Here is a 60,948-nt window from a genome sequence, read left to right on the forward strand (position 1 = left end):
GTTTAACCTCATATGTTGCATATTTGACCTCAAGTGTTGTATGTTTTACATGACCTTTTTACATTTAAATTTCATGTTGCATGTTTGACCTCACATGTTGCATGTTTTACGTGGATTGTTGCATGTCTTGAATAAATTCAAAAAATGAAAATTTTCCTGCCCATTAAATGTTTCACGTTTGTGTTGCATGTTTGACCTTCGTTGTTCCATCTTTAACATGAATTGTCGCATATTGATGTGGTTCTCATGTGTTAACCTTATCTGTTGCATGTTTGACCTAAGATGTTCTGTGTTTACATGAATTTTTACATGTAAATTTCAAGTTACTTGTTTGACATCAGTTGTTGCATGTTTTACTAAATTGTTCCACATCTTGAATAAAGAAAAAAATTGAAAAAGGGTGAGGAAGACGAAGTAATAGTGCATATAATTGCGAAGTTGGCTAACCAGTTTATTTAACAATGAATCTAGCAGTAACTACTTCGATCCACTCCAAACACACCCTACAATGCAACTACTAGCTGGTTGATTTAAGGAATAATGAAGCGGTTAACCACTTCCACTCCAGAGACACCCAACAATGAGATTGTTAGTTGGCTGATTTAACAAAGAATTAAGCGGTTTACCACTTCCACTCTAGAATCACTCAACAATGAAATGGTAAGCCGGCTAATTTAACAAGGAATCAAGTGGTTAACTGCATGCACTCTAGAAACAACTAACAATGAAATGGTTAGTCGAATTGTTAAGCAAAGAATTAAGCAGTTAACCGCTTCCACTCCAAAAACAACTAAGAGGTTGTTTGTTAAATGTATTAATTTCAGACTTTTTCTAAACTTTGCTTGTTTGTTTTTTAGAACTTATGTCTGATTTTCAGACATTTACATCTGAATAGAAAAAGTAAACTTTTGTGACTTTTATCTAAATGGGAAAATGTCTAAATGACAAACAAATATTATATTCTAAAAATATCTATGTAAAATAACTTATTTCCTAAACTATAAAATCTAATCCTCTTTTTTTTATTTCAATTTACAAGGACATAAATGTCAAATAACCAAGTTTAGGATTTTTTATATTATAAAAATAAACAAGATGCCACTTTTATTTAGATATTAAAAAAAACAAACATGTCATTCAGATTTTCGTATTCAGACCCATTCAGACTTTAGAAAAATTCAGACTGATTTAGATTTCAGACAAAAAAAACAAATACTACCTAAGGATGAAATGGCTAGGTGGCTTATTTAACAACGAATGAAGAGGTTAACGGGTACAATCAATGTTTGATGTTGATATTTCATGTATCACATCGGCTAACACATGTATAAAATATCATGTTGCATTTCAAAATTTCTTGACAATTCAAGTGATAATTTATAATCAAAATTATTTTTTTGTTTCATATCCTTTTTTATTATTAATTAAGTTTAGTTAAGCCCCATCTATTAGGAAAAACAAATGAAAACATTGCCTTAGTGTTAAAATTATTTGATAATTTAAGTGATCGTTATTACTCCAAGTAATAATTTATCATTTTAATTATTATTTGTTTCATTATTTTGTAATTTGTTTAATTTTTCGAACGAAAATAACTATGATTTGTAAATTTTTTATTTTAAAAAATAAATAATACGTATAGCACTTTAATTATTTTGAATTAGTTTCACCATAGCTTGTAAATGAAACCCATAAACAAAGGCATCTCAAACTTTTATAATTACAAAAAATAAATGTGTAAAGAAGAGAGTTGGCGGGCGCACGCCATACATGAATTAATTTTTTCATCATCTACCATATGTCGTGAGCAATAAGGGATTTCCCTCCCCATTACCATTAACAAAAAAAGTGTCGACCTGTGTCACACCCCCATCCAAGAAGTGAGCTAAAAAATATGAAACTCTTAAGCATTGTCTGAGCATAGCACACAAACTACTTCCAGCATGTCCACTTAACAAAATACCTGGAAAAAACAAGGCATGAGCTATTAGCCCATACACTTTTAAGCATGAAAATTCTCATCACATCTCATTTATCCAAGAGGCCATGAAAACATTGTCAAAGATTCCAAAAGAAAATTGACTTTAAACACATAAGAATCAATCTCAAGAATCCATTAAGTTTGCAATCGAGCCAAAACAATGTTAATCTCCGATTTATAAAACCAAACTTCAAAGTCTATAATTTCATCGATTGAATAACAAATGATGTACAAACAAAATTCATGGAAATCTGTAGAAGCCTTTTGGACTATTTTAGACCATATAACAAGGACGGGCCTTGCTCAATAATCCCTTTAAATGATTAGGTTGGTTCAATTACTAGACAAATTTGTTGATATAATCTAGACATAAAAAGCACCTAGAATATATAAGGGTCTGTTTGGAACTGTTTTTGAATTGATATTTTCTGAAAATAAAAATGATGTTTTGTAGTTGCTGTATTTTGAATTTAAGTATGCGTCTGATATTATTTTATGTATACTATATTTTAAAACTGAAAATAATAATATGTGTTCGGTAGACATGATTGAAAATTATTAAAAGAGTAATGATATAGCCACAAACTCTTATACAAACTTATCTTGTACAAAATGATATGGCATAATAAAATTGGTTGAATTAAATATCTCTTGGCCCACATGATTTATTTTTGTTATTTTGTATTTTCATTCAACCAATGAATTAATGTCACACAATTTGTATAAGATAAGTTTGTACAAGAGTTTGTGGCTCTATCACCACTCTTATTAAAATAGTGAGTATATGTTCGGTAGAACAATCTTTATAAAAACAAAGTTTTAATAAATATATTATCTTAACATTTAAATAAAATTAATTTATTTTTCCAAACAATATGATAAAAAATTATAAAATTGAATCATTCAAAATTCTTTTTAACTAGTCAAACGATGAATCACAATGAACATAGATTTTATACAAGATAAAGTTAGCTTATAAGTTTCAATATAGATTTTATAACAAGCAAGAGCAAAACAAAGTTAAAGAAGAGCATAGCCAGTTATCACCGAGTCATGACTCCAGCAAAAATTGAGAGCAGCCAAAAGAAAATCCATTGCTCGCTGTATAAATGTTCAAATTTCAATCTTTCATAAGTAGGCATCCATTCTTTTGCTTCTTGAAAAATCATATGATCTAACTTGGATACTTTTTGTTGTTTTCACTCTGTAGAAATGCCCAAACACCTGTTTAATAATCCCTTTAATTTGAACAAATGAAACTAACTAGGTCCCTAAACACCCATTGAGTTTGCAGTATTTTCATGTAGTCAACGGAACGAAATTTTGTAACAATTTCTTATTTTTTAAAAGTAATTTCATGTGTATTTAATTATATTGATCTGAACTAATCAAATGTAAGGTGATTTAAGAAGATGAAGGGGGAAAAAAGGAGTTTACGGAAGTAGAAACGAAGAAGAGGAAGTAGAAATGGTGAAAGAAGACGATGAAAAGAAGAAAGGACGAAGAAGATGCAGTATAAAAGAAAGATTTTTTAAAATTGTTTATTTTTCATGTCTTGAAGTTTGTTCTGGGGATTATTTTGTAGAATAAAAAAAACGTGTATAAGTTGTTCTCTACTTTATTAATACTTGGAATAACATGTTTTACCTATTATGAAAACTTCTAGAATATTATTAGACATATAAACGCACAACATATAAAATTTTCAAGCCATTTGGACAACTCTATGATTGATTTTCACTGAATTGAACTAAACAAATCAAAACTGCCTTTTTAATTCACACAGAAACAGTTGAGCTTTGGTGATTTATTAAAATTAAAATACTCAATATGTTGCTTCCACAACATAATTACACATATGACTCTATAACATATTAAAATTTCCAGACATTCTGAGATCACTAAGCTAATGTTTCATAAGATCAAACACAAGTGAACAGTTATGTCAAGGGGTTTACTACTAAAGCAGTAGAGTTTGAAAAATCATTAAGAAGAAAATAAAACCAAAAGTTCAATTACCATGGAACTTTCCATACTTAAAATAGACATATTGAAGTTTAATATCACAAAATTTCAGCTCATTTCGACACCATTAGATTATCCATTTATAACAACAAATATGGTACATACATAGTTTCTGATAAATTCCAACAGCAACTGACCAATTTGACAAATTTGTAGAAAATCAACTATTACTTCAATTCATTCCAAAATCTCCAGACTCGAAATATACAACTCAGCTTTTATTACTCAAAATTTCAAGCGAATCAAGCATCATTTAGTCATATTTCGAAACAATCAAAGTTATGATAACAATCCAACAATCTTTAAATTTTCTGCAGAGTCAGTAAACTATTTCTCATCTTTTCACTTCACTAATCAATTTTCTAGTAAATTTAGACATGTAAAACCAACAACAACCTTACTTTTCAATTTTGAAATAACAAAATATCAGTTGCACAAAGTTACCTACCAAAATCACAAGCTTTAACTTCCTAGCCTCTTAATAAAGCTTTCTGTCACCTTCGCAAGTATTAACCACAGCCTTGACATTACCAAAAGCCTGCCCAAAACCTAAAAGATCAAAGAAATGATAATCAATCACACTTCCATTAACAAAGTCATAAGAGATTATTTAAAAATTGAGGCGTTTTACCTTTTAAACGAATAGCTCAAGTCCAAACTTCCAATCTGTAGCACTACATAATTGAAACATACAACCATCGGTCAAGAAATAACCCAAAACAACTTAAAAATAAATGCTGGTGACCATACGGCATCAATATATCGCATTAAATCATCAAGCAACAGTATATGATGGTGTGTCTCCAAAAACATCAATAAAATTTGTGGAAAACAGGAAATAACAACTTAAAAATAATAAAATAAATATCAACACATAAAATAAGATTGGTCAAAAAAATAAAAAAATAAAAAAAGAAGCTGAATGGGTAATTTACCAAATTACTGAGTACCCATCTTAAGTATTCCGAACAATGAGTGCGGAGCTTTAAACAGGCAAACAACACCAAAAACCAAACAAGAAAAAATTAGCATATCCAGAGAAAAATAACACCTAATAAAAAACCAAACCTCAAAACATCAACTTTAAAAAAAAAATTTAACTTGTTTTGACGGTTTTCGCTGGCGGCTTTGGGCAGCTCACGCGGCAACGATTTCGATCAAAGCCAGGATGACGGCGGTGAAGGCTGAAGAACTGATGGTATAGAAAACGGTTAGATAGAAATAATGGTGGACGGTTGGAAAAGCAGCAACAGATGTGATACCAGCTTTGTCTCTCTCTAGCTCTCGTATACAAACTAAATACTTGGGTAGATGGATCCGATTGGTTGATTGGTGCGAGAGAGACAATGGGTTTGATTTTAGGTGATGAGCAAAGAAATCAGATGGGATCAATTATGGATTTCAAAGAGGGAAGAAATTTTAGGGATTTCCCTCTTGAAAAACGAAGAAATCAAATTGGTGAGAGAGAGGGGGAAAAAAGGAATGAGAGAAATTTAGGGATTTCTCAAGTTGAGAATCAGCATCTCAAGTTGCCTTTCTTTTTCTATCTTTATTGAATATAACATATCAAACTGTTAGATTCATTTTAGTTGAATCTAACAGTTTGATTTCAATTTTCGGTATGCTGCCGAGACTTAGTGCCCGACATTTTAACTTTAGCCAGGTCTAATATAACACACATAATCTACTTCTTAAGATTCAAAAGAAAAAAAAAATTCAACTTCCACAATTCATACAAAAAAACTCAACCCTTCGACCGCAAGAATAAAGCAAGAAAACTTAACCCTTCGACCGCAAGAATAAAGCAAGTCTATGTTTGTAAATTAAATTTTATTATTTTAAAGATCCCATCATCTGAAAATTCCGTAATACTCTCTGGTCAATCTTTCACTGACTAATCATCTTGGAAAAATTAAAGAAAACCAATTTCATAAAATAAGAAACACTAACATAACCTTAAACGGTCTTAATGGCCTCTCCGGTCGCCGGTGATGGCAACCAGCCAAAAAAACAGTTAAATAACTATCTCTCAATGACCTCTCCCACCCCCCCAATAACCTTAAACGGTCTTAATGGCCTCTCCGGGTTGCCATCACCGATCTCCACCCTCTCCGCCGAAGAACGAATTAACCTGAGTTTAAACCCCCCTAAGAAATCATTTAGACAACCCCCAAAATTCACCAATGACCCACCGCCTAACGTCCAGTTGCCACCACCGCGAATCAAAATGCTCTAGCGGCAAACTGTCCACAATCTATCCACACAACCACCACATATCTCTCCAAACCACTCCCATGCAGACCCTCAATCTCAAACCCAACCCCATGCAAGCCAACCACCAACATCCACTGTCGCTATCCTTTCGAAACTTCAGCAACCTTTAACCACACCTGATGCCGTAAGTGGCATCAATGATTATGAATGTTGTTGTGAGGTAGCAAAATCATCCCTTCATTCACTAGAAGAAGGGGAAGAAAGCATTGCTCGAGACGAGCCGGTTCTCATCTCGTCGGCTAACGGTAATGGCAACCAGCCACCACCGACTCCTCCCTTCACTTCCAGAAATGAACCTCCTTTTCTTAAGATATCTCAAAGGCAATTCCACTCAAAGTACAGGAGTCAACCGCCAGCTACCCAACCCCAACAGCCCCAAACTACCGCAAACACACTGCCATCGTCATTCCTTCAACAACCAACTCCAACCACCATCGTCATCCCTTCAACAGCCAACTCCAAGCTATCATCACTAGACTTGGTGAATAGGTCTTCATCTCAAGCCAACCAGCCACCAGCCTCTAGCCCGCAGCCAACACAGCCCACACATGACCATTCAGGAGATGCACATCTTGCCATTAGTCAAACTCAAGCCAAATCCATTTGCGAAATAAATCCTAACACCCAGCCCTCCTGAATACCCTCCACACTCTTATTAAATAACCCCCAAAATGATCTGTTAATCCAAAATACCACTCAGCCCACGTCCGCACCCTCATATGCCTCAGTTTTAAATTACGTCCCCAATTTGAATCAAAATAAACCCACTAAAAAATCTTTCGTGGATATTATGAACGACCAAACCAGCTCGACAATTCTGACCAAGACCGTCACTTCGTTCGACGGAGAGCCTAACGTGCAATTTTCCATTGCAGAAATTCAAGCGATAGCCATTCTTATCAAGCTGACATTGGTAGGTAAATTTTCTTACAACAGACCTAGTATTGAATTAATTCGTAAATTTTTTAATACTTTGAGATTGAAGGGAACTTCTAAGGTGTCTTTTTTAGATAATTGACATGTGTTAATTTAATTGGATGTTGAGGAGGACTACTCCCGTCTATGGGTTAGGCAGACATGGTACATCAATGGGAGTGCCATTAGAATTTTTAAATGGACCACCGATTTTCGATGTTCCGAGGAGTCCCCTATAGTCCCAGTATGGATTTCATTCCTTACTTGCCTGTCCATTTCATGTATTGTAAAGAAGTAATATTTTCTATTGCATTAGCTATTGGTAAACCATTGCAAATTGACCAAGCTATTTCCTCTTTAGCTCGCCCTTCTATAGGTAGGGTGTTAATGGAGTATGATGTCACTCAACCTCCGTTGCCACGGATATGAATCGGTGTGAGAGATTTTGGATTTTGGCAGAGTGTAATTTTTTAGAAAACCCCACTCTATTGTGCTTCCTGCAAGCAGCTTGACCATACATTGAGACGTGTTATGTGACCAATTCGGGGCTCCGTCCCTAGTGGCCAAGTGGGAACTGGCAGACCAGAGTAGATAATAAGAAGTCTGAAGCTCTGCCGTTAAATACTGCACAACCCTTAGATACTCCACGACCTGAGTCTTTCATCACTAAGCAGATTGCAGATGCGGGGTCTCTGATTGTCTTACCTACAAGGAACTGAGCTAATGCTACAAACTCTACTTCCATTCAGGAGCCGATTGGCTAGGATGTCACGACTCATGATTCTAGGATCCGAGAACCTGGTGAGTATAATCCACATCTTCATCGAGCATCTAGCACATATTTTAGGCATTACAATTCTCATGCTAATAATGATGATTGTTCTGACGAGCACTTGGCAAATAATGACCACTTTCTGTCTACACCTGAGAATTATGAGAGAATTGACTCTAACCCTGATTTTAGCTTTGTCGATCATTCAAAAAAGGGCATTAAATTACTTGTCGGCCGCAAGTATCGTAAGAGATATTATCACCGTCTGCATTAGTCATTTTATTATGTGGCTTCTATTAGGTTATGCCTTAATCATTTCTTTTACTGTTATATTTTTTCTCTTGATTGGAGGTTTTGGTTTATGTTCCCCTCCACATGTATTTTTCATTATCTATTCTAAATGACAGATAGAGGTCCCGCCTAATCCCCCACCAATAAGTGGTATTCACATAAAAAAATAAGATAAAAAAACTAACAGTTATTCAAAAAGACAATGAAACATTAAATGAATAAACCAATGCTAATGCTTTGATTAAAAAGGCATCAATTTTCTTATCCAAAAAAATATATATATCAATGTGTCAAATTAATAACTTTAATACAAAAAATAAAACCAAGTGCCCATTAATCTATCACAAATAGACAATAGAAAAAATAAATGAGCAAAATAATACATCATCCACAAATTTTCAAGAGAACCTTTTATTCTTACAATCTAAGGTAAAATCTTTAACATTTGATTTTACCAATGCGTACCATAATAATTCACAAATGAAATACGAAAGTTAACAAAAGATTTAAATCACTTAACAAGCATCTCACCTCTAAGCCATTCTCATGTAAATCCTAATGCCTCAAAACTCTATGTCCTCACGTACCTTTCCTGCTATAGTTTCTTCACAGCATCGAAATGATCTCATCACCTAAATTATCCCCTCATGAGATATAAATGAAACTAATTTAAATTAAGAAGTAGTTACTAGTAAATTATTTTACTAATTTTTAATACTACATTAAAAGTTTGCTTAAGATATGTATTCACCCATAAACTGAAATAAATTATAGTCCTAAGGGAGAGGGTGAAAATAAACTTAAATATGATTTTCATATGGAAGTATAACATAACATGCCTATAAAAATCAAGAGTAGAAATTTAGAATCGAACCTCCAGATATGGATATATTCTGCGAATATTTGATACTTCTGAGTCTTTTGTAATCACAAGCAATGGTGTAGCATAAGATTGATTACATGGCCCAAGAACCAAACACCACTCTTATAATTGCATTTAACTCATCTTTCCATCAAAGATGAAGAGGTGGGAAATTTTCAAGGCAGTTGTCAATTGGCAAAACGTGGCAAACTTTTGCTTAATGAAATTTTGGACCATATATTGGAATCATTCTTGCAAGACACATCAGCAGCCACATGTTCTGAACTCAAACCTGCTAAGAATTTAAATACACGCCCTTTTTCTAACATCTTCTTGTATTTAGCACTATCAACAGTACTTTCCCACTCGCCATCATAGTAGTGATCTAACTCTTGCCATAAGCCCTTCAAAAAATTGTAGTATTTAGTCACTCCTTGACTACCTTTTTTGGTTTCTCGAATTTTGGTTTTCAGATCATAAATCTGAGCCGAATTTCCCAAATCAGAATAGGTCTCGGTGACAGCATCCCACAAATCCTTTGCTGTTGGAAGAAACAAGTAAGTTTGACCTATCTCAGGTTCCATTAAATTCACTAACCATGACATGATCATTGAGTTGTCAGCATCCCAAGTTGGAAACTTTGGGTCTTCTTCAGTTGGTTCTTTAATTGAACCAGTAAAGTAACCAATCTTCCATTTACCTCTGATAAACATCTTCACAGATTGGAACCACTAAAGAAAAGTTTGACCATTCAATTTATGGGTTGTGATATGAAGGATGGACTATCATTAGAAACATAACTTGATGGTTGTAGATGCCGTTGCGACTGCTCTGAAGATAACTCAGAAGTTCTTGCTTGCTATTCTTTGACATTGGTATTCAAATAGAATTGATAACTAAACCCAAGAATCAAAGAGCGGCTCTGATACCATGAGAAAATTATTGAAGAAATATGTATCTCATTTTCTTATTTTTACAATAGGATTACATAATACATATATATAGATTCTAAACTACGTAACGTACAAGAGTAGGAAAGTAAACAACTAACTGCAGACCAAGAAATAAGGAAACAAACTCTATCTAAAAATTAAAATTCTATCCTTATCTTTTTTCCTTAAAAATAGGATAGAAACCAAGTGACTTTTCCACACATGTCAACCTCAAGAAGTTTCAACTGAGCTGCAATATCCTTCATCTGCATGATGTGCTCACATATGCCTCTGACGCCGACGACCTTTATAGGTGAAAGCTTCATTATTAGGGTGCTGGCTAGTGCCTTATCTGAGGTTATAAATTGCACATCAATAGCCTTCAGTAATGCCCAGACAACATTATGCTGATTAACTAAACCATGAGTAACAACATAGATTTTAGTCATTATTGATGTGAATCCCACAATGAAACTTTGAAACCCACACTTAATTTGTAGTTTCAACTTCCCAAGAAAGTTCTAACAGATTTATGACAAATAAAATTGAAACGACCCGCCCCGCAACCTCCCCCAGGGCGAGTCTATCTAAACTCGTAAAATCGAATTAATAACAATTCTATAAAAATTTCGGCAGAGTCTCCCTTATAAATAAAACATATCCAACCCTGCAATTGACAAAATAACACTCCCGAAATAATTTAATAACCAAACATCCTCCATAACCAACTTCTCAAACCAACTTCTCAAATATCACCAAAATCATCCGAATATTAAAATACAACGATTATCCTTAATAACATAAAATAATAACACAAATTTCGAATATAATAATAAAATCCACGACTTCTAGCACCATCACGTGACCACAATATCAAACTAACGTTCACTACTGGGTTGACTGATGTACCTGTAAATCTCCTGTGGGGGGAAAAATATAATAAAAGAGGGGTGAGTATAAAACTCAGTGAGCTCAGTGAGTGGATAGTAGGTGCTGATACTTTAATAAATTATTCAAAATCATTTAATCTTTCTCAAATCTTTTCTTAAATCAATTTCAATTTCGTAAATCAATTCTCAAATCAATTTCTCAAAATATCATAAACTCATTTAATTCAAATTGAATAACTACAATAATAAATCTGCATAAAATCGATGGAATCACCATACTCATATTAAATACTGAATACTAAAAACTGTCATCAAACAAGTACCCAAGGGATAATCTGATCATATCCGGGCTACAACGGCCAGGCAATAACGCACTATCTGGGTAACGTCACGCCCCGGAGCCACAACGGATAGATGGGGACGATCTCATCTCATATCTCATATCTCTTATCTCATATATCTGTACTGTGCATGCATAAGCCCCCAAAAGGCAAAAGCGCCCGAACACACGGCCCAAAGCCTCTATGTGTGTCCCGACGGGCCCCAAAGGCCTCTATCTCATCTTATCTGTATCTCTTTTCTGTATCTCTTTTTATCTGTATCTCTGTATCTGGAGGGAAGGGTACTGTCTAATGATTTCAAAACTGATAGTAAACATATGATCCCATCTGAAATCTCATTTTCTTTCTATTCAACATATCTCAAGTCTGCTCAATTCTAATATCATGCTTTTACTCAAAAACGCTAATAAAATCATAAATCGAACTCATTCTCAATTATAATAAATATCAACACATAAATAAAAGTCAATTCGCTGGAAAATCATTAAATCAACGCATTAAACATTTATTTCTCAAACATACTGTACTATATAAGAAAATCAGCATATACTATGAAAATAGGTTTTGTATATTCCACTCACAGTGATGATGTCTAGACTCAGTATCAACAACGTCCGCGGGTAGATTCTCGTTCGCGGATGCGGATCCTCCTAATCACGGAAAACACCATAATTATTCTCCGTAAAAACCAATTAATATAATAAATCTCGAAACAAATATCTATTAACGATAAACTAGTCCCGCATGTATAAAATTACCAAAATGCCCCTATAGGCCAAAATTACCAAAATACCCCAACATCAATATTTTACCAACTTATCCTCAAACTTCATGATTTTACCAAATTATCCTCATATTCGTTAATACCCATATTGTCCTCAATTCAGATTACATAAATTAATCACATTGTCCGAAATTACGAAATTACCCTCAGGGCATAAAATTACCGAAATGTCCACTGATTACATAAAATTACAAATTCACCCCAAAGTTTCATGAATTTACCGAATTGCCCCTGCCGGTCAACGGTGACCGGACTTCAGTCAACGATGACGGGGAGCTTAGGTCTGCTAGTTCCGGCCTCGATGAATCCAACGGTGGTGGCAGTGAGTCGCCACGCGCGCTACCGGCGGCGGATCGAAGTTCCAAAGTTCCGCAAATTTTCGGAGATCATTCGGCGAGTTCCGGGCGTCCCCGGCGGTCGTTGCTGGTCGGGAAATGTTGCTGGGGATGTGAGGAACCAGTTCCAAGTGGTGGCGCGTCACAACTCCGGCGGGATCAACGGCAACGAAAACGGGTCGAAGCCGCGACTTTTCGAGCTCGATCACCGGCGTTCTGGCCAGTTTCCGGCGACGATAACAGCAGGGATACGATGGTCTGCTTCCAAGCTTCAGATCGGTACCAAGCACGGCCGGTAAAGTGGCTGGAGTTGGGAGAAATCGTTGGGTCAATCCGCGGGTTACTGGGTCGGGTTCTCGGGTCAACGGGTCTGACTTCTCTCTCTATCTGTCTCTCTCTTCTCGGGTTCTTTCTCTCTAAAATGGAAAACCCGTTTCCCTCTTTCCAGTTATACAATTCTGCCCCTTTTTTTTTTTTTTTTTTTTTTTTTTTTTTTAAGCTTAATACAAATTAAGCGAATTTCAGACCCGTTACGAAAATAAAATCCGACCATCGGCGCGTATAATCGAGCTCAATTTATCCCAATTAAACTATAGTGACGAAATTAAAAATTAATAGAGAAGAGGAAAATAAAAATCAGCACTTTATTAAGAAAGTCCAAGTGCGTATATTACAATCCTCCCCCCTTATAAAAATTTCGTCCCCGAAATTTACACATTTGTTGAGAACATGTGAGGGTATTGAGCTCGCATTAAGTCTTCGCGTTCCCAAGTCGCTTCTTCTCTTGTGTGATTCCTCCACAACACTTTTACTAATGAAATAGTTCTTGAACGCAAGACTTGATGCTTCTGTTCTAGAATTTCCACGGGCTCTTCTTCATAACTCAAATCTTCTTTCAGCTCAATTGGTTGTCTCGACAACACATGACTAGGATCATACACATACTTCCGGAGCATCGAAACATGAAAGACATTGTGGATTCTAGATAACTCAGGTGTTAGAGCTAATCGGTATGCCAACGGACCAATACGCTCCACAATTTCATAAGGTCCAATGTATCGTGGACTCAACTTCCCACGCTTCCCAAAACGAAGTACCCCTTTCCAAGGAGATATCCGTATAAAAACCTTGTCACCCACTTCAAACTCAAGTTCTCGCCTACGCTTATCTGCATAGCTCTTTTGTCTGTTCTGGGCTGCCTTTAATCTTTCCCGAATAAGCTGTATCTTCTCACTAGTATTTTGAACCAATTCGGGACCAAAAAGTTTCTGCTCTCCAACCTCATCCCAACATACGGGAGTTCTGCATTTCCTGCCATACAAGGCCTCATAAGGTGCCATCTTAATGCTAGCTTGATAACTGTTATTGTAAGCAAACTCCATCAAGGGTAAATAAATGTCCCAACTACCCTTAAACTCCAAAATACAAGCTCGTAACATATCCTCCAGGGTCTGAATAGTACGCTCTGACTGACCATCAGTCTGTGGGTGAAAAGCTGTACTGAAATTCAACTTGGTGCCCATAGCCTTTTGCAAGCTTGTCCAGAACTTAGAAGTAAATCTGGAATCTCTATCTGAAATAATAGACACAGGTGCTCCGTGAAGTCGAACTATCTCTGCCACAAAAATATTCCCCAACTTGTCCATCGAATACGTGGTCTTGAATGGTAAAAAGTGAGTAGATTTGGTAAGTCGATCAACAACTACCCAAACACTATCATGACCACTCTGAGTACGTGGAAGTCCCGTTACAAAATCCATGGTAATGTGCTCCCATTTCCACTCAGGGATAGGAAGCGGCTGAGAAAACCCTGCAGGTCTCTGATGTTCAGCCTTAATCTGCTGACAAACTAAACACCGAGATACAAATTCAGCTATCTCTCTCTTCATACCTTGCCACCAATAATGATCTCTCAAGGTACGGTACATCTTCGTACTACCAGGATGCATAGCATAAGCTGAACAATGAGCTTCTTCCATGATCTCCTTTTTCAACTCTTTAATGTCGGGTACACAAAGTCGATTACCCATAACTAAAACGCCATCATCTCTCACCGCAAAATCAGTTCGTAAGTCTTTTTGCACATCCTCTTTCAACTTCAGTAACTGCAAATCCTGATCTTGCATCTGATGAACTTTATCAATCAAAGTCGGCCTCACTCGAAAATTAGCTATTAAAGCTCTGCAATTATCAACTTCCAATTCAACTCCCAAAGATCTCAACTCAATCAATAACGGCATGTATGTCCCTCGCAAGTGAGCTATAGAGCTAAAAGACTTCCTGCTTAGCGCATCAGCTACCACATTCGCTTTGCCCGGATGAAAATCAATGGTACAATCATAGTCTTTAATCAGCTCAATCCATCTTCTCTGTCTCAAATTCAACTCCTTCTGAGTAAACAAATACTTCAAGCTCTTGTGATCAGTAAAAATCTGACATGTTGCTCCATATAAGTAATGCCTCCATATCTTGAGTGCAAACACCACTGCTGCTAGCTCTAAATCATGAGTTGGGTAATTTTGTTCATGCTTCTTAAGTTGTCTTGAAGCATAAGCCACTACTTTCCCATACTGCATTAGCACACAACCCAATCCTTGCCTGGATGCATCACTGTATACTACAAACCCTTCATTACCCGATGGAAGTGTAAGAACTGGTGCTGAAGTAAGGCATGCCTTGAGTTCTTGAAAACCCTTTTCACAATCATCGTTCCACTGGAACTTAGCATTCTTTCTGGTTAACCTTGTCAGAGGAATAGCAATCTTGGAGAATCCTTCCACAAATCTCCGATAATAGCCAGCTAATCCAAGAAAACTTCGAACTTCAGTCACATTTGTAGGTCGTTCCCAATTTACAACTGCTTCGATCTTTTGAGGATCAACATAAATTCCTTCAGCTGATATCACATGGCCTAGAAATACTACTTTATCCAACCAGAACTCACACTTGCTGAACTTAGCGTACAATTGCTTTTGCCTTAAAGTCTGCAAAATAGTCCGCAAGTGTTCCTCATGTTCCTCCTGACTCCGAGAATACACCAAAATGTCGTCGATAAACACAATCACAAATCGATCCAGATAAGGGCGAAATACCCTATTCATAAGATCCATAAAAGCCGCTGGGGCATTAGTCAACCCAAATGGCATCACTAAAAACTCATAATGTCCATAACGAGTTCTAAATGCTGTTTTAGGAACATCGGCCTCTTTAATTCTAAGCTGATGATATCCCGAGCGCAAATCGATCTTAGAAAACACCTTTGCTCCCTGAAGTTGATCAAACAAGTCATCGATGCGCGGAAGTGGATATTTATTACGCACTGTAACTTTATTCAACTGCCTATAGTCAATGCAGAGTCTAAGAGTACCATCCTTTTTCTTAACAAACAACACCGGAGCTCCCCACGGAGATACACTAGGTCTAATAAACTCTTTATCCACCAATTCTTGCAGTTGAATCTTAAGTTCCTTTAATTCAGCTGGAGCCATCCTATATGGTGCTATAGATATAGGAGCCGTCCCAGGGACTAAATCAATAGAAAACTCAATCTCTCTATGAAGTGGCATCCCCGGAAGTTCATCTGGAAATACATCTGAAAACTCTTGGACTACTGGAATATCCTCCAATCTCAACTCCCGAACTCCAGTGGCTATTACATATGCCAGATAAGCTGAGCAACCTTTCCTTAGTAAGCGTCTTGCATCAATGGCCGATATGACACATGAGGGTAAAATTCTACGCTCACCACAAAATTTCACCTCAGTTTCTCTTGGTTTGTTGAACACAACTTCCTTTTTAAAACAATCCACTGTAGCATGGTGAGACGCAAGCCAATCCATGCCCAAAATGGCATCAAAATCTTGAATGTCTAGAATAATCAAATTCGCCTTAAATTCATGCTCGCCCAATCGAATCATGCTATCTTGATACACCTTTTCAGCAAGTAATGACCCTCCGGTAGGTGTACTAACAACTAAACCATAATCCAGCAATTCAGGCTCTCTCTCTAGATGCATACTAAATGTGCGAGAAACAAAAGAATGTGTGGATCCAGGATCAATAAGAATATGAGCATCATGACCAAAGATAGATAATGTACCCATAATAACTTCTGGTGTAGCATGAGCCTCCTGCTGTGTCAAGGCAAAAACTCGAGCCTGAGTACGAGGTCGACCAGGTTGACCTCTCTGACTTGGAAAAGTGGTCTGACTCCTCGATATAGAACCCCCTGTCTGCATACCCCTCTGACCCGGAACTGGTCCAACATGAGATTGATACTGTGGGGCTGCCCCTCGAGTAGAACTGTTACCCTGAGATAAAGTAGGGCAAAATCTCTTAATATGTCCAGGTTGTCCACATAAATAACACACATTGTCTCCGATACGGCATTGGCCCTGATGGTTCCTACCACACGTAGGGCAAGGAGTCTGTTGTATACTCCTACGGGGTCCTCCGCTATTCCTGTCATACTGCCCCTGAGTCCTAACATTACTCCCCACTGAAGGCTGCGCCGAACTGTAACTGGCGGTCTGTCTCTGATCTCCCCTGCTACTCATACTCTGATTCCTTTGCACACCAGCAGAGTAATTTGTATACGCGCCTCTCTTCGGTGGTCTGCTGCTCGAGCTACCTTCTGCCCAACTCTGGCTACGTTTCTGCTTCAGAGCCTGAACTCTACGTCCCTCAGAGATACTGTGCTCCACTCTCTTAGCTGCCTCAACTACCTCAATAAACTCAGTGTACCGTGATGCCGTCACAGTAGTACGAATCTCAAATCGGAGACCCTCCTCAAAACGCTTACATCTCTCCCTCTCATCACCAACTGCTGAAATGGCAAATCTAGACAAATCCAGAAATTTCTTCTCATACTCTTCCACTGACATAGCTCCTTGAACCAATCGAAGGAATTCACTCCGCTTAATATCCTGATACACAGCCGGAAAATAATGATCGTAGAATTCCTTACGAAAAATAGTCCATGTAAGCGCAGCATGGCCTTGGTATCGTCGCTCTACTGTTTGCCACCAATGATAAGCTTTATCCTCGAGCAGAAAAGTGGCAAATGAAAGTCTATCCTCCTCTGAGCATCTCATCACATCAAAGATACGTTCTAACTTGATAAGCCACGACTCTGCCTCAGGTGGATCACCTGAACCATTAAAACTCTTCGCCCCAAGACTTCGAACACGCTCAACAGTGTTCACTTGACCGACATGCGGCTGAGCCTGATTCTGAACCACTGTAGTCACAATCTGAGCTAATCTATCAATAGACTGCTCAATGTTCGGAGCATTTCCTGGTGCCTGTTGCACAACCTCGTGCGTCGAAGACTCAACTATTCCCTCGTCTACGGGAATATTTTCCCCCGCAGGTACATCTCCTGAAGTCAACCCAGCTACTAATCTAGTACGGCCACGACCACGGCCATGACCACGGCCACGGCCACGTCGACTGCTACGACGAATCATGATGGTGCCTACAAAATAGTAAATCCGACTTAATAATCAAAACTTATTCTATTTACGACCATAAAGTCTACAGAATCTAAAACCATGCTCTGATACCAACTGAAACGACCCGCCCCGCAACCTCCCCCAGGGCGAGTCTATCTAAACTCGTAAAATCGAATTAATAACAATTCTATAAAAATTTCGGCAGAGTCTCCCTTATAAATAAAACATATCCAACCCTGCAATTGACAAAATAACACTCCCGAAATAATTTAATAACCAAACATCCTCCATAACCAACTTCTCAAACCAACTTCTCAAATATCACCAAAATCATCCGAATATTAAAATACAACGATTATCCTTAATAACATAAAATAATAACACAAATTTCGAATATAATAATAAAATCCACGACTTCTAGCACCATCACGTGACCACAATATCAAACTAACGTTCACTACTGGGTTGACTGATGTACCTGTAAATCTCCTGTGGGGGGAAAAATATAATAAAAGAGGGGTGAGTATAAAACTCAGTGAGCTCAGTGAGTGGATAGTAGGTGCTGATACTTTAATAAATTATTCAAAATCATTTAATCTTTCTCAAATCTTTTCTTAAATCAATTTCAATTTCGTAAATCAATTCTCAAATCAATTTCTCAAAATATCATAAACTCATTTAATTCAAATTGAATAACTACAATAATAAATCTGCATAAAATCGATGGAATCACCATACTCATATTAAATACTGAATACTAAAAACTGTCATCAAACAAGTACCCAAGGGATAATCTGATCATATCCGGGCTACAACGGCCAGGCAATAACGCACTATCTGGGTAACGTCACGCCCCGGAGCCACAACGGATAGATGGGGACGATCTCATCTCATATCTCATATCTCTTATCTCATATATCTGTACTGTGCATGCATAAGCCCCCAAAAGGCAAAAGCGCCCGAACACACGGCCCAAAGCCTCTATGTGTGTCCCGACGGGCCCCAAAGGCCTCTATCTCATCTTATCTGTATCTCTTTTCTGTATCTCTTTTTATCTGTATCTCTGTATCTGGAGGGAAGGGTACTGTCTAATGATTTCAAAACTGATAGTAAACATATGATCCCATCTGAAATCTCATTTTCTTTCTATTCAACATATCTCAAGTCTGCTCAATTCTAATATCATGCTTTTACTCAAAAACGCTAATAAAATCATAAATCGAACTCATTCTCAATTATAATAAATATCAACACATAAATAAAAGTCAATTCGCTGGAAAATCATTAAATCAACGCATTAAACATTTATTTCTCAAACATACTGTACTATATAAGAAAATCAGCATATACTATGAAAATAGGTTTTGTATATTCCACTCACAGTGATGATGTCTAGACTCAGTATCAACAACGTCCGCGGGTAGATTCTCGTTCGCGGATGCGGATCCTCCTAATCACGGAAAACACCATAATTATTCTCCGTAAAAACCAATTAATATAATAAATCTCGAAACAAATATCTATTAACGATAAACTAGTCCCGCATGTATAAAATTACCAAAATGCCCCTATAGGCCAAAATTACCAAAATACCCCAACATCAATATTTTACCAACTTATCCTCAAACTTCATGATTTTACCAAATTATCCTCATATTCGTTAATACCCATATTGTCCTCAATTCAGATTACATAAATTAATCACATTGTCCGAAATTACGAAATTACCCTCAGGGCATAAAATTACCGAAATGTCCACTGATTACATAAAATTACAAATTCACCCCAAAGTTTCATGAATTTACCGAATTGCCCCTGCCGGTCAACGGTGACCGGACTTCAGTCAACGATGACGGGGAGCTTAGGTCTGCTAGTTCCGGCCTCGATGAATCCAACGGTGGTGGCAGTGAGTCGCCACGCGCGCTACCGGCGGCGGATCGAAGTTCCAAAGTTCCGCAAATTTTCGGAGATCATTCGGCGAGTTCCGGGCGTCCCCGGCGGTCGTTGCTGGTCGGGAAATGTTGCTGGGGATGTGAGGAACCAGTTCCAAGTGGTGGCGCGTCACAACTCCGGCGGGATCAACGGCAACGAAAACGGGTCGAAGCCGCGACTTTTCGAGCTCGATCACCGGCGTTCTGGCCAGTTTCCGGCGACGATAACAGCAGGGATACGATGGTCTGCTTCCAAGCTTCAGATCGGTACCAAGCACGGCCGGTAAAGTGGCTGGAGTTGGGAGAAATCGTTGGGTCAATCCGCGGGTTACTGGGTCGGGTTCTCGGGTCAACGGGTCTGACTTCTCTCTCTATCTGTCTCTCTCTTCTCGGGTTCTTTCTCTCTAAAATGGAAAACCCGTTTCCCTCTTTCCAGTTATACAATTCTGCCCCTTTTTTTTTTTTTTTTTTTTTTTTTTTTTTAAGCTTAATACAAATTAAGCGAATTTCAGACCCGTTACGAAAATAAAATCCGACCATCGGCGCGTATAATCGAGCTCAATTTATCCCAATTAAACTATAGTGACGAAATTAAAAATTAATAGAGAAGAGGAAAATAAAAATCAGCACTTTATTAAGAAAGTCCAAGTGCGTATATTACAAAAATCTTGACCCAATGCCTAAGAAAACATGAACCAAAGGTATAGAAAATGATATTGATGCCACACTCAAGAAATAGATGAGAATGTGAGTGATAAGTCTAAATTTAGAACGTCACAAGAATGCAAATTCTTAATAAGTTCACTAGTTCTCAAAAGAACCAAAGAAATAATAATCTTTCAAATTCAAATAACATTAATCTCCAATATTATTACATAGCAAGGTTGTTGAATTTAAATAGGCTAAAAGAAACTCAAGATCCTAAAAATACAAATGGAAACATTGGAACAACCCTCCAAGTAGGTTTGTCAAAGGATGTTTCAAAAGTCTTCACCAACCCACCATAATTAATGCTATCTTTTACAAACTTAATGCTAGCCTACTATAATTAATGCTATCATTGACAAACTTAATGTTAGCCCACAATCATTGATGGTAGACTTACCTTACACATTGACAAACTTGAAACAAAACAAACAAATGAAGTTGAAAAACAAAGGAGTCGTTGAAAATCCCAAGTCTGAACAAGTTGTAATGAATTGGTCATAACTCCTTCTAGAGAACTCCAAATCTAGCTCTGTAAAATTTATTAGAAAGCTAACTTAATTATCTTTCCGAGGTATATAGCTTGTACATTACTTCTAGCTCAATCAATACAGTTTTTATTCCGAATTTGACCTTTATGCATTTTATACAAATTGTGTATTTGGCTGCCCAATAACTTGAATAATGCCCACAATGCCTTGTCTTCTCTTCAAGCCCAATTCATGATGTCTTGCATCTTGAATTGCATTTTTAATCCATATTTTCTCAATTAATCCATTTAAAGAAGCTTGCATCGTTTTGGCTCTTGCTCTTGTAATTGGGTCTCCATGAATGTGTAAAGGATCACTTGAAGTTTTAATGGTATTCCCTTGATGGTTCTCATCAATTATGAACGTCACACTAAGGCCATTAGATCGCTCCCATTTGTCATAAAGAGCAATATTAGCTTCAGTGTTGTTATCGTCAATAGGTGGTTCATCTTTTTGAATAACATAATGAATGTCCATCCACCCTAAGTGAAGAAGAATTCTCTCCTTCCATACTTTATAGTTTTCACCTTTCAACTTGAAAATGTTGCATTTGATTTCAGAAAAACTCATTGAATGTACAACTGCATAAAATTAAAACACATGTTTATATTATAAAATTTAGGCTACTATAGAGATATCATGTTTTACCAATGTAATTCATGTTACAAAATATGAATCAGGTGACATAAAACTTACATGTGGGCTAAAGTTCTAATTTAAGTAGATTCCCATATATTTTTATGATAAAATTATCAAACTATATTCCCTTTCTTAATTCCTGTGGGAACATTAAGAAAATAGTTTAGATATTTTATCTTAATTAAACATACAAATATAACAAAAATTCTTGTGAGATAAAATATGTTATATTAAATATGTTTAATCACAATTAATGTCGTTATATTATATGTGATCTGCAAGCACTTAATATGTAATTTTGCATAATTAAGGATGTTGTGGCTACTCCTAAAATAATTAAAATCATATTAGATCACTTGACATTTTTCCTTTTAACACATCATAACTATTCATACAAAATTGCATGCATAAGCAAATAAATCAAAATAATACATACAAATTTTAATATGACATTAGAACATAGATATTTAAATGTGAACAGTGTTACCAAAAGTCAAATATAACAAAAACACCCTAAATTTAAGATCTTATAATTTAAATTCGCAAAATTCAGTGGACATAAAACGACCAGTCGTTTAGATACTTACACAGATATACGACCTGTCGTCCGACAAATGAACAGTTAGCCAGGTAAACAAACGAATGACATGTCATCACATATAGCTTTCCGACGACAACTCGTCTATACATTATCAAGTTAAACGACATGTAGTCTATATCACAGATGGAGATGACAGGTCGTTGGTACATAACTAACTAGTGGTTTTGAAATAACGAATAATATGACATGTCATTTCTGTCTCTATCAAATGACATGTCATTCAGTGTCGTCTTCAACCTTCAGCCGGGTCCATTTAACTCGTTTTTCAACCCGCATGACCCGTTTAGTAGACTCGACTATATTTAACATTGTACAACACCAAATTCAATGTTTCAAATCACAGAACTGTTAGGAATCCGTTTCACCATAACACGTAAAAATGACTTTAAGTTTACAAAAAAATAAATTTCGGGAATTTTTGCATATATTACAAAATATAGAACACTATAAGGTAGAGGTATATCAAAGTTCTGATACCAACTGAAAATAAGCTTAACTACGATTTTCGTATGCAAGTATAACACACACATGCCCATAAAAATCAAGAGTAGAAGTTTAGAATCGAACCTCCATTGATATATTATGCGGATATTTGATGCTTCTAAGTCCTTTCTAATCACTAGCGATGGGGTAGCATAAGGTTGATTATAGGACCCAGGGACCAAACACCACTCTCACAATTGTATTTATCTCATCCTTCCATCAAAGCTGAAGAGGTGGGAAATTTTCAAAGCACTGACAGCTGGAAAAATGCGGCAAACTTTTGCTTAATAAAATGTTGGACCATACGCCGGAAACATATTTGCAAGACACATCAGCAGCCACATGTTCAACAGAGGGTGCTCGGCATTATTTTTAAAAAACTGTTTTTGAAACTTTAAAAACCAACAGCTAAAAAAGTCAATAGTTATAGAGCGAGAATTGAATAATATTAATTGCTAGTTAAAATAGTCTAGAAACAGAAAAGCTCATCAAGAACAATTATAGAAGATATTGAGTATATAAATACCGTAAATCAATGTAATGTTTTCAGAAACATTTGTTTCGTTTTTATTTAAACAACAAATAGTAGGAAAAAAAAAATGTTAACATTCTCTTATTAGGTGTATCTTTTCTTTTTATTAATAAATTTTCTTGTACCGTCGAGATCCGGCGCGGCTCGACAAAAGTTCCCGGCTACGCCATTGATTAAGCAACTACAGTCTACATAATTGTTTTCTGATGTCTTTTTCGTTTTTTTTTTGGCCCCACCAAAACATCGACATTACTTGTGGGAGTCTTCATCGTCTTTAGAAAAAAGAAGCAAATAATTCAATTCCCTTCGTAAATACCTAACAATGAATCTGAGACCTTAGTTGAAATATGGCCACTTGATAAGATGTTTGACGTTATTTTTTAAATAATTCATGATTTTCTGAAAATGATGTATTTAAAAATGGAAAGCATGTTTGGTAGTATTTGTCATTGCATTTTTGTTGAAATTACATTACCAAACTCATATTGCTTATTGCTTATCCACTATATCAAGAATATGGTGGATAATAAGGAAAGGGAGCTAATAATTCACTGCTTCATTTCATTTCTTGAGCACTTGGTTGCAAAACGATGATCAGACGCTGTTTGGGACAGCTGATGGGAAAAACTTTTGGGACTACGTAGCTGATGAGGCTAATTTCAAAAGCATTTTCTATGAGGCCATGATCACCGACTTTGAGCTGATAGCAAGTGTTTTGATTGAAGATTGTAACGAGGTGTCCAAGGGCTTGAAGTGTAACACCCCAAATCTAACACGTGCGGAGCACGTGAAGAAGGAGGTTACTCACAAATCATAATCTTTACTCATAAGTTTCAAACTGAAATTCCTCCAATTCTTATTCAAATAAATCCATAAATCCAAACGTCAAATACTAAATAATCTCTCTCGAGGACATATAAAAATAATAACAAAAGTCTCAAACTCCAAATTACACGTTCATAATAAAAGTAACTAAATAGAAACACAAGTCTATTCCTCCTCTTATTCAATAGCAAACGGAAACTGGAAATCATTAACTCCAAAGCTAAGTGCACCTCTCAAAAGAAACTTAATCTGCAAAAAAGTAATGACGAGGGGTGAGCCGTCAACTCGGTAAGTAAAACCATTCCTAACACACTAGGCCTATCGATACCAAAAATATTGCAAGCCTTCTTTTGTTTAAAGCATATATCATAATCCATAATTTTCATAAAACGATATATCACAATAACATAAGATAAATTCTTAATAATTCAGAATATTCAAAAGCATATTTACTTACGAATCAACTCATGTAATACGTATACAGAAAACAAACAGGTTAGCTCATGTCACATAGTGTCACCTATAGTCCCGGTGACCCGGCCAGAAACATAATCAGAATATCGTGTGCACATTCAGAACAGAAACCCAGTACTGGTCCAGACAGATATATCGTATATTACGATCAGAATCAGAATCAGAATAACTATGGACAATGAGCCAAAACATTAGGAACCTCATACAATTATCAGTAATTGAAATCATATATGGGTACAAAACATTCGTATCAGATTTATAAAAGTTCATATCAATAATATAGGCTTGCATAACATTTTAAAGATAACATCATAAAAGGTTGTCATGTCATAAAATCATTTACATATTAAAAAGCATTTATAAAATACTTTGTTAAAAAGAATGGTTTGAAAACATTTACATAAAGCTAATTTTGTTATCAAAATTAGTAATCCTTTAAGTAGTATCAAAACATTTATACTTATAATAATAATATCAAAATACTTCTACATATCCAGTACATTAGGAATGAAGTTACTTACCTCGACAAATGAACTTGGATTAACACACCTCTAAGCTTCTAAGAGCCTCAAACACCTTCAAAACCTTAAACAAATACAAGATATGACAATCAATAACTTATTCTAAGAATTTGATTTTCTAATTCATACCCGTACAGGTCTGATTCTCGGAATTTTAACTCTTAATCAAAGACTCAGAATGATATAAAATCCTATGGAACCATTCTGGACATCCATGAGTACCCCATGTAAAATTTACAAGAGGATCCGATATCAAAAACATTTTAAAAACTATTTACTTCTCAGCAAATTCGAAACTGTTTTCACATAATCTAAACCAAACAGAACGGGTTCCGTGATTTTTATAAAATAAAATACTAATCAGAAAATTATGAAATTAAAACTGGGAATCCTAGACACATATATTAACATACATATAAACTTTCAGAATTTTTTGAGTTCATTTGGTGGTACAAATAGTCTTGTGAATCTGATCACAATACTGGAATCGTGGATTTCCAGTGCAGTGGTTTCTATTTCCAAAATACGTATAAAATTGAAAACGAAGTTGAATTTAATGAAATAAAATTTAATCAAGAAGCCCTACATGTCTAGTTTCCAGAAATATAAATTTTATAAGAAAATTCGTTCAGAAAATATAGCTTTAAAAATTCGAGATACTCATGCTGTTCAGAATAAACGTTGTGAACTTACCCGTCGCTTTGAGTCTCTCCTAAACAAAGGTTTGAATCCTAAGATTTGGGTAGGAGCGTAAAGAGCAGCAGAGAAGAAGGATAAACGTTGTGAACTTAGGGTTATGGAAGGGGGAAAAGTATGTATTTATAGGGGATCTTAAGAAACCCTATTCAATAAGGAAAAATAGCCCTTTTCCAAAATGATCTCATAAATAACCTCTATTTAATTAGTACCCCTTTCTAAATAAGGGTTATAGGCCACTCATAATTCTCAATGAAAGCCCAATTTCCATAATTTAATATGTATGGGAATTTGTGGCGTTACAATTTCTCCCCTCCTAACAAAAATTTCGTCCTCGAAATTAAAAGGTTACCTTATGCATGGAAGAGTTGAGGATACTTCTCCAACATTTCTGCTTCTCTCTCCCAAGTGGCTTCCTCAATAGAATGATTCATCCATCGTACCTTCACTAGGGGAATAACTCTATTCCTTAATACTTGTTCGTCTCGATCGACAATCTCAATAGGCTGTTCCTCATACGACATGTCTTCATTTATCTGAATCGGTTGATAGTCTAGCACATGTAAAGGGTCTGCAATGTACTTTCTTAACACAGACACATGAAATACATTGTGAAGCCTAGACAGACTTGGTGGTAAAGCTATGCGATAGGCCACCGGACCAATTCTCTCTAAAATCTCAAATGGTCCAATAAATCTAGGGCTAAGCTTTCCTGTCTTCCCGAACCGAAACACCCCTTTCCATGGCGATACTTTCAAGAAAACAAAATCTCCTTTTTCGAATTCCAACTCACGTCTACGACGATCTGCATAACTCTTCTGTCTGCTCTGAGCTGTTTGAAGACGTCCTCTAATCAACTTGATTTTATCAACAGTAATCTGTATTAATTCTGGACCCAAAAGTTTTCTTTCACCAACTTCATCCCAGCAGATTGGGGACCTACACTTTCTTCCATATAATGCCTCAAATGGTGCCATGCCAATACTCGAATGGAAGCTATTGTTATAAGCAAATTCGATCAACATTAGGTGCTCTTCCCAACCACCACTCAAGTCTAGGACGCAAGCTCGAAGCATATCCTCAAGGGTTTGAATAGTCCTTTCGGATTGCCCATCTGTCTGTGGATGGAAAGCAGTGCTAAATCTCAATTTCGTCCCCAACTCTTTATGTAAGCTAGCCCAAAATCTTGAAGTGAACAGTGGATCTCTATCAGACACTATTGACACTGGAACTCCATGAAGCCTCACTATCTCCTTAATGAACAACTTAGCTAGTTGCCCTACATTGTCTGTACTCTTCCTTGCCAAGAAATGAGCTGATTTCGTCAATCGATCAACAATTACCCAAATGCAATCACATCCCCTCCTAGAACGAGGTAATCCAGAAACGAAATCCATTGTTATGTGTTCCCATTTCCACTGAGGAATAGGAAGCGTTTGTAAAGTTCCTGCTGGTCTTTGATGCTCAATCTTTACTTGTTGGCAGACTAAACACCGAGACACAAAAGCAGCAATATCTCTCTTCATATTCCTCCACCAAAAACTTTGCTTTAGATCACGATACATCTTAGTACTACCAGGATGCATACTGTAAGATGATTCATGAGCTTCTCTTAAGATCTCCGCCTTCAACTCTTCGTCTGCTGGCACGCATAACCTTTGTCCCAACCATAATCCATCCCCATTATCAAGTCTAAATCCGGGCTTATGTCCTTTGCTCACATCTTCACGGATTTTATTGAGTTCTATGTCGTTCTTCTGAGCTACCTTAACTCTATCAATTAGAGTGGGTTGGACTGTCAAATGTGCTAACACGTCTGCTTGCCCATGAGTAACTACCTCAATCCCACATCTCCTCAAGTCTTTTACCAAATGAGATTGCATGGTGATAAGATGAGCCATGCACCCAGATGATTTCCTACTCAAGGCATCTGCTACCACGTTTGCCTTACCTGGATGGTAATTAATAGAACAATCAAAATCCTTTACCAACTCCAACCATCTTCTTTGCCTCAAATTCAATTCCTTTTGAGTAAACAAGTACTTCAAACTCTTATGATCGGTGAAGATCTCACAAGTCTCCCCATACAAATAGTGTCTCCAGATTTTTAGAGCAAACACCATAGCAGCCAATTCCAAATCGTGTGTTGGGTAGTTTTGTTCATGATTCTTTAGCTGCCTAGAAGCATATGCTATAACCTTACCATGTTGCATTAAAACGCAACCCAAACCTTTTCTGGAAGCATCACTGTAAATCACAAAACCTCCACCTTCAGAAGGGAGAGTTAAAACGGGGGCAGTCACCAAATGACTCTTGAGCTCTTGAAAGCTCTTTTCACATGCCTCATCCCAATTGAACTTCACATTCTTCTTAGTCAAATTAGTCAATGGTGCTGCTATGCTAGAAAATCCTTTGACAAAGCGCCTATAATAACCTGCCAATCCTAAGAAACTCCTTACTTCAGTCACACTAGCAGGCCTTTCCCAATTCACAATTACCTCCACTTTGGCTGGATCTGCTGAAATACCATCCTTCGTCACTATATGTCCCAAAAACATCACACGATCAAGCCAAAACTCACATTTCTTAAATTTTCCATACAACTTCTTCTCCCGCAATGTTTCTAATACAATCCTCAGGTGCGTCTCGTGCTCCTTCTTACTATTAGAGTAAATTAATATGTCATCAATAAAGACGATGACAAACTGGTCAAGATAAGGTTGGAAGATCCTATTCATCAAATCCATGAACACTGCAGGAGCATTAGTTAATCCAAAAGGCATAACTAAGAACTCATAATGTCCATAACGAGTTCGAAAAGCTGTCTTCGATACATCCTCACTTCTTATTTTCAATTGATGGTAGCCAGATCGTAAATCAATTTTAGAGAATACCGCTGCACCTCGTAATTGATCAAAGAGGTCATCAATTCGGGGAAGAGGGTATTTATTCTTGACGGTAACCATATTCAACTGCCGGTAGTCTATACACAACCTCATTGAACCATCTTTCTTCTTTACGAACAAAACGGGAGCACCCCAAGGCGACACACTAGGACGAATGAAACCCTTATCTAGTAATTCTTGTAGCTGGACCTTTAGTTCTTTTAATTCAATGGGTGCCATCCGATATGGTGCCTTGGATATAGGTGTAGTACCAGGAACTAATTCTATAGTAAACTCAACCTCTCGATCTGGGGGTAGTCCCGGAAGATCTTCAGGAAATACATCAATAAACTCCCTTACAATAGGTATGTCTTCAAGGCACGCCCCATCGGGATGGTCAGCAACTATATACGCTAAAAATCCTTCACACCCCTTCTTTAGCATTTTCATTGCCTTAACCATAGAAATCAAAGCTTTATGACTCTTATGATTCCCTTGAAAATGAAATTCTTCCTCGCCAGGTAGGCGAAAAATAATTTCCTTAGCAAAACAATCTATTGAAACATGGTAAGGTCCTAACCAATCCATCCCCAAAATCAAATCAAAATCGTGCATCTCTAAAGGTAGGAGATCCACAAGGAATTCTTTATCACACAATCTGATCACACATGACTTATAGACATGATCTATAAACTGGCAATCCCCCATAGGGGTACTAATTGTCACGTGAACATCCAGTGGTGTGATAGGCACATTAGCATAACGGGCAAACACACAAGATACAAATGAATGTGTAGCACCAGGATCAAAAAGAACTTTGGCTTCTCTAGAGAATAAGGACAATGTACCTGATACTACATCATTGGACACCTCAGCATCTTTTTCTGTTAGTGCAAAAACATGCCCTTGCACCCTCGGTTTCTTCCTCTGCCCTTCGTTAGTCTGAGTATTTGTAGTCTCGCTACGTCTCTTTGGGCAATCCATAATCCTATGCCCAGATTCTCCACAAGCAAAACAAGCTCCAGTTTTCCAATGGCATTCACCAGGGTGCCTCCTTTCACAATGTCGACAAATGGGGTAGTTCCTCCGAGCAGTGTCATCAGGAACACCCTTGTTATCCCATTTGTTACCTCCACCATTATACTTCTGGGAGTGAGGACCCTGCCTATAAGAACTTCCATTTTGCGGTCCACCTTGTGGATTCTTCTTATTTCTCTGATCCCTTGTAACTTGGGCTTCAAGAATATCCTTCTCCGCAAGAATTGCTCGGTCCACCAAATCGGCATAATTGTTAATCTTAAGGATGGTCAATCGCCCTTTAATGTTAGGACGTAACCCTTCCAGGAACTTCCTACACTTACTACCTTCATTAGCAACCAAGGTATGAGCAAAACGAGAGAGGGCAGTAAATTGTTCCTCATACTCCGCAACAGACTTTGTTCCTTGAGTCAACCTCAAGAAATCAGCCTCCATCTGATGTCGAACTCGTTCAGGAAAATACTTTTCATGAAAAGCCTCCAAAAATAACTCCCAAGTAATGGGTGCATCTTGCAAGCCAGCCCTTATGAGACGAGATTTGGCATCCCACCAGTGGTCTGCCTCACCCTGAAGGACAAATGAGGCTAATATTACCCTTTGATCATCATTACAACCCATAGCCACAAATATCTTCTCCATCTGTTTTAGCCATGCCTCTGCAACCATGGGATCGGCAGTCCCCTGAAAGGTAGGTGGTCCCAATTTCTTAAATCGTTCTAAGTTCACCATAGCCCCATGATCTCTTGCGCCACCTTGCCTTTCAACTGGCACGAATGTTTATGATGTTATCTTTAAAATGTTATGCAAGCCTATATTATTGATATGAACTTTTATAAATCTGATACGAATGTTTTGTACCCATATATGATTTCAATTACTGATAATTGTATGAGGTTCCTAATGTTTTGGCTCATTGTCCATAGTTATTCTGATTCTGATTCTGATCGTAATATACGATATATCTGTCTGGACCAGTACTGGGTTTCTGTTCTGAATGTGCACACGATATTCTGATTATGTTTCTGGCCGGGTCACCGGGACTATAGGTGACACTATGTGACATGAGCTAACCTGTTTGTTTTCTGTATACGTATTACATGAGTTGATTCGTAAGTAAATATGCTTTTGAATATTCTGAATTATTAAGAATTTATCTTATGTTATTGTGATATATCGTTTTATGAAAATTATGGATTATGATATATGCTTTAAACAAAAGAAGGCTTGCAATATTTTTGGTATCGATAGGCCTAGTGTGTTAGGAATGGTTTTACTTACCGAGTTGACGGCTCACCCCTCGTCATTACTTTTTTGCAGATTAAGTTTCTTTTGAGAGGTGCACTTAGCTTTGGAGTTAATGATTTCCAGTTTCCGTTTGCTATTGAATAAGAGGAGGAATAGACTTGTGTTTCTATTTAGTTACTTTTATTATGAACGTGTAATTTGGAGTTTGAGACTTTTGTTATTATTTTTATATGTCCTCGAGAGAGATTATTTAGTATTTGACGTTTGGATTTATGGATTTATTTGAATAAGAATTGGAGGAATTTCAGTTTGAAACTTATGAGTAAAGATTATGATTTGTGAGTAACCTCCTTCTTCACGTGCTCCGCACGTGTTAGATTTGGGGTGTTACATGAAGCCTCTGGTCGATGTTGGTGGCAGCACGGGAACTATGGCAAGAGACATTGCTACAGCATTTCCCGATACAAAATGCACTGTTTTTGACTTGCCACTTGTGGTGGATAATATGGTGGGGACTAATAATCTGGACTTTTTTGGAGGGAACATGTTTGAGGCAATACCTTCTCCAAATGCGGTTTTGCTCAAGGTAATTAAACAATAAATTTTATCTTTTACGTTTATCATCTATATGTCACTAAGAAATTCTAAAAAGTTGTAAAATTAGTACCAGTCGACCGGAGTTTAAATCTTGTCTTGGGAAGGTAGAGGCCAAAAAAATATAATTTATTTTTCTCAATCCTTCCATATCTTTGAAAGAAAAAAAAATGTAAAATTAGGAATTTTCTTTTAGTCTTTAAATTTGGGCCAGTTACTCATTTAGTACACATATCTTAAAAATGACCTAAAAAGTGATTATCATAGATGAGGGAGGAAAAGTGATTATCATAGATGTTGCCATCGAAAACCAAACGAAAGGCAAAGAAACAATGGAGACACAGCTATGCTTTGACATGCTCATGGCGACTTTCCTCAAGGGTAAAGAGCAGAGTGTCTATGACTGGAAGAAGCTCTTCTTTCGCAGCAGGTTTCAACCACTATAAGATAACTCCTAATCTGGGCCTGTGGTCTCTCATTGAGGCTTACCCTTGATTGCATTCTGCTCTTAATAATTAATTTGTGTGTTTGAGTGGCAATTAATTTGTGCGTTTCCCTTTGCTTTTTATTTCAATTAAAGCCTTCGCTATGACGGGGTTCATCTAAAAAGAATAAATAAAAGGTCCGTCGTAGTCATATTTGCATTTTGGATTGTATCCTTTGACCTCTCTATGTTGTATTTGAAATCTCTCTATTCTTATTTAAATAAATAACTGAAAATGTGTTTGTTTAATAACTTGTCAAACTTTTTGACCACGATTCCCTCATTTCTACTGAGCAAGAATTAAGTCCAACGGTGGAAATTTTTTAAAGTGAAAAATAAAATCACAACTAAGCAAGGGATGCAGTGAGCTTTACCTGTCATAAAATACATAAAGCTATAGCAATGAAGAACATAATTTAAAATAAAAACAGAAGGAAACTTTCATGATTCCAATGACCAAAAAACAACAAAATTTCCTACTAGGACATCCAATGGCATCCTTAGATAATAATGGTGTGTTTATTTTAAGGGTGGGGCTATATACACTCTAAAAATTACTTTGAACACTCTATTACTATATACACTCATCCATTAATTTTAAGAAAATGAATTATACTTTGTACACTCTTTAAAATGCCAAAAAAGTCCTCACTTAATCCTTTTTAAATTAACCATCTTAATTACTCTACACACTCATGAAAATACTACATACACTCAAACAAATAAATCAATTAAACAATATATCCTTTGACCAAATCATAGTCATACAAAAAAGAATTAATCTTCCAAAAAAAATAGATCAAGAAATCTATTGATAATTGTTGTCAACATCTATTATTTCTTTTGTAGCTACGTCCCCACCAATTATTTCCTTGAAGTGTTGTATGCGATGATTATATATCGTCTCCCATCCTTTGGCACAAAAACTGTGAAATCTTTGCCAATTGATTGCTACATGAGGGATAGGATGGCCTGGTAACAAGAACACCTACATATGTTTGATTAATTTTAATTAGTAGAATTGCTTATTAAATTCAGCATAAAAATAAAAATAAAATAAAAAATACCTCTACAAAATGATTGTTATTTACAAAACCAATAGCAATCTCTTTACGAGAATCTGTAGGTACTGGATTTGACCTAAGAGGAAGGAAGGTAAGGCACTGCTTCATCGATAAGTGGAATACCACAATGTTGTAGGCTGATGCAATAAGATGTCCCATGTCAGGCATTGTCATCCATTTGTCAGATCCTGGACAGTTCTCAAAATATGATATTGCATGAATTAATTCATTGACCCTCTCATATGTCCCATACAAATGGCTATAATGCTCCATATTCAAATGCAACTCATTTAGCAGATCTTTCCTCACTTGTAACCATCCATTCTCACCAAAACCCATTAAGTCGGCTATCGCTCTAAACCCACAATTACCATCAGGTGCGACATCTTTAATATGATGAATGTATGATTGTAATGCAGCTGGAAATTCATTAACAAATGGATTTGACTTGAGCGAATTTTTTTTATACACCTAGCAACAAATATTAGGAAAAAAATGTGAAAATACAAACTATAGTTAAGAAATAAGTGTATGTGCGTGTGTGTGTATATAATTCTAATACAATTAAAATAGTAACTTTTGCTAATATATATAATAATTCTAATACAATTAAAATAATACCTTTTGCTTTGGTTGCTTATTTCCATTAACTTTCACTGCAGGTCTCATAAATGCAACTGTAGGCGAACAAATTTCTTTTCCTGATAAAACAATCTCAAAAGCAGATGGATCACGACAGGTCGATGCATTAGCTTTTGAATTTGGTCGACCACGTGTATTTTTCTTAGCTTCTGGTTCTATAAGAGATGTAGTATGAGGATTAGCAATTTCTGCCAACTTTTGTAGAATATGTAACTTCATATCATCATCATTCTCATTAAAGCGTTTGGCAATCAAGTCAAATATCGGTCCATAACTCATTTCTACCTTTCTCTTATTATGATTACGAATCAAGTCAAGTTTCTTCCAATGTGAATCAATACATTCTAAAGGTATAGGTCGACTTTCCCTTTTATATTCTACAATCTCATGAGCACAAGGTAAACCATGTGTACTACGAATTGTACAACCACACACGGACACATCAATACCAATGGAATTAGTATTCTTCGACTCACTTAACACCATTTGCAATGCAGATATAGAAATAAAGCCTCGAAGCTTTTTAAATTCAGCAGGTTTGAATTGATGTTGTACTACTGTCAAACTTTTTTCAAATGAAGCTTTGATGTTCGTGTGTAATAACTCTAATAAAGAATGGATTTTTGTCCAAGATGTCTCAAAATTACCTTGACTTGTGCCAAGTTCCTTTTTAAGCCTCGAATGTGAACTTTCCACCCTAGTAATAAAAATAAAAAATTGATTAATATATATTAATTTTAAATTGATAAGCTAACTATGAAGTGGTGCATGAAAATAAAATTATACCTATTCGTTGTTAAGTTTCCGAAATGCATGATCTTGTCTGTCCATGCTGAAACAAAATTTTCCTTGTATTTATCCAACCATGTAGATGTCACATACTCGATTGCTTGTGGATAGGATATAAAATCTTGCTGCAGAGCATTGAGGCGAGTAATAAATTCATCTTCACTGGAAGAAAATACCAATACATTCCAACTCATCATAAACTTCTCCCATATCTCTTTTGTCGCAAACAATTTCTTGCACTTTGCAATTACATTTTTGTTTATATGCCACCTACATAACAAATGTTTTGCATTGGGAAATACTCTTTTAATGGCATTAATTAAAGCTAAGTCTCTATCACTAAGAATGACTTTAGGCATAGCACTATCATCCAGTACACTTTTTAATCTAGTCAATGCCCATGTGTAGTTGTCTTCTCGCTCAGATTCAAGATAAGCAAAAGCACCAGGAAATGTCATCTCAGTAGATGTCACTCCCACAATTTGCAGAAGGGGAAGGTTATAGCTGTTACACTTGTAAGTACAATCCATCAGCAAGACACATGGAAATGCATGCAACAAGTCTATACTGACAGGATGCGCCCAAAATAAGTCTTTGACAATATTAGTATTATCAAAACTTCTATGCCACTCAATATACTTGTGTTCAGATAACTTACTTAATAGTAGTTGCATTTGTGATCTCCCACCCATCTCTACTACCTTATATCTTTGACGTGCATTATAAATATTCTTTATTGTTGAGACATTGTTGGGATTTTTCTTTTTCAATGTCAATAAAATATCTTTTGGACGCACCATACTCGTGGACATATCAATTAACAACAAATTCTCTTCTCTTGACAATCTTCCTGCATAAGAATGCCCCTCAAGATGCTCAGCAGCTGGATGATTATGCACTCCACATACTACTTTTAATACCCAATCATCATTAGTGTCTAACTTATGGCCATTTAATGTAAATGGACATCCACATCTCTTAGTGCCAATAGTCCTTGATTGCTTTTCTTTTTTATTCTCTTCACTTGTTCTCGTGTTTCTATATTGTCCACTTCTCTCACAACAAAAGGTGATCCTTGGTTTTTGAGCACCATTACCAGAATTAGATCTCTTGATCACGATCACAAAAACATTTTTCCTCCCAACTTCACGAATCCAAAGAATTAATGCTTCCTTAATTTTAAATATCTACATATAAAATAAATAAATAAATATTAACAAAGGAACATTAGACATACGAATTGTAAAATAAAACTCACCTTATTATTAATGAATTCATTAGTATAATCCATTACGCATTCCGAAATAACATTGAAATTTTGAGTTGAAGGGAAAGAACAATCGAGAAAGGGGAAGAACAAGAAAAATTAAAAGGATCACACATACCTCATTATAGTTAAAATCTTCACATATTAAGTTTCCTTTATAAATATTTATTTAAGATCTTTGGAAGAAAAAATTTAAGATTTAAAATAGTAAGAAAATTAAACATTAATTGCAATGCCCTAAATGAGTGTCCAAAGTAATAATATTATATATGCTCATAATAAAGTGTCTTTAATAGTAATTTCTATCATGGGTATTTTTGTAATAAAAATATTTGTAAAAATATGAGTGTTCAAAGTAATTTTTAGAGTGCATATAGCCCCACCCTTATTTTAATTATATGGGACAATGGGATATATAATTGGAATGGGGAATCAGATTGAATGATGGGGGTTTTATCTACTCCGTTATTCCCCACTCAATTATGTATAACGAAATATTTTAACTACCGTTAATGATAAAGTCCTGTTGAATGAAATAATTAATTTTTTATTCAATTAATTCCTACACGTGGGTTTTAATATTTAGAGTTCTTATTTCATATTATTACATATTATTAGTTGGGTGTTCTTAGATTTTTCACTAATACTCATGTATTGTTGATTGTTAAGATTAACTTTTGACTAAACATATGCTTGAATCTATATGTGTGATGATCTTTGATTCTATGTAAGTTTTGACTCTTTATTATTTAATATGTTTACATGGATATTTAGATATCATATTATTAAGTCGAAAAAGAATCTACACAAGATTATTTTTAAGAGTGGGACTATTGACACCCCTCCAAATACCTTTTAAAACCCCTTTAATTATTTTCAATTTTAACTTTTATTAAAATTACATAATAGGATAATTTTTAGTTAAAATCCCACTCAAAATTCAAATAATTTTTTCCCCTTAAAAGAATCTAACATTCTAGAAATTAAAAAGGTTGATTTTCATCTAATGTTTTAGTAAGAAATCTACTATTGGCGACTGCAATGGAGAGAAGAAAATCCTTTTTTTTTCAAGAAATCCTATTGTTAAAATGAGGATTAATAATAAAAATTAAAGAATGGGATTTACACTAATAAGTTTTAATTAAGGGTATTTTTGTTATTAATGGACGTGTTAAAAGAATTTTATAATTTTTAAAAATATTTTAATGGGGTTAATAAAGAAAAGGTGCATTAAGAGATATTTAGAGGGGTGCCAATAGTCGCACTCTATTTTTAATTGGACTTAACTGATAATTGATAGTTGTTAAGTTAAATTGATAATTACGTAGATTAATTTCAAGTTGGCTCAAAAATTGAGAATTGATTAGTAATTAGATAATTGTTAAGTTGAATTGATAATTACATAGATATAATTGTTAAATTGAATTGTGGTAGATTCAAAAGTCTTGGTAAATTTAATTTCTTTAATTCTCGTGTTAATTTTCTCGCTTTTAATTTTACTTACTTCTTTGGTTTAAATTTCTCCAAATAAAAAATTTTCTTTCCAACTAGGATATACTTTTAATTAGCTTAAACTAGATTTAACTTTCCTAAAAATTGACAGTCCTTGTGGGTTCGACATCACTATTCATAATCTATACTCTAATAGACTCGAGCGCTTGCTAGTATATTAAAATTTACACAATAAATTTTGGGTGGATTGCCGGACTGTATTGGAAAGTTTATTTGATTTGGATTGTACTCAACCTCTAGGGAATCGATAGAGGAGGACCATTGATTAGTAGAGATGATGAGAGACTTTTATCATGTTCTTACAAGAAATTTGAATGCCATTTGGCATTTGCGCATATATTGTGTATAAGCTATCTTTCTTTTCTTTTTCTTTTGAATTTGGTGTGCACAGAACACTTTTGTAGACTAAAAATAAAAAATTGTAATACTTCCGATCATGTAAGATCGGTTGCCTCAATCCTAGACCTCGATGTAATAAGAGTCTATTTTTCTTGTGTACAGATATTTTTACCCCATGTAAATTCACCTCACTTCTAAAAATTATTTATAATAAAATCTCATCAATTTTAATAAATATATGTTTTTGTATGTAATAGTTTAGGTACTTAATTTTGTGTCTTATAATTCGAAATTTTTAAATGAAATCTAATAATTTTTAATATTTTACATGTAAATTACATAAATTTGACAGTTTGATAATTTATGAGTATTATACCATAAAGACATTATGTTAGTTTAATTAAACATTAATAAATAGTCAAATATAAAAACTAACGTAATGTTTAATTAAGATAGATTTAATTAATAATTCTCTAAATTCTTCTTTATTTCAAATTTAGGGTAAATGTTCATTTAATTCCTATATTTTGGCGCAAGTGCCTGTTTAGTCCCTATATTAAAAAAAAACTCAAAACACCTCTATAGTTAAATATGTTACATTCTTATCCTTACTTTTTCTTTCCTTTTAACCATTTGCAGCAATATTCTTGACATTCACTAATTTATCTATAAAAAAGTTAATTAGTGAATTAATCAATAATTATCAATGTGAAAGAACCGGCACTTTTTGTACCAATGCAATAATCCTGCTAATAATTATCTATAAATAAATTAATATCAGCCAACTTAAATTAATGTTTAATATTCTTACAATAATCTTACTTATAATTACTTTATTAAAAATTAAATTATGAAATTAATCCTACAATTAAAATAATACAACAATATTTGTGTAAATTATGAAATTTATGTTACTTTTAAGGTTAATTGATAAATTATCATTTTTTTTTCATTTCATCAAGATCTCCAGTAATATTGTTGCAAGGGTATTATTGTAAAATAAAAGAAAAAGTAAGGGTAAGAGTGTAACATATTTAACAGTAGGATGTCTTGATATACATATATAGAGAGAGAGAGAGAGAAAGAGAGAGATTAAGTAGACGCTTAACTCAAAATAAGGGACAAAAAGAGCATTTTCCCTGAAATTTAAGCTACGAGATTGTGCAAAATCTTGAGTACTTTTAAGAAATTATGTGACAACTAAAGGTTTCCAAAACTGATTTTTAATGTAAAAAATTCTAACATATACTTTTATCTTTAGATATGTCTCAAAAATATTATTTTAAATAAATTCACAAAAATTCTTATTCACTGTATAGGGTTAAATTCAACAATTTAAGTAAATATTGTGAAATGTATCCATTAGTGACCGAGTGTTTTCAAGTAATTTTATTAGCTAATCACCCCAATTTAAATTCTCATGATGGTAGAGGTTAAAATATCAATTTGCAATTGGAGAAGAATACCCTCTTACCTTTTTTCCCCACCGGGAGGGGGTTGGGGGGGGGGGGGGGGGGGGCCCCCATTAGTGAGAAGGTACAAAATTCCATCCCGCTATTTACCTTTAAATATTTAAGTAAATTAAATTATTTTCTCCTATATATTTTAGTCTAACCTTTTTCCGAGTGATGGGAATTATTGTCAATTTATACAAAGTTGCTTGTATTATTTCTATCCGTAGGTTGGGTTAAAGTTGATATGGATGGTGTACAAAATGATAAATTTCACTATTATTTATTCATAAGAACAAAAGCTCAATACAAGTGTTTGGAACAAAGAAAAAGAAATGACATATTAAAATAATTTAAAAATAACGACTAATTATCAGTCTTTCTTAATTAATAATTCAGACAGGACAATCAATCATTTCACTGATTATTTTATTTCCATCATTAATGTTTTATTCTTATCCATAATAGCCATAAATTAACAACAATTGAAAAAAAAAAAACCATTGAAAGAAACGCTTGGTAGTTTCCAAACCCAATTTATATGTCTAGATCGGGCTGTGCATGCTGCTTCCTTGTCATGGAGAAAACTAAACTGATATGCTTCGTCTTCTCCACAGCTAAATGCTCAGCCACAAGCGTAGCAAAACGAGCAAACAAAGGATCGATTACGGCGTTTCCAAAATGACTTGCAAGCATGGGCTCGGTAACAGCTCTAATAGAATTTGCAACATTTTGTCCACACCGGTCTTTGTTGAATACAAAACTTTTGTTGTTAACATCGTCACTGGGATCCCAATTCACCTCAAAACTTTCGAACGTGTCAAGATTGAATGAACCTTGCTCCCTGACAATTGACTTGACTTCTTCCTAGTAGGGAAAATAGCAAGGCATATTGAATGAATCCACGTCAGCCTCTTCAACAAGACCCTGAAACTCAAAAATCACAGCTTGTAAGTTGTAACATATACATATATACATATATACATACGTACACACACACACACACATACATATTAAAATGTTAAAGAAGCTAAAGGCTGAGAGAGCCCTGACAGAAGAAACGATAAATCGGTTCAGGTTACTGTATCAATTGAATATTTTTCAATTAACATGGTAACTCTGGTCGGGTATACTATTGTTTCTATCAGTGCTCTATTAAACTTTTCTGTTCAAATATATATCAGCAATCCATATATAAGAGAAAACTTTTAAGTGATGAATAATTAATTTATAGACCTCATTGGCCAGTTGAATGAGAGATTTTGTTAGCAGCTCCCAAAGGCAACAGCAATCTTTGCTCGAGGGATCTGCAATGCTCCTGCCAAGAAAAGTAAGAAACATACGTCCTCCAGAAACAATTTCTTCAGAACGTAAGCTTAAAAATGCTGAGAAATCACGTTGGAACTGCTCCCAAAAAGCTTGACACACACTGGGAGGGCTCGACTTAGTAATGTAAATATCCCTCTTGTTATTCTCAAGATTCTCTGGAACCTACACATAAACACATTTAGTACATATTTAAGTCAATACTGTGACTTAAAAATAAAAATTAAACAAGCACATGAAAGTTAAAAGGTGAAAATAATGCGTACCTTGGAGAGCCAGTGAACACTATACGAAGAATGTATGAAATTTATGCCTCTGCTTGGAAAAAGCCTCTGGTAAAAGGAACCTGGCATTCCTGCTATGAAACAAGGTCCAAATTTGTCTTTTTTGATCCTTTCATAAAAATCAGGAAGAGACTCGAAGATACTGTTGAAATCATTTCCTGGAAGATCATTGAGAAACACTTGAAACTCGGGTAATTTTTTGTTCACTTGATGGTACAGTTTATGAATACTGTCAATAATTTTAGATACAACCAAGAGGGTATTGGGTCCTGAGGAGCAGCCTAAATCAGCAACGTTAAAACAACCAGGAAACGAGGAGCTGAACATATCTTTGATGGTTTCCTCCAGGAATGGCCACGCCTTCGACATCACAGTTCTCTGAGAAAGCAGTAATATAAAAATTAAAGATTAAACGAATTCAAAATAGTTTGTGTCAATAATATAATTAATTACTAATAAGTTCGACAGCAAATGGATACCTGAATGTTGGAGTTTTTCGCATAGCTAGTTTCTCCACCTCCACCATTCATGCAAGGAACATTTACCACAACCATGGCTACTTTCTTAAATTTACTTCTGTGTGCTGGATACGGATCATGCGTTGCACCCCTTAGCCTTTTATAGAGAAAATTGGAAACACGCATAGTTACACCATAAGGTAAGAGACCATAATTTTTTTTCATCAAGTTTTACTGAATTCCTATTAATATCGTCATTTTATTGTCATTAATTAATTTGTATAGATTATGGTTAATGATGTAATGATGATGTTCACCTATAATGTGCTGTACACCTATACAGTAATGCTAATATAGAACTCAAAGAGTCAAAAGTACATTAACATATATTCAACGGTCTAAAATCTTGGTCTTGACATTTCTTATACTCTCATTCCTAACCTTAACCTCAAATTTTTATTCCTATATTTATTTTACATTTAAAAGTAAAATGACAAATTAAATATTAAATAAAAGCTTATTGAGTGATAAAAACAATATAAATAAAATAGTAAAATTAATGTACATCAAACATGTCTTAGTACGGGCTTAATTAATTATACTATGATCATGAAAATTATATTAGTAATTAAGTTAATTACTTCAACAAATATAAGGTCAATTTATAGGCAAAAGAACGAAGATCTATTTAACGACATTAGCTACTCATGCTATCATTATTTTTAAACAAAAAGTAAAGATGTGAGGGACATATAGATCTACATACTGTACATATCAAAATATATATTTTAAAATTATTATTATTATTTCATCTTCTAATGATGGTCTAATTGGTTAATGTTTGCCCATGAAAGCAATCGATCAACAGCTCAACTCCAATAAAATACGCTTGAACATTTTTTTAATATTTAATACTAATAAATAATAATATTATTGCAATCTTCTCCCCCAAAACTATTCTTATTAATTTCATACTATTTTCGACCAATTATCTAGCATAGCTGTAAATATAAATGTATTTTTTATGATGGTTAAAAGTCATCGAAATAATAATTTATTTCTACCACCAGTTTGGTATGCTAAAATTGTTCATAACTCAAATTCTATCACCTGACGAATTATAATGCTCACTTGTGACTACATTAGTATTTGGTAAAAAAAAGATATGGTACTTTCCATTGTCAAAATCTTGCCATTGCAAATAACAATGGCACCAATGCCTATCGCTAAGCGTTTTAAAATTTCACGACTTATTTCCAATCAATTTCGTATTTGGTCAAATTAAACTTCTATTATGAATTGTGAAAAATAGTATGGTCATAAATAATCATGTGTTCCTAACAAATTTAACAAAATTATTGAAAATATTGTTACATTTTCGATAGTAACTTCCTATCATTGAAAATGATATTGGCGCCATTGAGTTTCCCCAAATATTAGAGATTAATTATTAAGTTATTTTTTACTGCTATGTCCCATAAAAAATATGAGACATTCTTTTAGCAATGAATTGATTTTTACGATCGAAAATAATCATATTTTCGATTAAATTTGTCCTGCAGTTAGTAATGTTAGTCGAAAAAGACTATTTTTCTTATAGTGAACTTAAAAGTTCAGTAATGTTCATAACATTGGTAACTCAAGAGTTGAGGGTTGCTCTCTTAGGTGAGAATAGTTTATTAAAAAAATAGCAGATGATGGAACATTTGATAACATCGATGATATGAGAGATCTAGCCAAACTATTCCAGAAGGTGCTTCTACATGTAGGAAAGATGTATCCAAATATTGTGTAGAAGATTGTTTACATAGAAACAATCGAAGATTTTCTTGACAAGATTCAAAGAAATGAACTTCCTAATTTGCTGCAAGACACTTAAAAAGAAATCGTGCATGCAGAAAAATCAAGGATTTACTCTAATTTTAAATAAAATTATGACTGATTCTACTCATTCCTCAGAAGTGGCAATTTTAGAAGCTCTAATTGTTATCAATGAATGAGTAGACTCCATGTTGCTCGCAGGATGTGGAGATATACTGTTTGTGTTACTGCTCTTGATATGACTGATTCTACTCATTGTCAAGCAGCCATGATAAGTTAACCAGGAAAAAGCATAAAACCGAGTAAGACAGTTCGGATTCGTTACGGGTTTTCATTCCTCAGAAGTGGGCCCCCGCAAATAACTTTCTTCAGCTACATTCATTGACCTATTTGACAACCATTTAAGGTAATAAACAGTAACACAAACCGTTTTATAAATAGTGACGAATGAACAGTAACTAAAAATAGTGACTCATATAATATTATATAAACATTAATTGTAAACAGTGACTTGTGCATAATATTGTATAACAGTAATTGTGAATAGTGACTTTATAAACAGTATGATACAAATAGCATGATACAAATAGCAGTTTGTGAACATTGATTTTGAATTAATTAATTAGGATAATTAATTTTCTAGATTGTTAATTTGCTTACACTTGTCAAAATAAATCTAAATTCTTTACAATAAGAAGCAAAGTATCAAACAAGAATAGAAAAATAATAATAAATCAAATGGTTGATTGCCTTCATCTTGATTATGGATTTGGAAAAAATTGATAATCAATCAGCATAAAATTAGTTGACTCAATCATTACTAATAAATCATTATTCCCAAATTCTTAAATTATGTTAATTGTATTATTTGATTTTTAATATTTTAATACTCGTATAAATTAAGCTTTTGTAGTGGAATTCATAAGTTCACTTGGTGGCAAAATATTAGATTAGAACACACACATATATATACACACACAATTTACTTGAGCTATATTTTGTTCCATGGCATTTTCCTTTTCGTGCACGTCACTGCTGTTGATTTATTTCCCTCCCTTCGCATTGACATGACTGATGTTATTCTTCCTGAAGAAGGCAGCCATGATAAGTTGATCGGGAAGAAGTGTAAAACCGAGATTTTAATTCATAAAGAGATTTACAATTCATTACAGGTTTTCATTCCTCGAAACTGCGGTTGAATTTTATCAGTTGGTGTGTTGTACAGAAATGGACACCTGATAAATAACTTTCTTCAGCTCTTGTGAGAAGAATCATTTAACTACATTATCTGACTACATTCATTGATCAATCTGATAATAATTCATTTTGAATTGTTCATCAAACTGATATCTAACTCTAGTAAACCATGGTTACTGCCAAGGTTGTGTCTGCTGGTTGCATTTCACGTTTCTAGATTTTGCCGATCGTGGCAGTATTTCAGTGGGTGCACATGACCGTTACTATTATATTTTGGCTTTTATGAGATTGGACTTTTCTTCTTATCAATTCCTTTTATTTGCTTTGATTTTGACAGTCAATTCGTTCCATGTCATGCATTGCAATCGTACGTCATGATTATGGTTGGCTATTATAAAGGGAGGTGAAATCTCTATGGTAGAGGAAGAGATTTTAGAGAAGATCAGATGTATAATATTAAATGAGTGATGATACAGTTACAAATTTTTGTATAAATTTATTTTGTATAAACTGAGTTGTCATTAATCCATTGGTTGAATGAAAATATAAAATAATAAAAATAGATCATGTGAGACAAGAGATATTTAATTCAACTAATTTTATCACACCACATCAGTTTGTACAAAATAAATTTGTACAAGAATTTGTAGCTTTATCATTACTCATATTCAATTAATGTACGTGTGTTATATGTGTATTTATTTCAAAGAATGATCATTTAATGTGGTAATTATTTTTAAGAAAATCATCATTCAATTGGTAGTTCTATGTAATTGAACTATATTTATCATACATGCATTCATTGAGTATAATATCTCTGACGTACACTACTAGAAAAATGGTCTTTACTGACACTTGGTTTGTGACACTTTATTACAAAGTATCAGTATTTGTATACATATGGGCCATTTTCCGTGTTTAACACATATGTATCACAAATTAATGATACTATGGTGTCTGTAATTGTGACATCAGAAATCGCTGACATTAAAGTATTAGTAATAAAAATAAAATAATTCTAATCATGTAACAGATGGAATTCGAACCTGGGACCTCGAACATCGGAACATTTAAGTTTAAGAAGGTGACACTAAGGTATCAGTAAAAGAAAATAAAATATAAATTTCGTTCCAAACCGATTTTCGAACCCAGGACTTTCCAAAGCCAAAGCATTTAAGTTTAAAATTGAAATCGTTATGACTTTTTGTTAGTTATGCAACTGAATTAGTAGAACATTATAATTTTAATATGAAGCACTTGAAATGTATTGAGCGCGGCTCACTAAAAATTTTAGCGGGTTTTGGCTGAAAATTTATTAGTAAATAATATATTTTTAGTTAAAAACGTATCGTTTCAATTAGGAAAAATAAAGATAAGTAAAACGCATCGTTTTATACAACCCTAAGACCAAAATCGAAGCTAATTTTTTTCTAAGTCATTCACTCATCAGTCTTTCACCACTCGATTCTCCTTCTCTGTCAAAGCTAAGTAAACCAAACCCTAAAATCATATCCCTCACTGTAATCAAACTTCACGTCGATCCCAACCAGTCTCGAAGCAGAGGAATTCATTTCTATCACGATTTGGTTCTCTCTGTGTCTCTCTCTTCACTGCGATAAATTCATTTCTGAAGGTGCCATTTATTCATTTTTATTTATTTTTAATTATTATGTTTCCAATTTACAGTGTCTATTTTCCTCATGCATGTTGTTTTGTTGCGGTTTAACAGTAGAATGAGTTTTAAAATTCTTAGTTTTTTTTTTGTAATCTTGATTGTATATAATTTGGGACTTGGGAAAACCTAACAGAGAGGTAAAGATAACTGAAGTTGAATTATTGTACTAGAGTCTTTAACTAAGAGTAGTTTTATAAGTGCCTGATTCAAATCAGTTTTCTTTCGTCTCTTTCTTTAGTTGCCGTGTCACTGGACTTTGAATTTCATGTACACTTGAACTGGAATTGTGGATACAATGTCAATGTAGATTTGGGTTTTTCTCATTTTCCCCATTTCTTGAAATTGCATTTTAAATTTTGCATGATGCTTTTAATTTTGGGCCTAACTTGTTCAATTTAATTAGCGCTTGATAAAGATACATATTAACAAAGGGTCAATTCATCAATCCTTTCCCTGTAATGCACTTGCTAGACTTAGTATAAATGCAATATCTCACATGCAAACCCTTCAACAACAACAAGTATTGTCCTTAATCTTTTTTTATGTGATTTCCCTTGTACAGCTCTCTGACATAGTAATTAACAATCTGTCGCTTTTGAAGAATCACAAAAGTTTACGGTGTAACAGCTGTCTTCATTTGGTAATTCTTTTAAATCACTCACTTACTTTCAATTTATATTATCGTTGTGTTCTGAGTTTTACTTGTACTGAGATGTTTTAAATATTGACATGCATAGTTTTACTTTCGTTTTTGTTGCATAGACTGTTCTGGAATAAAATTTTTTATTCTAATATATACTTTTGTTTGTTCTAATATGAAAAAGAAATTTTGAAAAATGTGGATGTGGCATGTTTTGTTGGCTTGCTGAATGTGTACATGTAAGTTAGATTTGCTGGCTTGGTGAATGTGTACATGTATGCTCTGTTGGCTTGTTGAATGTGTACATGTATGCTCTGTTGGATTGCTGAATGCTTAGATATATGCTCTGTTGGGTTGCTGAATGCTTACATATATGCCCTGTTGGGTTGCTGAATGCTTACATATATGCTCTGTTAGGTTGCTGAATGCGTACATATATTTAAGTGACTCTAAACAAATAGAATTTAGATTTATTTTGCAATTTGTATTTTTTAATTTAAACCTAAAGTTTGGAGTTATTTGTGCAATTTAAGTAAACTTATTAAACTAACAACATCTAACAAATGAACAGGTAACAATACAAGTTATGGACAAAACTTGGATATTCTGTGATAGATTGTCTGATGAGTATAGTGATGGGGTTGATGATTTCTTGGAGTTTGCCATTCTTAATTCTGAAAATAGAATGTCAATTAGATGTCCTTGTACCACTTGTTGTAATATGGAGTTTTTGAGTCCTCAACAAGTGAGGCTACATCTATTTAAAAAATGTTTTCTAGAAAATTATTTAGTTTGGAATTGGCATGGTGAGGTGGACCGGAAACCTACCTCTGTAAAATGCCAAGACCAGCCACAAAATCAACGTTTTAGATGTCCGGATTATAGTTATGTAGATGACATGGTTCATGATGCTTTTGAGCATTGTGATAAAGATCCTAGTTCTTTTAAGAATGTGCTTGAAGATGCTGAAAAGCCCCTATATCCGGGTTCAAAGCATTCAAAGTTATCGAGTCTAATGAAAATGTACAATATAAAAGGACTTTATGGCTGGTCTGATAGTGGGTTTTCAGTTTTATTGGAAGTGTTTAATGAGATATTGCCAAATGATAATAGTTTGCCTAAGTCCATGTATGAGGCCAGAAAAATAATGAAGCTATTAGGCTTAGATTATGAGAAAATACATGCATGTCGAAATGATTGCATTCTTTATAGGAATGAGTTCGAGAATCTTAGTGAATGCCCAAGGTGTGGAGCATCTAGGTGACAAATAAGAAAAGATGGATAAAAAAAAATTAGAAAGGGGGTCCCTAAAAAAGTGTTATGGTATTTTCCTATAACTCGCATGGGCTCATGAGACCAGTTGAAGAAAGAGAGATATTTTGGAAGCCCGCCAATTACAATTAAGTGAGGCAATCGATCGGAACGTTAACGGCAAGGTGCCAACTCAATAATTGGTAAATAGCCTACTAGAGCTATGCATCTAAGAAAAAGAAGTAGAGCACCTAGGCCAACAAAAACGAAGGAAGCAAGTGGGCAATCCCGGCAGATGATGTTTCAATCACCACAAACTGCTAAGAACTTAACATGGCATGAAAATAAAAGAATTAGAGATGGCAAGCTTCGCCACCCAGCAGATTCACCAGCTTGGCAGTTAATTAACAAGAAATGGCCTGATTTTGCCCAAGAACCGAGAAATCTTCGGTTCGCTTTATCATCTGATGGGATTAACCCACATAACACACTTAGCACTACTTATAGTTGTTGGCCTGTTACATTGATAACATATAACCTTCCTCCGTGGCTGTGTATGAAAAGGAAATTTATGATGTTGTCTCTACTGATATCTGGTCCTAAACAACCTGGAAATGACATAGATGTATACCTAGCACTATTGATTGAGGACTTAAAAACCCTATGGGATGTAGGCGTCGATGTGTTTGATGGTTATAGGAAAAAAACTTTTAATTTACGAGCTGTGATGATGTGGACAATTAGTGATTTTCCAGCTTATGGAAACCTATCTGGGTGTATTGTTAAGGGGTATTATGGTTGTCCAGTTTGTGGGATAAACACATGTGCATGTTGGCTACCGCATAGTTGGAAAATGTCATATATGGGTCATAGGTTGTTTATTGAAAATTCTCCTAAGCCTTTGTCTGGTACAAATATCTTAAACTTGGTGGCTGACATTGACACCAAGTTTGGGAAAAAGGTCCAAAAAAAGTGTAAACGGGGTGAGGTTGAGGGTCACAATAAGGGTAAAGGTGAGGGTAACAGTAAGGGTAAAGGTGAGGGTGATGGTGATGTTGAGGGTGAGGGTGAGGTTGAGGGTAAGTGTGAGGGAGATAGTGAGATTGAAGGTGAGGGTGAGGGTAATGGGGATGTAGCTCAGTTGCTGTACAAAAAGAGATCAATCTTCTTTGATTTAGAATATTGGGAACATTTGTTAGTTCGCCATCAACTAGATGTGATGCATATTAAGAAAAATGTATGCGAGAGCATCTATGGCACATTACTCCATCAACCGGGGAAAACAAAAGATGGAATTAATGCTAGAAAAGATCTTACACATCCAGACCTTAGAGAAAAAATTAACAAAGCATTGATTGTATTAGCTCCTGATGAACAAAACAAAGTTCTGCCCCCTGCCCCGTACACTTTAAGTAAGAAGGAAAAAAAAATGTTCTGTGAAACCTTGCAAAGTGTCAAAGTTCCTGATGGCTATTGTTCTAATTTTAGAAATATTGTTTCAATGGATGATTGTCGTCTTCATGGGCTTAAGTCTCATGATTGTCATACCTTGATGCAACAACTACTACCATTAGCAATTCGAAATTGTTTACCTCAAAATGTCAGATCTGTCATAATCAGGTTGTGCCTCTTCTTTAATTCTTTGTGTTCTAAGGTAGTAGAGCCCAATTCTCTAGACCAATTGCAAAAAGAACTTATAATCGCCTTATACAATTTAGAACAATCTTTCCTACCTGCCTTCTTCGATATAATGGTCCATTTAACAGTCCATCTAGTTGAAGAAGTTAGATTATGTGGCCCGGTTTACCTTCGATGGATGTATTCATTTGAGAGAGAAATGAAACCTATAAAGGGCTATGCACGCAACTGATACCGTCCTGAAGGTTGCATTGCAGAGTGCTATATTGCTGGGGAAGCACTTGAATTTTCTGCTGAATACCTTTCAAATTGTAATTCAATCGGACTACCTACTGGTTGTCTAATTGATTTTACAGTCGAAAGGCCACTCGGAGGTGCAAATATTAAGGTGGTTGATGGCCCTACATTGGTGCAAGCACACCGATGTGTTCTGGTGAACACCCCTGAGATTCAACCATACATAGAGTATATGACTGAAAAATTGAACCTCTTTTTCGTTAATTTTTTTTCAATTTTAATAATTATGTTGGTATAATTTTAGGGAGCATTTGGCCTTATTGCAATCAACACACCCTCGTCAATTAAAAAAGCCTTTATGGTTGCCAACCGAGCACTCCCGTACGTTTGCTGATTGGCTGAAACAAAAGGTTAGATTAACTTCATTAGATCTAATAAAAGTATCAAAGTAAAAGCACACAAACTTTTCTCTTTAAACTAATTATTGTGATTTTATTAATTGAACAATAGGTAACAACTGATAAAGCAAATAATGTAGTGGTTGACGAAAAAGTATGGTGGCTGGCAAACAAACCCCGCTCAAGCGTGGTTACATATGATGGCTACTATATTAATGGTTTTAATTTTCCTATAAGAGACCGGGACAGCAATTGCATAACACAAAACAGTGGCGTTTATGTAGTTGCTAACACTTTACAGATTTCAAGTTCAAAAGACAAAAATCCTCATTTTGGGGATATGCCTTTTTATGGGGTTGTCAGTGAAATTTGGCAGCTTGATTATCTAGGGGTTAAGAACGTACTTTTCAAGTGCGATTGGGTAGATGATAGAGGGGTTAATGTTGATGAGTTAGGGTTCACTGTAGTCAATTTAGATCGAACAGGCTACAAATCTGACTGTTTCATTCTAGCTGGTCATGCAAAGCAAGTGTTTTATGTGAAAGATCAGTTAGATAATAGTAAATCAGTTGTTTGTTCAGTGAGCTCAAAATGTAATTATTCAAATGAGGACTTGTGTGATGGCATCGATGAGTATGCACCATTATCCAATAATTTTCCAGAATGTAAGTTAGGTTTGGGTGATGAGGAGTTTGTGTCAGAGTAGTTGTTGATGTTTTTCTTGTAAATATTGGTGCGGAAAATGAATAATCCAACTACTATGCCTTATTACCACTACTTCCCGTAAGTCACCAACAAATTTGTTTTTTATTATTTTATTATTGTATTAGGATATTAAATTGGTATGTGGTGCACTCATCCACTTTGATGTATTTGCAGGTTTGTTAGAGACATGACAGAAAAAGAGGAGCCAACATTTGATCCAGATCTAGAAGGCAGACCAAGACGAAACCTTACAAAGAAAAAAGACCTACAGAGAGGAGTTAGTGACGACACTGAGGTTATGTACAATTCCTACGGAGTTCCAGTTGGCAAAAAGAGAAATGATCTGAGGAACTACATTGGGGTGATTGTATGGGAAAGAGTTCCAATTATCTATGATGATTGGAGGAAAGTGCCACTAGACATCAAGGAGACGTTATGGACTCATTTTCAGGAAAAGTTTAAGTTGAGTCTTAAGGCGAAAACCCAAGTGTTCAAGTGGATGGGAATTGCATTAAGGGGCTTTAGATGTAAGTTGGCCAATGAATATATTCTGCCCAATGCAAACAACTTGAGTTCACTGAAAAAGCCTCCTCTTGAGTATGAAGGCATTAGAAAAGAGGACTGGAAGAGCTTTGTTGATAAGATTTTATCTGAAGCCTTTCATGTATGTTTAAAATTATGTTAGTTAGATAATATTATTGAGTTCATGTAACCATTTTAATCAATATCCGCTTTGTGCAGGAAAAAAGTAAGGCAGCAAAGGAAAAAAGAGCAAAGAATATGTACAATCATCACTTGGGCAGCACAGGATATGCTGGGCTGTTGCATAAAAGAGTAAGTATAATAACCACTCTATACAAACTTATGACATTTTCAATACAAATAATAGGATGATTCATACCAGTTTTCAATTCAATTTTTGTCGAATTATTACAGCAGTTGGACCTCAGAGTTACTGAGCGCGAGATTGACCGCAGTGAAGCCTAGTTATTGGCTCATAGGAGAAAAAATGGAACTTATACACCTGAAGTGCAGCAAGTGGCTAAGAGAATTGTAAGTTTCCACCACCACTGTCATTATTTAACTTATTTGTTTTTTTATTCCTAATTTTGATCAAATTATTTTTGTATTTATTTTGTAGAGTGAGCTAAGAAGTCAAGTTGAGCAGGGAACGTTCCAATCCCAAGGACCGAATGATATCCTAGGTGAAGCACTTCAAAAGAAGCCTAATGGAAGTCGAGTGCAAGGATTGGGTCAATTCATCACCCCATCCATGTATTTCAATGTCCTTGACCCCACGGAGTTAGCGCGAGAACGGAGAATGTATCAGGAGAGTTTTCAGTTTATGCAAGCTCAATTAGATCAAATGAATGCAAGGATCAACACCTGCAACAACACTGAAGTTGGCAGTTCCAACTTTCCTAACTCCAAAGGTGGTTACAGTGTTAAGATGGAGATAGATCGTCGATCACCCAGCAAAGTTACTCTAAAGTCAGTGACTAACAACCCCAAAGCAACTCCAAAGTCAGTGACCAACAACCCCAAAGCTACCCCAAAATCAGTGACCAACAACAACCCCAAAGCTACCCCCAAGTCGGTGACCAAAGTTAGTCCAAAGTCAGTGACCAATGACCCCACTGTTTGTCCAAAACCTGACAAAAATATCAACACACCTCCCCTGCCATCCCCTGCACAGAATCCACCCCCAGTAGTTTGTGAAGCCACTTCAAAAATCACCCCAAGAAGATCTCCAAGATTAACTCCTTCAAAGAGAAAAGTGGATGGCCGAAAGTGTCCTACAAATGCCGTGGTATATCTGTATGAACAGAAACGAACAACAAAGGAACTCGTTATTGTAAAACCAATAACAGCAAGGAAACTGGTTCTGAGAAAGAATACCCGTGGAGTTGTGAAAGCAAGAAAAGAGAACAAAAGTTCACAAATGAACATCTTTTCTTTGATGATTGAGAGCTCCCTGCCACGGACGATTATGATTGCCCATGATTTGAAGACTTTTGGTGTCTACTGGGAGAGCATATTGGCAATGAAGTCATTGAGTTTACAGAGCTCTCAAATTCTGTTTTGGAGATGTGGATCAAGTAAGAAATAAAAAACTTGATTTATGTTTTTACTATGTTTTCTGATTTTGCAAACTGTCATTTATTTATTTCTTATATTCATGCCATGAAAGTTTCTTTTTTTAATATACACTTGTATGAAAAGATGGATAATGGCAGTGGTGTTATTCCAATTCAATTTGGATGCATAGCTAAGTTACACCCAAGTCAAGCAAGCTACCCAAATAAGTGTTCCTATATTTCAGACCTTTTGGACAAGATTTAAATAGCCCAAATAATTGTCTTCCCATATAACCCAGGGTATGGTTTATTTATTTTTTGTCTATTTTATTTTTTAACATAAATTATTTAAATTTATCTTGTAATCTGTTTTTTTTTTTTTTACTTGTTTGTTTAGTGGCCACTGGGTGCCAGTAGCAATTGATATGGTGAGGCGAAAAATTTATTATCTTGATCCATTAGGTGATAATCCTGATGATGAGTTGAAGCAAATGGTGAATGAGTAAGTTTAATTAGTTTACTTAATTCTTTATTAATTTTTTATGTTGTAGATTAATTTGTTGCATCTGTTATTTATTATTTATAGTGGGATAACAATGCATCAAGTGAAAAGTAATAAAAAAAAGGTTGTGCAGTGGGTCTCTGTGAAGGTATTAATGAAACAAAGTTATGATTTCCATTGTTACTTCATCAGTATATTTGAAACTAAGTTTTTTTTTTAGTGTCCGAAACAAACTGCAACCTTTGAATGTGGTTACTATGTGATGAAGTACATCCAGGATATTGTTCGCAATTTGTGCATTCTTGAAAACAATGTGAGTTTCTCTAGAACTTGTTTAATATTTGTTCGAAGAATGCATTGTGAAATGGATTTTCTTAAGTGAATTGTCAAGATGGTTAATGGGTGAACAGTTTGCTGCTTTATGCTTGAAACTAGCAATATAATCATATCTTGTGTTAGGGATTAGAGGAAGTGTTGTGTATGTTTAGGATAATCACATACACTTCATTTGCCATATTTATTATAGGTAAAAGCTATAACGCTATATACATTTTACTGAATGCATTCAACATGTTTGGAAAAATTAATGCCAATTTTTATTGTATTCTACTATGTATTTAAGGCACTTTAGTGTAAACCAAAATGACTGGAGCTGTTGCGTGTACAAATAGAATGCATATAAATCTTAGTGTTCAGTGTTAAAGTATTATTGAGCAATGATTGGAGCTGCTGCATGTATAGATAGAAAGCATATAAATCCCAGTGTTGAGTGTTAGAAGTAATATTGAGTAAAGCAAATAATATATTATAAATTATCAGCTTCTTAGACAGCTTTGGTAACCGTTGTTTGCTATGGTAATACAATTTATTTGCATGTTCTTCAGTTTTGATGTTAATCCTGGCAAACTTAAAAATATATGTTTTTATTATGTTGTTCTATTTTAGGACAGATTATATAATATATGAATATATTTTGTTGCTTTATTTTTTAAGTTCAAGGGTTGTAATGAGTACACTATGGATGATCTTTCGCAACTTCGCGATCAGTGGGCGATGTATGTTGCAAAGTTACTTGTAGCATACAATAATGAGGTAAATTATATTTTTGCTTGTAAATATCAAAGAATTGATTTTTGTAGCATAGTAGCTAATTGATTCTATATACTGCAATTATAGGTGGCAAAGGTGAAGGGAAAGGCAAAAATCAAAGAGTAGATGTACTGATTGTTTCCTGCAAACTGTCATTATGTGTTCATGTAAATATTTGACATGTTTTCAAACAATATTTTGGATATTTGTATTACTATTTTATTTGATACCTATTTAAATGTTGGTAGGAATATTATATATTTATATTTAATTATTCAAATTTGTACTTTAGTTTAATTTGAATAGATTTTCTTTGAATACCATTATTTGATTGGCAAAACTAAAAGAATAATGAAAATAATCAAGTAACAACAATAATTTCAGCACCATTTAATCGAAGCCATTGACGCTAAAAAATATTCAGCATCATAATATTAGTGATGCTATATTATTACAAATTACTGACACTAAAGTATTAGTATCTGGTTATTCTATCATGTCATATCCCAGTGTAAAACAAACTATTGACATGTAATAATTGTTAGTAAATACTATTACTATAGTGTCATAATATTTTGTGATACTATGGTGAAAGTAACTTTTAACAAGTGATCATTATCAGTAATTACTAATACCATAGTGTCATAAATCTGGTAATATTATAGTAACAGTAATCACTAACACCAATTACAAGTGTTACTATTTTTCTGACTCCCAGATTACTGACACAATTAACAAGTGTCAGTGAAAGTAATTTCTAACACTATTCTAAAGTCAGTAAAGACCATTTTTCTAGTAGTGGTACTCCAGAATTTCTCATAACAGAGGGGGTCCCTTTTCGGTGCCCCTCATTGTTTAGCTGTAATTTAGAATGCCTTATTTTTTAAACTTATAGCAATTGATTTTTTAAACCAGTTGCTCTATTTAATTTTTTTACTAAAATAAAATAAACTAAAATAAATATATTGTCAATTGAATAACTTTTTGAAAATGACAATAATAATAATAACAAAAAAATAAATTAAAAATGAAACAAATATTTTTTATAATTATTAAGAGGAAAAAAAATATATTAAAAAAAGACAAAAGTTTATTTCATGTTTTTGTATAAGATTAAAATATTCATGTATTTTATTTTATGTTTCATGTGTTATATTCCAGATACCCAACACCTTTTTTCTGTTCCCCCATTTCAAGTTGGAGTTCATGTTTTATATCCATGATTTATTTTCTTGACTTGTGTAATATATTTCATGTCATAATATATTATTTTGAATAGTATTCAAAATAATTTAAATTGGAATATATAAATTTAGATAATATGGTTCCCTTTATTATAAAATTTACTTTAATCTAATAAAATATGCCTAATATACTATAAAATAATAAAATATTTTTAGTTATTGAAGTTATTTTCAATATATATATATATATATATTACTACATTTATAAAATAAATATATTTATTATAAAATATTGTAATCAATTTTTTTAGGTTAATAAAGACAAAGGGTATAAAGGTCAAAAGAGGTATTAGTGTCCCTTCTTAAAAATTTAAGGGTCTTTATGACCATTTCTCTAGCACCTTAGGGGTATAGATGTCTTTTTTTTTCTTTTTTGGTGAACAAAATAATGTGATATATGTATGATTATACATACTATAAGGAAATGTATATTTAGAAAATAATAATAAAAATAATAGTAGTAATTAAATATTTAATTAAAAAAATAAAGACAAATTTTATAAGGTACCATAGGTTTTTTTTTTTTTTTTAGCACTATAAGGTACCATAGTTATTATGCAATTAAATATTGAATCCGAATTAACAATAGGGAAAAAGGCAGTTTCTCCCTTAAGGTTTGAAAAAATGGTCATCCAAACCCTAGGTTTTTAATAAGGGGCACCAAAACTATTTTGTGACCTTAGTACTTGAATATAGTAAGTAAAAAATTGACTCTAACTTTTTTTAATAAAAAATATAATATAAATAATTTAATATGTCTAGTAGACTAATAATAAAAAAATTCTTAATATTTAAAATAATTTTAAAAATAAAAATTATCATACAATATTTATTTTAATAATATATTTTATTTATTATAAAGACCTTAAATAAATCTTTGGGCTAGATAAATTTTACAATTAATAAACTATATCTCATATATTAGTAATCATAAAATTATTTTATATAATTTTGATAATATACATGTCTATTTTGATATTATGTTTCTATTTATTATAATATTTACTTTAAATACAATAAAATATGTCTAATAGATTGTAAAATATAAATTATTTTTAAATATAGAAAATATTTTGAAATGTATATATTATTACATTTATTTTAATATCATATTTTGATTTATTATAAATCATTGGAGACAATTTTTCGAGGTTAATAGAGCCGAAGAAGATTATATAAAAAGAAGGTCTTGGTATCCCTTATTAAAATCTTGTGGTCCTCCATAATCATTTTTCCAAAACTTAGGGGTGTAGTTGTCATTCTCCCTTAACAAAATAAATTAAACTAAAAATCTAGGGCATTAGAAACTAATTTAAAATATTGACTGTTAGACATGATATTAGGCTAAACCTCGAGGATACAATTGAAATAACAGAGGACACAAAGTCTAACGGGTTGCTAGTAATTTTAAATATTTTTGGGAAAATTCTATGGTGCCATGATTGAAATTTTGACATCAATACTATAAGAAACAAAAATTTTATAAATTATACAAATTAGTGAATAGAAGATAAAATAACAAGTAATATAAGTTAATATAAGAGTGGTAATATTGGTACTTTAGATTGCAAACAAAACTAACACTTGTAAAAATAACAAGTAACAAACACTTGTAAAAATAATTTGTAAATCAACATCAAACGGTGATTAAACAAAAAATAGTTTATTCATTTAATTTAATTAAACAAAAAAATCACTTATCGATTGAAAATAATAAAAATTGTATTGAAAACATTTGAAAAAAAAATTATTGAATTGATTTAACCATAAATTCTATATTAATTCGAGAAAATTTATAAAACATATTTTTATTTCTACCATAATATTTGTTTACTACATGGGTTAATTAAGCAAAACTAGTACTACCACTTCATCAATTCCCAATAACCCTGAGCTTCAGTGCAAAACAACCATCAAAATCTTGACATTGCAGAAACGTTAAAAATGATAAAAGATAGAGAAACAATGTTTCAGAACAACTAGAGTATTATTGAATAAAGTTCGAATAACAAAACTAGGTTCCAAGTAGGGATGGCAATCAGTGGCAGACCTACGCGTGGGCTAGGGCTATGGCTAGACCGGGCTGTAGCCCGGTCTAGTCCTGACAAAATCGTTTATACCCCTTAATGTTTCATCAATTTGTAAAATAATAGAGTTTTAATTTTATTTTCATATATGTCCCTAACTCAATTATCCTTATATTTTCATCAATTTAGTATAACAATAGAGTTTTTATTTAATATTCAAATATGTCCCTAACCCAATTACCCTTATGTTTTCATCAATTTTATATAACAATAGAGTTTTTATTTTGTTTACAAATATGTCCCTTATTCACTTATATTATTTTCAATTGAAATTAGTGACTTATTCTATATTTATTGAATACAGAATTTGTTTCTCGATGTTTGGTCTGTCAACAGATTAAAGCTGAACACCAGAGGCCTGCAGGGTGCTCTCAGCCGCTTCCTATTCCAGAGTGGAAGTGGGAGCACATCACTATGGATTTTGTGGCGGGACTTCCACATACTCAGAAAGGACATGATGGTGTTTGGGTGGTTGTAGATCGACTTACAAAATCTGCTCATTTCTTACATTTCAAGACCACTTATTCGATGGACAAGTTGGGAAGTATTTATGTGGCTGAAATAGTTCGACTTCACGGAGTACCTGTGTCCATAGTCTCAGATAGAGATTCCCGGTTTACTTCTAAATTCTGGACTAGCTTGCAAAATGCTTTAGGCACCAAGTTGAACTTCAATACAGCTTTTCATCCACAGACTGATGGACAGTCAGAGCGAACTATTCAAACTCTAGAGGATATGTTGCGAGCTTGTGTTATGGAATTTAAAGGAAATTGGGACAATTATTTACCTCTGATGGAGTTTGCTTACAACAACAGTTATCAAGCTAGTATTGAGATGGCACCATATGAGGCTTTGTATGGTAGAAAATGCAGGACTCCAGTATGTTGGGATGAGGTTGGTGAGCGGAGGTTATTCGGTCCAGAACTAGTCCAGGATACGAACGAGAAGATACAATTGATTCGGGATAGATTAAAGGTGGCTCAAGATAGACAGAAAAGTTATGCAGACAAACGTAGGCGGGAACTTGAATTCGAAGTTGGTGATAGAGTTTTCATACGGATATCTCCTTGGAAAGGGGTGCTTCGATTTGGGAAACGTGGGAAGTTAAGTCCACGTTATATTGGGCCGTATGAGATCGTGGAGCGTATTGGTCCGTTGGCATACCGATTAGCTCTACCACCCGAGTTATCCAGAATCCACGATGTGTTTCATGTTTCGATGCTCCGGAAGTACATATATGATCCGAGTCATGTGTTGTCGAAGCAACCAATTCAGTTGAAGGAAGATTTGACTTACGAAGAGGAACCGGTGGAAATACTGGAAGAGAAACACCAAGTTCTACGTTCTAAGACCATCCCTCTAGTAAAAGTGCGATGGAAGAATCATACAAAGGAAGAGGCTACCTGGGAGCGCGAGGACTTAGTGCGAGCTCAATATCCCTATCTTTTCTTATCAGGTACGTAAATTTCGAGGACGAAATTTTTATAAGGGGGGAGGATTGTAATACCTGTGAATGTAAAATGGCATGAGGCGGTGAAAGAGTTTATAAGCAAAGGAATATGTTGGAAACAGAGGAAAAACACATGCACGTGCAAAACAGAGAGAGAGAAGCTGCCAACTTACCCGATCTTGACCCGCCGGATCCGACCTGACCCACGACTTTAACCCGGACGGATTTCACGTTTCCGACCACCGTTTTGGCCGAGCTTGGTACCGATCTGAAGCTTAGAAGCCGACCGTCGTTCCCCTGCCATCCTCACTGCCGAAAACGAACCGGAACGCCGGCGATCGAAGCTTGAAACCCGCGACTGCTTCACTTTACTCCGCCGAGATTTTCGCCGGTTTTGAGTGACACCACCGGTTGGATTTTGTTCCTCATGACTCCCTCTTCCATTTCCGACCATTCATAGGCACCGAGAGTCGTCGTTTTGCTGCCGGTCGATTGTTGGAACTCACGGCTGTCGAGCTAGATTCCGGCGTCGTTGCCGCGCGTTGGAGCTCACCGCCGGTACCATTGAACTCAGCGTGATTGGCACTTTAAGATTTGAGCTTCCTGGCCAGCGTTGACCAAATTCCGGTGACCGTTGACCGGCAAGGGCATTTTGGTAATTTCACACTATGAGGGCAATTTTGTCATTTCTGAGCCTGTGGATATTTTAGTAATGCATAGAATTGTGAATTGGGTGTAATTACGATTTCGAGGATAATTCGGTGATTTATGATTTCGGAGCATGTTAATGATTTACGGACTCAAGGGCATTTTAGTAATTTTATCGTCACGGGAGTTGTTAATTATGGATAAATGTTCGTTTCGAGTTATTGCATATATTTAGTCGGAATTCCGATTTACGGAGAATAATTATGTCGTTTCCTTGATTTAGGAGGATCCGCGAGCGAGAACTGGTCCGCGGACGTAGACGATAACCGACTGTGAACACCGTCACTGTGAGTGGAATATACGAAACTTATTTTTAGAGTTAATTATGATAGTAAAGCATGGTTGCGGAATAAGTATTTTTAAATGTGCTGATTTAATGATTTCTCGAAATGGATTTTATTCACTTGTTGATATTATATGAAAATGTTTGGTTAATAATTTTGCGTATCGATTTTGAATAAAGTGTGATATTATTTGAAAGTTAAGAAAAGTGGATTCAAATGTGGTATGATTTAAAATGTGGTAAAGAGGTATGTGAATATGAGTACAGTGATATAGATGAGGGGTAATAAGGGAGGCCCGCCAAACTGAGGGGTAATAAGGGAGGTGCGCGCTCTGATTGTAAGGAGGCCTTTGGGGCCCGTCTGAGTACACACAGAGGCTTTGGGCCGTGTGCTTGGGCGCTTTTGTCCTTTGGGGACTAGATTATGCATGCAGAGATATGATGAGATATGATTTTCAGATTTGTGAAATCGATATGATTTGGTGATATGATTTCTATGGTTGGTAATCTGATTTAAATATTTAATGATTTATTTCTGATTTCTCACTTATGGTTTAATGAAACCGTGTTTGGATATGCTTATTTCTTTTAAAGTAAAGATCAATTTTCAAACCTACTATCCACTCACTGATCTCACTGAGTTTTAAACTCACCCCGTTTTTATTATATTTTCCCCCCCTCACCAGGAGGTTGCAGGTACACCAGACCGACCCAGCGACTGTATATATTTTGAGTCTTGGCCACGTGATGGTGCTAGAGTATATAAATGTTTTTG

The 60,948-nt window shown here is 34.7% G+C and overlaps 2 protein-coding genes, 2 long non-coding RNA genes and 1 pseudogene across 4 annotated transcripts; all 5 read right to left on the bottom strand.

Moving 5' to 3' along the window:
- Positions 1 to 10,748: 10,748 nt before the first annotated feature.
- LOC127902500 (uncharacterized) lies at positions 10,749 to 12,812 on the bottom strand. The gene is made up of 3 exons (XR_008054839.1): positions 12,289 to 12,812; positions 11,865 to 11,933; positions 10,749 to 10,972 (listed from the first exon to the last, which is right to left on the bottom strand). It is a non-coding gene; the product is annotated as an uncharacterized LOC127902500 (long non-coding RNA).
- A 5,308-nt stretch (positions 12,813 to 18,120) lies between these two features.
- On the bottom strand, positions 18,121 to 20,189 carry LOC102621835 (uncharacterized). The gene is made up of 3 exons (XR_008054840.1): positions 19,661 to 20,189; positions 19,237 to 19,305; positions 18,121 to 18,344 (listed from the first exon to the last, which is right to left on the bottom strand). It is a non-coding gene; the product is annotated as an uncharacterized LOC102621835 (long non-coding RNA).
- Positions 20,190 to 29,350: 9,161 nt separating this feature from the next.
- On the bottom strand, positions 29,351 to 30,444 carry LOC127902203 (uncharacterized). Its single transcript, XM_052441024.1, has 2 exons — positions 29,526 to 30,444; positions 29,351 to 29,370 (listed from the first exon to the last, which is right to left on the bottom strand). The coding sequence occupies exons 1-2, from the start codon at positions 30,442 to 30,444 to the stop codon at positions 29,351 to 29,353; spliced, it is 939 nt and encodes a 312-aa protein (XP_052296984.1).
- Positions 30,445 to 32,385: 1,941 nt separating this feature from the next.
- LOC127902204 (PKS-NRPS hybrid synthetase cheA-like) lies at positions 32,386 to 35,824 on the bottom strand. Its single transcript, XM_052441025.1, has 5 exons — positions 35,792 to 35,824; positions 34,531 to 35,720; positions 33,724 to 34,441; positions 33,106 to 33,573; positions 32,386 to 32,412 (listed from the first exon to the last, which is right to left on the bottom strand). The coding sequence occupies exons 1-5, from the start codon at positions 35,822 to 35,824 to the stop codon at positions 32,386 to 32,388; spliced, it is 2,436 nt and encodes an 811-aa protein (XP_052296985.1).
- A 3,555-nt stretch (positions 35,825 to 39,379) lies between these two features.
- On the bottom strand, positions 39,380 to 41,287 carry LOC102625698 (probable methyltransferase TCM_000331; annotated as a pseudogene).
- Positions 41,288 to 60,948: the final 19,661 nt, after the last annotated feature.

Source organism: Citrus sinensis, chromosome 5 (assembly GCF_022201045.2).
Source record: "Citrus sinensis cultivar Valencia sweet orange chromosome 5, DVS_A1.0, whole genome shotgun sequence".
Classification (NCBI taxonomy): domain Eukaryota; kingdom Viridiplantae; phylum Streptophyta; class Magnoliopsida; order Sapindales; family Rutaceae; genus Citrus; species Citrus sinensis.

Bases quoted from the DNA above. Each gene is read 5' to 3' on its own strand.
- LOC127902203 (XM_052441024.1), bottom strand. From the start codon at position 30,444: ATGGTGAACTTAGAACGATTTAAGAAATTGGGACCACCTACCTTTCAG. The intron at 29,371-29,525 runs GTACATTGTCCT...GGGGATTGCCAG, and splicing joins GTCCAATGATGTAGTATCAG to TTTATAGATCATGTCTATAA.
- LOC127902204 (XM_052441025.1), bottom strand. From the start codon at position 35,824: ATGGATTATACTAATGAATTCATTAATAATAAG. The intron at 35,721-35,791 runs GTGAGTTTTATT...TTTTATATGTAG, and splicing joins ATGAATTCATTAATAATAAG to ATATTTAAAATTAAGGAAGC. The intron at 34,442-34,530 runs GTATAATTTTAT...TTTTATTACTAG, and splicing joins GGAAACTTAACAACGAATAG to GGTGGAAAGTTCACATTCGA.